Source organism: Pan troglodytes, chromosome 7 (assembly GCF_028858775.2).
Source record: "Pan troglodytes isolate AG18354 chromosome 7, NHGRI_mPanTro3-v2.0_pri, whole genome shotgun sequence".
Taxonomy (NCBI): Eukaryota; Metazoa; Chordata; class Mammalia; order Primates; family Hominidae; genus Pan; species Pan troglodytes.
Genome location: NC_072405.2, coordinates 34,015,426 through 34,087,514, shown reverse-complemented (window position 1 = coordinate 34,087,514; position 72,089 = coordinate 34,015,426). Strand labels below are relative to the sequence as shown.

Genomic DNA, 72,089 nt, shown 5'->3' with positions numbered 1-72,089 from the left:
AGCAGGCAAAGTCAAAAAATGTTAAAGGAAGTTCTTCAGGGAGAACTTTTATAAGAACAAAAATAAAATACAAGAAAGAAAACTTCTTTCTGAACAAAAAAAGGAAGATCTCCAGAAATAGTATTTTTTTAAGTAATGCAAGAAAGGACATTTCCTATTTGTAATTGCTCTAAAAGAAATTTCTTATCTTCAGCAAAAAAAAAAATCAAGATGATACATTTTAATTCAAACATATAATTACATTGAATGTAAATGACCTAAACACACTAATTAAAAGACAAATTGTTGAAATGGATTTTTCAAAAAGCAAGATGCTTTCTAAAGAAAACACACTATAGTTATATAGACATTAAAAGGAAGGGAAAAGATATATCAGGAAAATTCTAATTTTACAGGAGAAGGAAATAAAGGGTATTCAATTAGGAAAAGAGGAAGTCAATCATGTCATGTTTGCAGATGACATGATTGTATATCTAGAAAACCCCATTTTCTCAGCCCAAAATCTCCTTAAGCTGATAGGCAACTTCAGCAAAGTCTCAGGATACAAAATCAATGTGCAAAAATAACAAGCATTCTTATACACCAATAACAGACAAACAGAGAGCCAAATCATGAGTGAACCATTCACAATTGCTTCAAAGAGAATAAAATACCTAGGAATCCAACTTACAAGGGACGTGAAGGACCTCTTCAAGGAGAACTACAAACCACTGTTCAATGACATAAAAGAGGATACAAACAAATGGAAGAACATTCCATGCTCATGGGTAGGAAGAATCAATATCGTGAAAATGGCCATACTGCCCAAGGTAATTTATACATTCAATGCCATCCCCATCAAGCTACCAATGATTTTCTTTACAGAATTGGAAAAAACTACTTTAAAGTTCATATGGAACCAAAAAAGAGCCCACATTGCCAAGACAATCCTAAGCCAAAAGAACAAATCTGGAGGCATCATGCTACCTGACTTCAAACTATACTACAAGGCTACAGTAACCAAAACAGCATGGTACTGGTACCAAAACAGAGATATAGACCAATGGAACAGAACAGAGCCCTCAGAAATAATGCCACATATCTACAACTATCTGATCTTTGACAAACCTGACAAAAACAAGAAATGGGGAAAGGATTCCCTATTTAATAAATGGTGCTGGGAAAACTGGCTAGCCATATGTAGAAAGCTGAAACTCGATCCTTTCCTTACACCTTATACAAAAATTAATTCGAGATGGATTTAAGACTTAAATGTTAGACCTAAAACCATAAAAACCCTAGAAGAAAACCTAGGCATTACCATTCAGGACATAGGCATGGGCAAGGACTTCATGTCTAAGACACCAAAAGCAATGGCAACAAAAGCAAAAATTGACAAATGGGATCTAATTAAACTAAAGAGCTTCTGCACAGCAAAAGAAACTACCATCAGAGCGAACAAGCAACCTACAGAATGGGAGAAAAATTTTGCAACCTACTCATCTGACAAAGGGCTAATATGCAGAATCTACAATGAACTCCAACAAATTTACAAGAAAAAAACAAACAACCCCATCAAAAGGTGGGCAAAGGACATAACAGACACTTCTCAAAAGAAGACATTTATGCAGCCAAAAAACACATGAAAAAATGCTCATCATCACTGGCCATCAGAGAAATGCAAATCAAAACCACAATGAGATACCATCTCACACCAGTTAGAATGGCAATCATTAAAAGTCAGGAAACAACAGGTGCTGGAGAGGATGTGGAGAAATAGGAACACTTTTACACTGTTGGTGGGACTGTAAACTAGTTCAACCATTGTGGAAGTCAGTGTGGCGATTCCTCAGGGATCTAGAACTAGAAATACCATTTGACCCAGCCATCCCAATAATGGGGATATACCTAAAGGATTATAAGTCATGCTGCTATAAAGACACATGCACACGTAGGTTTATTGCAGCACTATTCACAATAGCAAAGACTTGGAACCAACCCAAATGTCCAACAATGATAGACTGGATTAAGAAAATGTGGCACATATACACCATGGAATACAATGCAGCCATAAAAAATGATGAGTTCATGTCCTTTGTAGGGACATGGATGAAGCTGGAAACCATCATTCTCAGCAAACTATCGCAAGGACAAAAAACCAAACACTGCATGTTCTCACTCATAGGTGGGAACTGAACAATGAGAACACATGGACACAGGAAGGGGAACATCACACACCAGGGCCTGTTGTGGGGTGAGAGGAGGGGGAAGAGATAGCATTAAGAGACATACCTAATGTTAAATGACGAGTTACTGGGTGCAGCACACCAACATGGCACATGTATACATATGTAACAAACCTGCATGTTGTGCACATGTACCCTAAAACTTAAAGTATAATAAAAAAATTCTAATTTTAAAATACTAGGTTGGCTATTTTAATGTCAAAATAAATTTTATAGCAAGAAATATTACATAGAATTTTTTAAAATTACATAAAAAGAAGGGGTAAATTCTCCAGTAGTACATGACAATTATAATTGTGTATGTGCTTAAAATAGAGCTTCCTAATATATGAAACAAAAACTGATAGAACTATAGAAAAGAGAAAGTAGACAAATCCATAATTACAGTTGGAGACTTCAACATTGCTCTATCTATAACAGAACAGATTAGATAGAAGCATCACTAAGAATATAGAATATCTGAACAACACTTATAATAATGGGTTTACTTCTGAACCAGTTAAAGAAATCAAGACCTAACTTAATAGAGAGATATAACATCAGTCATTGATTGGAAGACTCAATTTGTTAAAATGTCAGTTTTCTCAACATTTATATGTAGACTCAATGCAATCTCAAAAAAATCCCAGCAGGATATTTTGGGTAGAAATTAGCAAGCTAATTCTAACATTTATGTGGAAGTTCAAAAGAACTGAGATAATCTAAAATAATTTCGAGGAAAAAAAGAATAAATTTGAAGGACTCAAACTACTTGACTTTGAGACTTATTATAAGTCTACAAAAATTAGCACAATGTATTAGAGAAAAAACAAACGTATAGATAAAAAGAATGTAATAGAGTCCTGAAATAATCCCACACACACATATATGTGGTCAATTTTCAACCAAAGCGCAAAAACAAGCCAATGGAGAAAGGATAGTCTTTTCAACAAATGATGCTGGAACAATTAGAAATTCAAGTGCCAAAAAAAAAAAAAAAAAAGAACCTCATCCCCTACCTCACACCAATACAAATATTAACTTTAAAAACAATCATAAACTTAAGTGTAAAACATAAAACTATTAAACTTCTAGAACAAAATAAAAAAAATCTTTGTAATTTTGAGTTAGACGAAGATTTCTTAGATATGACACCAACAGCCTAATCCCAAAATTAAACATGGATAAATTGGACTTTATAAAAATTAAAAGCTTTTGCTTTTTGAAAAGCACTGAGAAATGAAAAGACAAGCAATAGACTGAGATAAAATATTTGCAAATACCTATCTATGTCTTGTATACAGCAAATATGAAAGAAAAAATACCTTTCAAAACTGAATGAGAAAAACAACACAATTTTTGAAATAGGTAAAAGTTTTGAGCAGGCACTCACCAAAGAAGATATATGTATTACAAATAAGCACTTGAAAGATGCTCAACATCATTATGTCATCAGGGAAATGCAAATTAAACCACAATGAGACATCACTAAATAATTATTAGAATGGCTTTGTAAAGAAAGTTGTTGAGGATGCAGAATAACTGCAACTATCTCTGCTCTAAAGAGCAACTGGAAAAGCAAATGCAAAATATTTCCTCTTTGGAAAACAGCTTGATAGCTTTAGCTTTAACATAAATATGGCATATAACATAGCAATCCCACTCCAAGAAAAAGAAAAGTATTTTCATTTACATTCACATAAAAATTTGTATACAATGTTTATGGTTGCTTTATTTACAATTGTCAAAAATGGGGGAAAACATGAATGTCCTTCAACTGGTAAATGGATAAAAATAACTGTAGTGTATTTGTACATTGAGATTCTACTTTATACTAAAAAGGTAAGAACTGATATTGAGATACCCAACAACATGGGTGAATCTCAAAGAAGCCACAATCAAAGATCTACTTTCTAAACTATTATACATACATTTATAAAAAGGCAAAAATTTAGAGATGAAACAAATCAGTGGTTGCCAGGGATTAGGAATTTGCTACACTGAGTCACCTAGTAATTTGGGGGCTTCATTGAACTATTTTTGTATCTTGATTGTGATGGTAGTTGCATAAATGTATTTTTAAAATGCATAAAACCACATACTAAAAAGAGCATATTTTATAGCATACACATTATACTTCAATGAACCTGACTTTTTCAGTAATGCTAATTGGAAGCTTTGTGTACCTGTGTAAATTATAAACTTCTCTGCAGAATAATAAAGCTTTAAACCAGCTTTTTCATTGAGAGGTCCCCACATGTCAGCATCTTAAGGTCTTCTTCCCATGGGCATTTCCCTAGAGAGAAATCCTCCCCCTTTCTTCTTAGGTTATTTGAGATTGGTTTTCACTCATCTGGGAGCTGAAGTGGGAAAGGGACTAGGTGTCTCACAAATCAATACACAGATTTTCATTTAGAACTTCTCTTTTCACTACTGTGCCTCAGTTCTGCCCTCAGTTGTACTTGATGATGCCAAACCTAGAGACAACTGGTTAAACCACCCTGCAAAAAGTGCATTTCCATCTTCTCTCAAGCTACTGAAGGGCAGTCGCCTAGCTGTACTGAGTAAGGAGAGGAATTTGTTGCTTCTGATCCAAATATTCAACCAATTCTCTGTCCACCATTTTTTCATTAGAGGCATCTGCTGCCTCTAATTCTTAGGTCTTTTCAGGGCCTGTAGTAGGAATCCTTGAACCTTCTTGCTTCATGCTGGCTTCCCTCTTGTAGGCTGGCATTCATCTCACATCTGCTAAGTGGGTTCCCACTCATCCACCAGCTTTCTAGTTTCAAAAATGCTGGCTAATATCCCGCTACTCCTGTAATCTCTTCCCCCAATTTCTTTGTACTGTGGGTTTCATTTTTTATGTTTTTATTGTCATTGCAATTGGGTTTTCAGGAGGAAGCAGAGACAAATGTGTGTGTGTTCAATTTGCCATGTTTAATCAAGAGTTCGGGGGTAGGGGGTGTATTTAAAATCAGTGATGAAAGCCTGGACTATTCAATAAGTGATATTGGGGCAATTTGATAACAAACTTGGATTCCTACATACCGTTTCCTAAATACATATTTAAATTTTAAAAATGAAAAGAAAATCACATACATATTAATACAATCTTGTGATAGGGAAGGCTTTTTAAGCATGGCACATCATACAAAGACCATGAAGGAAAAATTAATAGATCTGAACAGCTAAAAGTGTAAGTAAAAGCATCATCTCTAAAGTAAAATAAAGTTACATATAAAATACTAGAAATATGTTTCTAATATACATGATAAATATAGGATTCGAGTCCTTAAAGCATAAAAATGTCTCAATAAAAGAGAAAAAGATAAAAACCTAATTTAAAAATAGGCAAAAGACATGAAGAGTCGTTCACAAAAAGGAAATATAAATAAATAAAATGATTACAAATTGTCAACCCTCTCTGTAACAATAAATACTAACTAAACTACAGGCACTGGTAAACTTTTTTTTGTTTAAGCACAATATCCAATAACTGACAATGGCACAGAGAACTGATTATTCTCATGCAAATGTAAACTTGGCCTTCTGTAGAGCAATTTAGCAACTTGTCTATTAATGATAATTTAGCAAGACAGTATATTAAGCCTTAAATGAATAATATACCCTACAGACAGCAATTCAATTTCTAGGATTTTTTCCTCAGGAAATTATTTTAAATGTATGCAAAGACTTCTGTTATGAAAATATCAATATTGTTTATAATAGCAAACATTAAAAACCATGAATAATTGCAAGTTGATAAAATAAAACACGGTCTTCAGTCTTCTAAGAATAATGTTGTAGTTAGAAAAATTTTTTGCCGTGGAAAAATACTGGTTATGTATTTCAAGCTAAACCAACAGAATTACACAATTTCCTGCAGAGCATGAAACCATTCTGTGAAGAATACAAGAGTGTGTCCATGTGCACATAGGGAATGAGCTGGGAAAAAGCCCATGTGGGAATTCCACAGGGGTTATCTCTGAGTGTTAAGATTAAGTGTTTTCATTTATTTTATTTTTATTTAACTTATCACTGTTTTAGATTTTCAGTGATGAATATGTATTCTTAATTAGCAGAAAAACAAAGGATTTTGAAAAGTAGACTCAATCTAGAATAGTAACAAAAATGTAAAATTCTTAGGAATAAATTTAAGAAGAAATGTAAAGACTCTACATGAACAAACTGTAAGTGGAGGATAAATAAAAGAAGACTTTTACTATCCATCTGACAAGATTCATAACCAGAACATATAAGCAGCTCAAAGAACTTAATAACAAAAAAAAAATCTGATTTTTAAATGGGTAAGAGATCTAAATGGACATTTCTCAAAAGACGACATACAAATGGCCAACAGGTATTGAAAAAAAATGCTCAACATCACTAATCATCAGGGAAATGCAAATCAAAACTAAAGTGAGATATCTCGCCCGAGTTAGAAAGGCTATTATCAAAAAGAAGATAACAGATGCTGATGATCAGGACTCAGAGAAAGAGGAATGCTCATATACTGTTGGTGGAAATGGAAATTAATACAGCTACTATGGAAAACAGTATGGAAGTTCCTTAAGAAACCAAAAATAGAACTACCACATGATTCAGCAATCCTACCAGTAGTTATATATCAAAAGTAAAAAGGAAAACAGTGTATCAAAGAGATATCTGCACTCCCATGTTTATTGCAGCACTATTCACAATAGCCAAGAGATAAAAGCAACCTAAGTGTCCATCAATGGATAAAATTTTTAAAAATGTGATATACACACAATGGAGTATTGCTCACCATAAGAAGGATGGAAATCTTGTCATTTGCAGCAATATAGATAGAACTGGAGGTTATTATGTTAATTGAAATAAGCCAAGCACAGAAAGAGAAATATCACATGTTCTCACTCACATGTTCATACGTAGGAGCTTTAAAAAAGTGGATCTTCTAAAGATTGAGAGCAGATTCATAGTTTCTAAAGAACAGGAAGGGAAAAAGGATGAGGGGGATGAAGATAGGTTGATTAATGGGTATAAACATACACATTGACAGAAGAAGTGAGGACTGTGTTTGATAGCACAGTACGGTAACTATAGTTAACAATAATTTCTTGTATATATCAAAACAGTTAAAAGAGAAGATTATGTTGCCAACATAAGAAATGAAATGATAAATGTTTGAGGTAATTGATATCCCAAATATTCTGATTTGATCATTGTATATTGTATGCACATATAAAAATATCACATGTACTTCATAAATATGTACAACTATTATGCATAAATTTTAAAAAGCAAGACTTTTAGGTAGAAATTACATACAGAAATATGTAACTGGTTGAGAAGTCACACGATTTTAAAGATAATTCATCAAAACACAATCTTTTGGCCATTCACAATGAAATAGTTTTAATTTTTTGTTTTTAAATGAAAATCATTGGGATTAATGAGAATACAGAAAAATGGAATTTACACACTTTAGTAGTGAAATTGTTTATACTGCATTTTTGTAGGACAATTTTACAATACTTAATAAAAATCTTAACCTTTAAATCAAAAATTTCCCTATTAGGAATTTGCCTTAAGGAAATAATTGAAGATATACCCAAATAGTTGTTAAATCAATAATTTTATAATAAATGAAGCAAATAACCTATGCTGGATTCATTAAATCCATTGATTACATAAATTACATTATGCCCATACAGTGTAATGTCATCAGAAGTTTCAAGACGTTTTGTGGAAGATATGTAATCAGGCAGTATTCAGTCAAAAAAAAAAAAAAAAAAAAACAGGGCCGGGCGTCGTGGCTCACACCTGTAATCCCATCATTTTGGGAGGCTGAGGCGGGCAGATCACAAAGTCAAGAGATTGAGACCAGCCTGGCCAACATGGTGAAACCCCATCTCTACTAAAAATACAAAAATTAGCTGGGTGTGGTGTTGTGCACCTGTAGTCCCAGCTACTCGGGAGGCTGAGGCAGGAGACTCGCTTGAACCCAGGAGATGGAGGTTGCAGTGAGCCGAGATCATGCCACTGCACTCCAGCCTGGCGACAGGGCGAGACTCCATCTCAAAAAATAAATGAATAAATAAATAAATAAAATAAAAAAAGGAACCAGGCCAGGTATTTCAAATAGAAATTATTTATTTTAGGGATTTGGGTACATAAGTATTGGAAAACTGAAAGGAAAAGAGAAAAACCGAATTACCCAGACATCAGTTTTTCCTTACCAGACCTCAGACCTTCCTTAATAACTGAAGGAAGCAGCCAGCATTCCCAGAACTGAGGGAATTAAAAGAAATCGGTGGTGTCAACCGGCCAAAATGGTGGTGAACTAACAATACTCACAATGAGGAGATTTATCATTCAGCCCAGCAATCACTCCTGGGCAAAAATCCTTGACATAAGGTACAAAAGAGCCAACCTTGAAAATTCGGAATCTAGACTGACATTATTTGGAATTCATGAATAGAAGGAAAGTCAAAGGAGTTCTCTAAAGCAGGGCTCCCCCAACCACTGGGCCACACGTTACTACCAATCCATGGCCTATTAGGAACCAGGCCACGGGACAGTAGGTGAGCAGCAGGTGAGTAAGGGAAACTTCATCTGTATTTACAGCCTCTCCCCATCACTCACATTACTTCCTGAGCTCCGCTTCCTGTCAGATCAGTAACAGCATTAGGTTCTCATAGGAGTGTGAACCCTGTTGCGAATTGTGCAGGTGAAGGATCTAGGTTGTGTGCTCCGTATGAGAATCTAATGCCTGACGATCTGTCACTGTCTCCCATCACCCCCAAATGGGAATGTGAAGTTGCAGGAAAACAAGCTCAGGGCTCTCACTGATTCTACATTATGGTGAGTTGTATAATTACTACATTGTATATTACAATGTGATAATAATAAAGTATACAATAAATGTAATGCACTTGAATCATACTGAAACCATCCCTGGTTTCGGAAAAATTGTCTTCCACAAAACCAGTCCCTCGTGCCAAAAAAGTTGGGGACCACTATTCTGAAGGCCTTGGAACTGAGGGTGGGCATGTTCAGGCTGCAGTTGGCTGGGGCCTGCCATTCTGCTCTACCAGGGACACTTGCTACTCCATTACTGAAGTTAGCTATGTGGCTGATTACTTGTGTGGGATCCTACGCTTTGAAGTTTGTAGTTACCACACATGGATATTTGTGTTGTTGTTCTGTTTGTAAACCTACGCCATCCCCACCTGTACCGAAGCGCCTGTGTCATTTGTTGTGAAGGGGGTAGCATAGAATAGCTCATCCCTGAACTCCATGAGTAAATCTGGGCCTGCCTGGGAACTGGTAGATGGCCAAGTCAGTAATACCAGGTTCACTTGCAAGTTTTTACTGGCACATCTTCAAGACTTCACAGGTAGAACATTTGGATTTTAAGGAATAAGTGGAAGATTCTTCAGTGTTGATATTTTGCATCAAGAACTGTGTATGTATGTTTCCACTGGTAAATACCAGCAAAGTTTGCGGGAGATATTTCTGACTTAGTATAAATACCCACAGCTTTGAAAGAACATGTGTCATTTCAATTCATGCTGTGCTAAGGGCTCTTGATTGACAATTCATGTTGTTAGATACTCCTCACAGTGGAAAAATGGGATGCAGGAGTAGCTGTAAATGTGGATGGGCATATATTGCCTATTCCTTGCTAAATTAACAATTTTGTTCACTCTCCACTGGTGAATGAATCCATATTTAATTCCAGTTGTCTAACCTAATACTTTCTCTACCAAGAATGAGGGTCAAGTGTTGAAATCTCATGAAGGGGAATATAGTGAAACAACAAGCAATATCAAAGAAATTTCTCCATCTGGAACTATGAAATGTGCAGCCATATTTGCTGACATGCTACGATTCATGAGATGACCATGTGTATCAAAGTTGGGGGTTGAGGATGGACCCCAGCAACGACAGCTGCTTAGAAAGATGTGAAAATATTAAGGAGTTAATGCATTACAGCTGGACTTTCCTTCACTGACTTAGGCAATACAGTATGGAAAGAGATAGTTGTAGTAGAAGAAAATCCACAGCATTGAGCTTAAAATGAAAATAAATTGGTGGATGTAATAAAACAGAAAAGTCTTTCTTAGGTGAATGAGCGAAACTGGCAGAAATCTAGGTCTAGCAACTTAAAGAGTTGATACAGGTCAAAATGTAGCCAAATAAAGTCTCCAGGGTCATGAAGAAATCAAAATCACTAACCAAAGAAAAACAAACAAACGGAACTACTCAGCTGCTACTATGCTTTCACTTTCTCCATCAAGGAGAAAATGGAATGGAGAATATCTACCAGAGGAAAGTAAAAACCAGGGGTGGGGGAAGAAAACTAGCCATGTCCACTTACTTTGCATTACACAGCTTTTATGCAGAAATGATTTCCAGTGTCTATCAGAGGAAAAAAACAATCCTAGAATGTGATAAACCTCAACAGGAATGAAGGAAATAAGGAGTGAGGGAGGGAAAGAGGGAGGGAGAAAGGAACAGGGGAGGAAGGGGGGAGAAAGGGAGGGAGTGGAGGAGAAAGGGGGGGAGCAGAGGAGGAAGGAAGGGAGGGGAGGAAAGGAGGAGGAAGGAAGGGAGGGGAGGAAGGAACGGGGGGAGGAAGGAAGAGAGGGAAGGAAAGGGAAGGGAGGAAGAAGGGAGGAGAGGAAGGAAGGGAGGAGAAGAAGGAAGGGATAGGTGAGGAAGGATCAGAAGGAGGGAGAGAAAAAAGTAGTTCATTGATTTACTATGTGCTAGAAACTGATATCAGTTTCATGTTGGTTAACTGACATTTAAATTTTACAAAACCCTGAAATGTAGCTTTTTTCTATTCTATTTTGAAGATGAAAAATGACATGTTATGCAGAAAGTCAAATAGCTATTATGTGGCAGAGCTGGGATTTAACCTGGATCTATGTGACTTCAAACCTGTGTTTATTCCACTTTATTACAATATAGAGTTGTGAAGCTAAATCTATGGCCACAAACTAGCATGGTCAGGGAAGCAAAACTTCATAAAGGAAGTAAAATTTCACCTGAGTCTTGAAGAGAATTCAATGTAATTAGACTATAACAAGCAAGAAATCCATCAAAACTAGTGCTTCAAGAGAACTGTATAGTCTTAAGTAATTTTCATGGAAATGAAGAAAGCTTCAAAATTAATGACATAAGTGTCCATCTTCAGAAGTTATATAAATGAACAACAGAATAAGCTCAAAGGAAGTAGAAAGTGATAATTAAAGTAGGAGTAGAAATGAAATAGACATCCACACACACAAAAAAATCAGAGCTAGTCAACCAAGTCAAAAGTTGATCTTTGAAACTAAAAACAAGACAAATAATCTTTAGTAAAACTTAGCAAGAAAGTAAGAGAGAGAATTCAAATAAACAATATTGCCTATTGCAAGCATGTATAACCACGGATATGGTAAGGATGCTATTAACTACTATGTGCCAACATTTTGAAACTTACATAAAATGGACAAATTCATAGAAGAACCTAACTTACCAGAACTGACTCAATAGAAAATAAAAAAATTTAAAAATTCTACATTTATTGAAAGGATTAGATGATGGTTACAAATTACCCATAATAAAAGTGCTAGGCTTAGATAATTTTATATGTAAATTCCATGAAACTTTCAAGTAACAGCTCATCCCAATAAATACAAACTTGTTCTAACAGTAAAAGGATAATAAAGTGAAGTATTTCTCATATTACGCTATGAAAACAGCATAATTCTTATTCCAAACTCAGACTAATGCATTGAGAAAGGAATATTACTAGCCTGCCTCACCTTTGAATACAAATGCAGAAAATCCTAACCAAGATATTTGCAAATTGAATTCAACAGTATATGTAAAAGTTTATAGAACATAACCAAGTGGGGTTTAATCACACCAAAGCAGGTGGTTTTAATAACAGAAAATCAAATATAATTCATCACATTTGCAGCTTAAAATAGTATGTGATAGATGCTATAAAAGTGTTTGCTGAAATTCAATACTGATATATAATAAAGACTTAATAACTTAGAAATAGGAGGGAATTTCTTTAAGCAGATAAAGATATGTTTTTTAAATGCCCTAGAGCAAACATCACCCTAAATTTTGAAACACTAGAATTATTTTCTTTCAAATCAGGAGTAATTTTATTATACCTCTATGAAATATTGAATAGACTATCTTAGCCAATATAGTAAGACATGAAAAAGAAATTATAGTCATAAGGATTAAAAAAGAGGAAATAAAATTTTCATTATTTACAAATTATGTGATAATTTACAATTTCCAGGTTGGATTTGCATGCTAATCTTAGTCTTAAAAAATTACAAAGCTGTTTCCACATGAGCTGTATAATGTTTTACTTTTTTACTACAATTGCTGTAATACTTCAGTCCTTAAGCATAGAAAATAATGCCCATTATTATATTGGGTGAAAAGAAAGCTTTTTAAGAGTAAAACGTGAAATTATAGTCATAAGGATTAAAAAAGAGGAAATAAAATTTTCATTATTTACAAATTATGTGATAATTTACAAAGAAAACTCAAAATAACTTACAGAAAAGTTATTTAAAATAATGGAAGGGCTGAAAATTGGCTGGTAAATATATATATATATATGTGTTTTCATTTTGTTTGTATATATGCTTTTTTTTTTTTTTTTTAATTGAGACAGAGTTTCACTCTTGTTGCCCAGGCTGGAGTGCAATGGCGTGATCTCGGCTCACTGCAACCTCCGCCTCCCAAGTTCAAGCAATTCTCCTGTCTCAGCCTCCTGAGTAGCTGGGATTACAGATGCCTACCACTACGCCTGGCTAATTTTTTGGTATTTTTAGTAGAGACAGGGTTTCACCACGTTGGCCAGGCTGGTCTCAAACGGCGTCAGCCAACATGCCCGGCCACTTATGTATTTTTATATATTCAAAGGTTAGTTCTATTTCTAAACATTAGCAAACAACTAGAAAATATAATTAAAGAGAAGATAGCATTTACAATAGCCTCAGAGAATATCAAGAATTGAGACTTGGCACAGTGGCTCAATGCCTGTAATCCCAGCACTTTGGGAGGCCAAGGTGGGAGGACCACCTGAGGTCAGGAGTTTGAGATGAGCCTGGCCAATGTGGCGAAACCCCGTCTCTAATAAAAATACAAAAATTAGCTGGGTGTGGTGGTGTGCGCCTGTAGTCCCAGCTACTCAAGAGGCTGAGGCAGGAGAATTGCTTGAACCTGGGAGGGGGAGACTGCAGTGAGCTGAGATCATGCCACTACACTCTAGCCTGGGAAACAGAGTAAAAAAAAAAAAAAAAAAAAAAAACATATCAAGGACTGATATACTGATACAGTTTGAATATTTGTCCCCTCCAAATCTCATGTTGAAATCTTATCTCCAGTCCTGGTGTGGTGGCTCATGGCTGCAATCCTAGCACTTTGGAAGGCTGAAGTGGGTGGATTGCTTAAGCCCAGGAGTTTGAGACCAGCCTGGTCAACATAGCAAGACCTTGTCTCTATTAAAAAAATAAAAGTAAAGAAATAAAGAAATATGACCTCCAATATTGGACGTGGGGCCTAGTGGCAGGTATTTGGGTCATGGGGGCAGATCCCTCATGAATGACTTGGTGCCTGTCCTGCATAAGTGAGTTCTTGCTCTATTAGTTCACACAAGATCTGGCTGTTTAAAAGAACATGGTACTGCTGCCTCTCTTGCTCCCTGTCTTGCCATATGACATGCCTGTTCCCACTTCACCTATCTGCTATTGTTGAAAGCTTCCTGAGACCCTTACTAGAAGCAGATGCCGGTACCACTCTTCTTATACAGCTTGCAAACAATGAACCAAATAAACCTCTTTTCTTTATAAATTACCCAATCTCAGGTATTCCTTCATAACAATGCAAAACATACTAATACAAGGACTAATGCCAACAAAATATGTGCGAGAGATATTGCAGAAAACAGAGAGAGAGAGAACATGTTCTTACACAGGGAGATTTACCATAGAAATGACTACTCCCAGATTGAACTATGGATTCAATGCATTTCCAATTTAAATGACCACTGTGTTGGGTGGGGAGTGGGTTTTTTAAAAGTAGAATTTGGTAATATTATAAAATGTATATTAAAAAGTAGAAAGCCACAAATAGCCAGGACACATCTGAGTAAGAAGTATAAGAAGTATAAGGAATGAGCAAATGCTTTATTTAACTATTAGGACCTACTATGAAAGTCTGGCAATTAAAAGACTATGGTATTAGGGCAGAGACAGACAAATTGATTAATGAAACAGACTTAAAGAACCAGAAATCAACCAATTAACAGAACTTTGGGTTAGGACAAACGTGTAATATCTGATCAATGAAGAAAACTAAGTCTTGTTCAATAAGTGGAACCGGGGGGAAAAGGGGTTACCTATGTGGAAAAAAATTCAAATGTAACCCTATCTCACTTCATGGCCAAATACCAACTCCAGATGAATGAAGGATTTAAATGAAAAAAAAATTTTAAATTTCTTAGCAAAAAAACAAGAGGAAGAGCTTTTGAGATGAAAAAATTATTTTTGGAAAAGACATAAAAAAAGGATGACTATAGGCTGGGTGCGGTGGCTCACACCTGTAATCCCAGCACTTTGGGAGGCTGAGGCAGGCAGATCACGACATCAGGAGATTGAGACACCAACCTGGCTAACACAGTGAAACCCCATCTCTACTAAAAATACAAAAAATTAGCTGGGTGTGGTAGCGGGCACCTGTAGTCTCAGCTATTCGGGAGGCCGAGGCAGGAGAATGGCGTGAACCCAGGGGATGGAGCTTGCAGTGAGCTGAGATCACGCCACTGCACTCCAGCCTGGGAAACAGAGCAAGACTGCATCTCAAAAAAAAAGAAAGAAAAAAAAGGATGACTATAAAGAAAAGAGTGATAAATTTGACTATACTAAAACTAAAAACGCTTGTTCTTCCAAAACCTCATAAAAAATAACAAGTTGAAAATCGAGAAGATATTTGCAATGCACACAATGGATTAGTACCAAGATGATATAAAGAACTCATATCAATTTAAAAAGCACAAACAATTCAATATAAAAATGGGCAAAAGTCATGAACAGGCATTTCAGAATTGGATGTAACTGATAAACATTTGAAGATATGTTCAACCCTATTAGTGACCTAGGAAGTTCAAATCAAGACCACCAGGAGATACCATTTTACACCTATTTAACTGGCTAAAAATGACAAACCAGTGCTGGAAAGGATGGGGATCCATAAGATCTTTTTTACATTGCTTGAGGAGTAAACCAGCAAATTCCCTGTAGAAAACAGTTTGTCATTATCTCCTGAAGTTAAGCCTTCATATATCTTATAACCAGTAATTCTATTCTTTGATAAATACCCAAGAGAAACTCTTGCACATCTACAACAGGAAATATGTATTAGAACACTCATGGGAGCACTGTTCACAATAACAAAAACCTGATGTAATCCAAAAACCTATCAACGAGAGGGTAGAGAAACAAACCGTGGTATGTTCACACAATGTGTACCATATTACGTATCTGAAAAAACAAACGACTGCAACATATAATGATAGTATGCTAAATTTCAAAGTCCTCCCAAATTACATTTAGCATATTATTTTTATAAAGTTAAAAACAAAAATTATATGTGTAGGAATACATTCACACATATATGCATATATGCACATGAACTGTTATGAATATACATGAAAAGAAAAGCAAGGGCATGAATCAACATTGGAATCATGATGATGGTTAAGTAATCTCAGGAGGGGGAATAGCAGAATGGGATGTGGATACATGACTATATGTACATTATTTTTAAGGTCCTGACTACTTCTGAGTTGTGGCTTTATGGATGTTTTTATAGGATGAAAACTAATGAATAAATAAATATTGGGACATGTATCAATCAATGATAGGAATGTGTCATGAACTAAAGATCATGACTAGTCCATTTAATCATAATTGTGGAAGAACAAGAAATACTTTATAGGTCTCTGGAGCAGCTCCACGCACAGGACTCTGAGATGATGGAAATGTCTGTATATGTACCAGCCTATGTGGTAGACACCACCTTACATGGAGCCCTCAAAATGTGGTTAGTACAAAAGAGGAACTAAATTTTCAGTTGTATTTAATTTGAAATTATCTCTATTTAAATTTAAGTAGTCACATAGTATGAATAAGTTTTGGTGGTGGAAGAAAATAAGCAATGTTCAGGGATCAGTGCCCAAGCCATTTACCTGGCTTAAATAAATAGTCCTTCATGGAAAGTAGCCTAAAGTAAGGTTGACCAAAGTTACTTACTTTGTGGAAAATCCAGTTCACTATTTCCAAAGGGTAGAATACTTACTTTTCTTTCCTCTTTTTATCATTCTACAAAGAGGGGTGTGAGACACCTTTTCATATCACCAAACCAAACTGCCTGCTTAAAATACTCACTCATTCATTCAACATTTCTTTTTTCTTTCTCCCTCTCCCGAGTACACCCGTTTCTGTAAACAAGCAGGAGTGCTGAAGACACAAGCTAGTTATTATTAAAGTCTAAGACGGCACGTTTAGATGTATTTACCTCCTTCTTGCTAATGGCATCATTCAATCACAGTTTAGTAGCTTCCAAGTGAGAAGATTAGAAGTATCAGGGGAATTGCTCACTGAAACCAGGAAATGTGGGGTTTTTAGTTCAAACAGTATTTAAAGGAAGCTGGTGAGCAACAGCTGAGAAGATGAAAGATCAGATCAACGCCTCCCTTTGAAGTAAAGACTACTCAGACTGTGAGTATAACAATGTTCATTACTGCCAGAACTCCAAGTGGCTGTTCCTGACGCATGCTTTAGAATGTATCATAAAATCTATAAAAATATCAACAAGACGCTTTCAAGTGACACAAAACAGCCAGAGTGCCCTATTTGCAGGGACACTGCTGTTTAAAGGCAATCTGCTGGATTGCTTTCCATCTGGGACCAAGGCAAGTGCCTTCCAGTCTCTTTCTTCCCTCCTTTCCTTTCTTCCTCCCTTCCCCCCATCTCCAGCCCGGACTAGAAACTAAGATTTTTAATGTTTCATTTCTGCTTCCTTTGAGGGCCAGGAGGAGAAAATGAAGCTTTTCTTGGCTTGCTTCTCAACTCTCCTAAGAGATTCAGAGACAAAAAGATTGCTTTGGGAAAATAATAATGCCAAATGAGCATTAAAATAATAAATGGATTTTCTGGAAATTAGGTTCTCAGAGGTCATGCAATTAAAAGTTAGGAGGAAAACACACCTCAGGCTTGATTGGAGGAGACATCGAGAGCCAGGGCAAATACTTCCACCATCCTTAAAGTTCCATTCAAGGTTTTCAGCGTAGAAGCTGCTTGATTAATCTATTTGCATACTTCCAGGACTTGATAACAAGCCAGAGAGTAGTATAATTTCATAGGCACTGATTATTAATAATAACATGGAACGTGATTAGGGCCATGAATATCTAGGTGGTCACAGTGGGGCACAAGACAAACATGAGTCAGCAGCACAACATTATTTGAAAAATAACAAACAAAGGCCTTGAACTGCCTGCAGAGATGCTGGGATGCCTTTCGTAATACTGGGTGTTGATCTATTAGACTTTGGCCCTGCACAGTTAAAATCAAGCAACCTATTTCCTATATACTGTCCTAAGAATTTAGGGAAACCCAGGAACCCTTGGCAGTGTGTGTTTAAGGAAACGTGTTCTCTTTGTGATAAGTTTTACTCCTGGGTCTCTCAGGAAGCAGGATACATTGTCACTCTTCACTTCTGTCCGGTGACCTTGCTCACACAGTCTTTGATCCCGAGAATTGGGAGGAACCTTCTAGCACTTCTCTAGAAACCTATTTGCCTCACTAATGCAGGTAGGAGATAGTCAAGGCTAAGCCTCAGATCAGAACCTTGGCCTCCCAACTACTTATTCAGAGCTCTTTAAATAAATAATCCACTAAAAAAAAAAAAAAACTGCACTTCATTTTTGCCCTGAGCTAGAAAGCCAGATCCATGCAAGAGGACAGAGTTACATATCTTCCCAGTGCAAAATCTTGGGGATCTGACAAACCAGTTTAGAAAGTGCTGTCTTACATTAGACAAACAAGTCATGTTTGAAATATTATGTTTTGCACAAAAGAGTGTTTGGTGAGGAATAGCAGATAGATAATTTAGAAGCTGATATATTTGGATGAATTAAACTGTAGTTGATGTCTTCCTTTGAGGAAACTGTTTTCACTTGTTCTCCCTCCCTCCAAGAGAGGATACCAGAGAAAGACTGTTACACTACGGAATGTGACTGTCTAGGTAGACACAAATGTCCCACTGAAATACTCTCCATCCCCTAGCTGTGGGTTCTCTCACAGACCTTTCTGGCAAGAGTAGATTCTGCTCCTGTTATTGAAACACCAGGGATTTGGTCTACGTCCTGCTGTTCACCGCACAGAAAGCCAATCACTGAGATGAGTATTGCCAGGGAAGAAGGCTTTAATCCGGTGCCACAGCCAAGGATATGGGAGATAGGTCTCAAATCCATCTCCCTGACCAACTAAAATTAGGAGTTTATATAGCAGAGAAGAAATGTAACCATATATGGAAAAACAGGAATTTGGTGGGGGGTGGGGGTGGTGGGGGTGGGCAGGAAAGGAAGAGAAGCTGTTCAATGGGAAGCAGGTGGTCGGTTAGGCAATCATGAAGGGTGAGAGGTCTGGTGTCTTATTGTCCAGATGCAGTGATTTCAGTAAGTTTCAGCTCCTTGATACTATCTGAAAGGCCTGATGGTTGGTTTCCTGAGAAAGGAACTCAGATAAGGCAAATGTAGCTTTCTCAAGTTTTAAGACTGGGAGGGCCAATTTCTACGTTTATTCAAAGAAACCGTAAACATTAGTTCTATGGGACAACTGGGCCAGTTTCACGTCCAATGATTACACAAAGGCCTGCATCAGAGGGTCTCTGAGGTCCTTTCAGATCTAAGGTCTCTGGTTCCATTATTTAACCAGATCTCCTCGCTCTTCTGTTAAACTTTAAAAGGCAGTAGTCATCTGCTTCTACATTTGATCAAATTTGATCCTTATTAATGGAATGGCATGGCAGAGTTCCTTTTAAATGTATAAGAGCTTTGCTATTTAATCCCTCAATCACTTTTTTAAAAGAATATGTCTTTGACTCTACCTCTGCTTCCTGATGGTAGGCTTTCTCTAAGTTTATTTTTTTATTCCATTACATGGTAGACGAAAGATGGCCACAAATCCTCCCTACTGAGAGGTGAGGTCCATGTCCTCCTCCTGTGGATCTGGGTGGGCTTGTGACTGATTGGCCAATAAAATATGGCAGCAGTAATGCTGCACCAGTTTCTGGTTGTTGGCCTTAAAATTTGACAGCTTCTACTTCCTATCTTTAGAATCCTCATCCCCATCATGCCATAGGGAAGCAAAAACAGGCTCATGGAGGGACCCACATATGAAGGAACTTAGGACCCCAGCCAAGCACCCACCCAAATCCGGCACTAACTTGCCAGTCGTGGAAGTGAATCCTCCAGTCCCTTTTCAGCCATGTGGGCTGACATCATGGAACAGGAATGAGTCATTCCTACCAACCCCTGACCAAATTGCAGATTCATGAATAAGTAAATAGTCGCAATGAGGCAGTTTGTTATGCAGCAATATATACTACTAACAGTAATGATGATAATAAAGATAATAAAGCTAACATTCTGTAAGCATTTATCAAATTATAGATATGGTACAAAGTACTTCACATGAGTTATATCATTTAATTTTTGCAACAAAGCAAGGAGGTAGCCACTTTTTTTCCCCTTTATGAAGGAAGAAATTGAAGCTTCACATCACAAATAACAAGCCCAAATTCACATAGCCAGCAAGTGGCAGAAATAAAGCCACCAACCTAAATCTGCCTTCACTTTTGCTCTGTTCCACTCCCACTGCATCTTGTCACTCTTGGAGATTCATCTCTTGCATGGCAGTATCTATTGCTACTCTGCAAATGAGGTCCACGTGGGTTTTGACAGCCCTGGCTTCTCACAAACTCCCATCTGATCTCTATAAGAACATGGATAAATGTCTCCTTGGATCTCTCACCCCTGTGCTGCCTCTACACCTTGCTGTTCTAATCACTGTATTGCAATTCATTTGTTTGCCACTACTTCCCTTCTAGGCTTTGGGAGTCTCACAGGAAATGGACTAGGTCTTATTCTTCTCAAAATCTTTAGTACCTCCCACATGGTAGACTCCACATGGTATGTTTATCTACATTATTTTTCTGCTTCCATTGAACTTGTTATGTCCCAGAGCAAATCATAATCTTCATTCTCAACTGACTCCTCCTTTCTTCTTCCCTATCCTACCAGACCTCACCATTCTCACAGTCCTGCCAACTCTCTTGCCTTTGAAGCCTCCTCTGCTCCTCCAGGCACTGAGTCCTATCATTCTTCAGAATGTCCCTCACTTCTCCCCTGTCCATTGCATTCCCTACTGGGCTCCCACTGCACTCTATGTGGATTGGTGTCATTTTTATAGGACTGGCCTTCCTGCTTTCTTCTTATCTCTTCCCATCCGTTGTGAACCTTTCTTCACAAAAGCCAGATGTACCTTTTGCTATGGCCTGAATGTTTGCATCTCCCCAAAATTCATATGTTGAAATCCTTACCACCAAGGTGATAGTATTATGAGGTGGGGCCTTTGGGAGTTTATAAGGTCATGGGGACAGAGCCCTTGTGAATGGGATTAATGCCCTTATAAAAGAGATTCCTCACTCTTCCTACCATGTGAGGACACAGCTAGACAGCACCATCTATGAAGCAGAAAACGGGCCCTCATCAGACACCAAATCAGCTGCTTTGATCTTGGACTTCTCAGCCTCCAGAACTATGAGAAATACATTTCTGTTGTTTGACATACCCGGTTTATAATGTGATAGCAGCCCTAACAGACCAAAACAGCTTTTTAATTCATTGCTTGTATCTTATTACTACCTTATCAAAACCCTTCAGTGACCTGTAACCCCAAAATTACATCTAGCTGTTTCATTTTGTGAATTAATCGGGATGGTTTCAAAAACAAGTAATAGAAAATCCAACTCACATTGGTTTAAAAAAAGAAATACAGGATTCATATAAGAGCCATCCAGAAGTAGGATCGATGGCTCAGGGCTGTGAAAGATCTAACTTCTTTCCATGTCTCCAGCATTGGCTTCATGCTAAGGCTGGTCTTTCCCATGATTTAAGTTGCCTAACAGTGAAATCAAGGGCTTCATGCTTCCCCAGTAACTTCCAGTGAAAGATGTAGTCCCTGTGTGTAGGTGGGTGGGTGGACGGGTGTGTGTGTTTTCAAAGATAAAAAAAAAAAAAAAAAACTTTCCCCAAATCATCTATTAGACCTTTCCTTTCAATTCTTTATAGGGCTAAAGTTGCTGTCACTTACAATAAGGATTTGGTTCTTGCTTGTTGCGCATGTCTGATGTGAATTGGCTGCAGTTCTGTTTCCTATCTTCTAATTCTAGGGCCCATATTGAAGGAAAACTCTTATCTAGGACATTGCCAGACCCATCCCTGGGCTCATTTTCATTAGCCAAAGTAAGTCCACAGCAAGATTGGCATCAATGGGGTCCACGGGAAGGACTTTAAATATTATGAAGACTCACAGATCTACCTACATTGGGGTCATGGACCCATTCCTGAACTTGCTATCAGCAGTGGGTGGATATTATCCCTACACCAATCAGGCATACCCCTTAAGCTAAAGTCTGGTCTCCAAGAAGGTTTTCTGTAACCCGTTTGGAAAAAGGAAGCTGAAGACTTAATCACTTAACCACTTAACCAAGAGTCCAATATACTTGGCATTCAAGGTCTTTCATGTTTTTTTTCCCAACCCAAAGATCCAGTCTTCTCTCTTTCTGCTCTCTGACTCATCCATGAATACCTTCTTCTAGAGACAAACATTCCTGACCTTTGCTGACATTGGTTCCCACAGCCTGGACTTCCATCCTGGCTACACCCTCTTTCTAGAAAGCTCTCCCCTATTACTCCCATCCACTGACATTACTTTTCCTGACTTCAAACACCACTTATTCACATAGACTCATAAAATGTGATACATTCAAGGACCTTAAAATTAACTTAGTTCAGGCCGGGCACAGTGGCTCATGCCTGTAATCCCAGCACTTTGGGAGCCGAGGTGGGCAGATCACCTGAGGTCAGGAGTTCGAGACCAGCCTGGCCAATATAGTGAAAGCCCGTCTGTAACAAAAAACACAAAAATTAGCCCGGTGTGATGGTGCATACCTGTAGTCCCAGGTACTAGGGAGGCTGAGGTGGGAGGATCACTTAAGCCCAGGAGGCAGAAGTTGCAGTGAGCCGAGACTGCACCACTGCACTCCAGCCTGGGCAACAGAGTGAGGCCCTGACTCAAAATAAATAAATAGCTTAGTTCAGCATTCCCTAAACAGGAGACACATCAATCCTTTAAGATGGTTTGTGTCTCCCTGCTAAAAAAAAAAAAAAAAAAAGTGGTAGGAAAAAGTAGGTCAGACACTCCCTATAAGTGTTACAGTCTCTTAATATTAACAATGTCCATTAGCATACTAGAATTTCTGGAAAGTTTTTAGGAAATTATTATGATTAAGAAATAATTATAGTTACTAAATACATTTATTTTATAATAAATACACTTAATATATAATATATAATATGTAATATAAAATATATCATAAAATTATGATTAAGAAATTAATAGTTAAGAAATTAAACTTTAAATTGACATTTTGCCAATATATTTGTCACTGATTAATGTCCTGCACAACTAGTAAGTATTCCCTGTTACTTTGGAAAATGCTGATGTAGGCCAAAGCCTTCATTTCATAAATTATATTCCTGAGATACAGATAGGTCTAGTGACTTATGTCAGGTCACACAGCACCTGTGGTGGAAGATCCAGGTTTGGAGGTAAAACTCAGTTTGAGGACTATCTTTTAAGTAGGTATTTTAAGGTAGATTAACTACAAAACATTAGAAATATTGATGTCCTCGGCTGGGCATGGTGGCTCACGCCTGTAATCCCAGCACTTTGGGAGGCCGAGATGGGTGGAGCACAAGGTCAGGAGATCGAGACCATCCTGGCTAACACAGTGAAACCCCGTCTCTATTAAATATACAAAAAAAAAAAAAATTAGCCAGGCATGGTGGCGGGCACCTGTAGTCCCAGCTACTCAGGAGGCTGAGGCAAGATAATTACTTGAACCCAGGAGGCAGAGCTTGCAGTGAGCCAAGATAGCGCCACTGCACTCCAGACTGGGCGACAGAGCAAGACTCCATCTCAAAAAAAAAAATAAAAAGAAATATTGTTGTCATGTTAAATGAGGATCATAATAATATCCACTTCTCAGTGTTGTTATGAGGATTAAATAAGATAATGTGTAAAAGCATTTTATTTGATTTATAATTCAATACAAATACACTGTTATTGCATTTGGAGAGTTAAAACTACAACTCAAATCTCCAGGCTCCCTGTCCAGAACTCCCTGCCCTACACCATCCTGGCTCTCAACCTTTCTCATTCTGTTGGTCATTTAATTATTTTGCTACCTTTTAGTCATTTGGCCATTTCAGGTCTGTGTGCCTGTCGCCATCAAGACTAGGTGGGCACGGTAGCTCTCGCTGTAATGCCAGCACTTTGGGAGGCCAAAGCAGGCGGATCACTTGAGATCAGGAGTTCAAGACCAGCCTGGCCAACACGGCGAAACTCCATCTCTACTGAAAATATAAAAGTTAGCCAGGTGTGGTGGTACATGCCTGTGATCCCAGCTACTTGGGAGGCTGAGGCAGAATAATTGCTTGAACCCGGGAGGCAGAGGTTGCAATGAGCCAAGGTCACGCGACTGCACTCCAGCCTGAGCAACAGAGCAAGACTCCGTCTCAATTTAAAAAAAAAAAAGAAGAATATAAGTTCTTTCAAGACAGTAATACATCTTCTACATCCACTGTTTCTTCACAGCACCAAGCACAATATTGAATATAAAGTAAGTGTTTGAAAAACACTCAATAAATTAAATTTTCCTCTAAAGCCAACTGGAAAATAGTATTCAGTATACAGTAAAAAATTTTTCAGAAATGTACTAATTTCTTAGTCTCTACCTGAATACTAAGAAAGAATTTAAGACAACTCAGTGCCCTAAAAGAAGTATACTATTTACTGAAAAGTTACAAGATCTCTAAATTTGGAAAGGACAGCTTTATTTCTGAATTTCTGAGAAGAGTTGCAATCTGCATGCTGGGAAGCAGAGCCACTGGCTGAGATAGAAAAGGGAAGGGTGGGACAGGAGTTTTATGCTAAATAGGCTGGCTAAACATACATAAAGGGGGTTACCTACATGCGTGATAAGCAAATTTACATGTTACATAAATCCCATGTTCACATGGGGTGAAGACTTAACATTAAAATGCAGCAAAATTAGGCTCTATAGGCTCCGTACATTAGAAGGTGACACTCAGGACACAAAGGCACTACGTGTGCAGCCTCTGTAAACCAGTCAGAACCAGTTCATGGTCAATGGCCATTTGTAAGGGAAGAATGCTTTGTGAAACTGGTTATTTGCCATGTCAAAACCACAAAAAGGGATGGGAGTTGGGCTACAGTATCAGGTGGTGTGCTGAAGTCTGTGGAGGAGTGAGTCTTGTTTCTTTTCCAGGGCTGGTTTCTATTTAACTCTCAGGATGAAAAAAAAAGAAAAGAAAAAGAAAAGTATAGCAAAGAAGGGGGGTGTACTGAGGTGTGACCAACTTGCCATCCTGTCACTGCCTGGAAATATAGTTTTTAAAGTTTTTCTGGAGTCCCCTTGGCCAAGAGGGCTCTGTTCCATCAGTCCAGGGGGCACTTAGGATTTTATTTTAATTTCACAATATTCATGCAGAGGGAGTTTCAAAGAAAATGAGATAGATAATTTAAAAGTTTGACCTGTGAAAGGAAGGTTTAGGAATATGAGAGTTTTTTTAATTCTTATTATGAAAAATTCTAATTGTGTTTCATAATGACAAGTCCTTGCAAAGTTAAGTTTCTATGCACAGCTTCAAAACACTTTAAACAAATATACATGGGCACATATATGTTCCATTTAAACAAATATACATGGGCACATATATGTTCCATTTAAACAAATATACATGGGCACATACATGTTCCATTACTAGTGCTAACAATTACAAATTCTGGGGAGACTAAAAAATTGGCCTTTATGATTTTTTAAATGGGTGGAACATTTAGATTATCTGTAGTCCTAGAACTTCTTGTGTTTAAATCATCAGTTTCCAAAATAAGTGGAAAATGTTTCAAAATCTATAGAGAAGAGCCCTCACAATCCCAAGATTTTTTTCCTTAATAGTCTATTATTAATACTTGTAAGAGCAAATAATTTATTGCCATTACTATTACAGAATTAAAATTCTACCTGCTTGTATCCCTTAACAGACACTAATTGATAAATTGCTTTGTTTCAGTTTTTGTTTGTTTTTGAGACAGGGTCTTACTCTGTCACCCAGGCTGGAGTGCTGTGGCACAATCTCTGCTCACTACAACTTCTACCTCCCAGGCTCAAGCAATCCTCCCATGTAGCTGGGACTACAGGTGTGCACCACCATGCCAAGCTAATTTTTGTATTTTTTTGTAGAGCGAGGTTTCACCATATTGCCCAGGTTGGTCTTGAACTCCTAAGCTCAAGCAATCCACCTGCCTCAGCTTCCCAAAGTGCTGGGATTACAGGCATGAGCCACCATGCCCAGCTCTGAAATTCTTTTTTGAAGCTAACTTTAAAAATTACCTTTATTCTACTTCTTTGTTTGATATCTCCCTTTATGCAATTCATTAATATATCCAGGTAAATGGATTCATGGAACATTAATGAATGGCATGTTTCCCACAGCCTTTAAAAATTCTGAAAATATTTTAAATATAAGACATGAATTTTTGCCAAAGTTATATTTAAAAGTTTAATTAGTTGAAATACAATTTAATCACATGTATCAGTCAGGATAAGCTAAGTTATGCTACAGTAACAAACCTCTCCTAAATCTCATAAAGCAGCCATTCATTTCTTGCTCTCACTATGTGTCCAACATGGGTGGTAGGTGGCTCTGTTCATCTTAATCACTCAGGACTCAATCTGATGGAGGCTCCATTTCAACATGTGCTTCCATACTCACCATATGAGTGAATGGGCAAGCTCTAGTGACTTATACTGGCAATTAAATGCTTCCGCCCTTGGCAAAAATGCACATCAGTTCTACTTCCATTTCATTGACTAAAAACAATCTAATCATGTCCAAGTAAATCCTATCAAATTTTTGTTGTTGTTGTTGTTTGATTCTTTCTGGCTTAAACTCTACTCTTGCATAGTCCAATACATCAGTCACTAGCCACATGTGGCTAACGAACTCTTGAAATGTGCTAGTCCCAATTGCGGTAAGTAAAAAACACACACTGCATTTCTAAGACTTACTACAAATAGGAATGCAAAATATTTCATTAATCATTTTTTCATATTGATTACACATTGAAATAATATTTTAGACATACTGGGACAAATAAAATATATTATTAAAATTAATTTCACATGTTTCATTTTACTTTCATGTCACTATCAGGAAATGTAAAATGTACCTCACATTGTCTTTCTATTGGAGAGTTTTCTGGCTTATTCAGGATTTTGACGGTCAATTCAAGGGTCTGCTCTTCCCCTTCTCTCATGGACCAACTCCAAGTAGACTAAGTCTGCAAGGCATTCAGAGTGAGGGGCTTATCGGGCACAGGCTGTCCTCTGTTCTCCTCCGTTATCTGTGGAGATGTACTTCATCCCACCTAGTCTTTCATGGGCAGCCTCTAGACTCAATGCATCCTCAGCTGAGGTCAGTACTTCTAGCAAGATTTTCAACTTAAGAGTCCATGCCTGAGCACTGACAAGATCATCTCAATGAGACAGAGGGGCTCTATGAGTCTTCTGTCCATTTCAGGTCCATTTGCCTTTCTCAACAATTGATGGCCCATTGTTCTCTTACTGTAGTGGACACAGCACTTCTTTACAACATTGACAATCTCCTGGAGCCACTCCCTCAAACCTATGTGCATTTTATTTATTGCAATAAAATATATATATAATTTACTATTTTAGCCATTTTTAAGTGAACAGTTCTGTGGCATTAGATACATTTACACTGTTGTACAACCACCACCACCACACACCCCCAGAACTCTTTCATCATGACAAACTGAAACTCTGTACTCATTAACTATGTGCATTTGTTGCCTTTTGGAGACAGGGTCTCACTGTGTCGCCCAGGCTGGAGTGCAGCGATACATTCTTGGCTCACTGCAACCTCTGCCTCCAGGGCTCAAGCAATCCTTCCATCTCAGTCTCCTGAGCAGCTGGGACTACAGATGCACACCACTGCACCTGCCTAATTTTTGTATGTTTTGTAGAGATGGGGTTTCGCCATGTTGCCTAGGCTGGCTTGAACTCCTGAGCTCAAGCGATCTGCCTGCCTCAGCCTCCAAAAGTGCTGGGATTACAGGCATGAGCCACCATACCCAACCAACAATGGGCATTTTATTTTTTTATTTTTTTATTTTTTGAGACAGAGTCTCACTCTGTCACCCAGGCTGGAGTGCAGTGGCATGATCTTGGCTCACTGCAACCTCCTCCTCCTGGGTTCAAGTGATTCTCCTGCCTCAGCCTCCCAAGTAACTAGGACTACAGGCGTGTGCCACCATGCCCGGCTGTTTTTTTTTTTTTATTTTTAGTAAAGACAGGGTTTCACCATGTTGGCCAGGCTGGTCTTGAACTCCTGACCCCAGGTGATCTGCCCGCCTCAGCCTCCCAAAGTGCTGGGATTACAGGGTGAGCTGCCATACCCAGCCATAATGTGCATTTTAAAAATCATCTCTTCCTCGCCCCAGTGGAACTCAATTCAGGGCTAGGCCATTGGCTTTTTCTTTCAGAAGGCACACCAGGGATTCAATCTACTCTCAGTTCTTCTCTAAAAACTTCTCTTCCTCAAGATCTGTGAAGGAAAACTGGCTAAGCCAATACTTTTGGCCTGTAGTTTGTAAATAGTGTGTCCATATAATTTTTTATCCAAACTTTTAAGAGTAAAGAGGGATGCTTGTAATAACTATATTAGCAGGGACAGCAAACAAACTTGGGCTATCCTAGGCAAATTGAGATATATGAGAATGCTATTTATTAATAAGCAGTCCTCAAAGTGCAGACTGGGGACTCCCAGGGGTTCCTGAGGCTCCCTTGGGAGGTCCATGCTTTGGTTCAAATGTTTGTCCTACCCAAAACTAATGTTGAAATTTAATTGCCATTGTAACAGTATTTAAGACATGGGACCTTGGAGAGGTGATTAGTCCATGAGGACTCTACCCTCATAAGAAGGATTAATACCTTTATAAAGAAGCAAGTTCAGTTCAGTCCCATTTGCCTCTTTGCTTGTTGGCCTTCCACCATGGGACAGTACATCAAGAAGGCCCTCAGCAGATGCCTGCACCTTGACCTTGGACTTAACAGCCTCAAGAATGGTAAGAAAATAAATTTCTGTTTATTATAAATTACCCAGTCTCAGGTATTCTGCTATAGTAGCACAACATGTACTGTAATAGTCCACAACGTCAAAACTACTTTTATAATACAAAGATAGTATTTGCCTTTTTCACTCTCATTTTCTCAGAAGTATGCAGTAGATGTTTCCAGAGACCACATGACATATGAGGTCATTACTCTGGTACCTAAAAGAATATATGTTTTGTTTTCTTGTGTTTTTTAGAATGTTTCAAGGTCGTAGGTTTACTGTATGAACAAATATGTTTTCAGACATTAACTCTTTTTCTCAGGGCTTCAAATGAACTTTTACAAGCTACCTTTGGCTATATCTGTTATAATCTCTCATTATTGTCCAATAAATCATTATTTTGAAATTCCAAAATCATTATTTTGAAATGCTCATGTGAAAATTTAAGAAAATATATTTTGTTGTCCTTTGCAATTTTATTTTTTAAGTTCATCACTTTTAATTTCTAATAAAGTAAGTACCTATATATAACCTACCCCACCACCTCCTCCACCCAAAAAAATCGTGGGGTCCTCAATAGTTTTTAAAAGCATAAACGAGTCTTGAAACCAAAAAGTTTTAAAACTGCTGTTAGATATATTTTATGCTTAGTTCTCGGTATACAAAAAGACTTTAATTCTCTCAAAAAAACATACCTCTTACAGTGAAACAAACCTTAGCTTTCAAGACCATCTGCTCTTCTAGGGGCTTTAAGAGTTTATCTTGCGTGGCAAAGACCAAGAGTTTGATTCTGTTTTCAGCAGCTCACTTTCCCTAGTGATGCCTTTTTAATAATAAAGGCGCTGAGGGAATAAATTGACTTGGAGAGAATTAAAAATCATTGTTTAATAGTTCAAAATGTTATCCTTACACATCTATAAATCACATTGTGATATAAAGATGGTATTTGACCAGGACCCGCAGTTCAGAACACCCAAAGTCTGCATTGTCACTCTCAGCATTTTGAAATGGTCAAAAGATATGTGAATTCAGAATACAGCCTGAGAAATGAACACTTCTAACTGGAAACTTGCCTTCAAACCTCCATAAAGAACCCTAGCCCTGGTAAAGTGAGTTAAGCCACATGCTGCCTGACTGCTATAAGGATTCCTTAACTACAAGACAGCAACTGCTTAACCCTATTCTCTTTAGAGGCAAATAAATATGAGGATCCTCACTTTGTGATCCACATATCTCAGTGGTAGAGAAGCTGAAAGTTTTCTGAGATGGTTACATTTCTGGTATATACACTTCATTATTTCTAGGTTAAAAAAATAATTCCAAGATAAAGTTAATTTTAAGAAAAAGAAAGGAGGTGGGGAGTAAGGGGGAGCATCATTTGCTCAAGTAAAGTTTACGTTGCCCCAACTAATGTTCCTTTCCACAGTAATCTTGCCCAACATTAATATTGGGGTAACCCAACCTTGCCATTGTAGTGGTGGTGGAGGTGCTTTACCGCTCTAGGTCAAGAGGCTAGCAAAGTTCTCCATTCACTCCTAGACAGTAGCCAACTCAGCCTACTCAGTCCCCGAGACAGTAAGTACCAAGCCTGCCAGGATCTCAGCACCTCCTAATAGCCGATAGGATCTGGAATCAGCTAGCAAGCCTATTAGTAACATGTCCAGGAGGGCTATAAGGACCCTATTGGATCTTGCTTTAACCAATCAACCAATCCAAATGGGCTTCAGTGAGACCAACTGACTCCCAACCTCCTGACAGTGAATCATGCCAGTGCCAGGAGATAGTCTGAAAGATCCTTTTAAATAACAAAGTGAGACCAGTCAGTCCTCACAATTCCACTGCCATTGGAACATTATCATTTGAAAGACTGGGATATTCTTAGAATGAGCTAAAATTAAGTCAGCTTCCTTAGTCCAAGCCACATTTGATCTTGGTTAATTCCCTTCCCCTCCCAGACCACCATTTTGGACCCCAAATTCCTCACTGCATAAGTGCATGTGATCTAGTCTTTTGCTTCCTCATATTCACTCAGCCTCCAGTATTCCCCAGTCCTTGATCCTGCAGAGAGACCTCACTGCAGTCACTGTTGCCTCTTCTCTTGGCATCGCTGGCTGCCTCAGCCCCTCAGCATCAGCATTGGCTATAGTATGACCTCCATCACACCTGCCACACATGACAACAACCATAAAAGCTCCAGTCCCCAGGTTCAACCTGTCTAGACACACAGAGACTCTGTCTCCCCACCCCATCTACTTCCAGATTCAGAAGTAGCACTGCACCACTGGGCATCAGTCTGCCTCCCCAGAAGTCAGTTGAGGGGTCAGTCAACAAAACACTGAGACAGGGATGAACCTTCAACAAGAGTCAGGATGACGAGAGGATCCAGTGAATGAGTTTCCCTCCCTTTTTCCCAATAACAAAAAATGTTCTGAGACACAGTACTTGGGATAGCCTGTACTATCCCAAAGGGGGCCATATAACTAAGTAGCTTGCTTCCTTTCCTCTTTTCCTGCCTTACCTCCCTATTTTCCTCACTCTTACAGCCCTGGGATTGCACACCTCTGTGCCCACTTCCCAAGTAAGGCACTACTGCATAAGCTTTGCTTCGAGTTCTGTTTTCTGGGAAGTCTAGGCTAAGATATTAGAATCATGATATAATTTAGATGTGGATAGATTTCAATCAATTGTTCTTCTCAAGGGATAGATAGAAGATGTTGATGGGAAGGTGTTTGAAGCCACACTTGGTGCACCTAGAGCAAGAAGAGGTCAAAGAACAATGAGAAGTCTTGGAATAGCGTTCATCTGTCTGGCAGCTGTTGGTCTGGCCTCTTGTAAATGCAAATATGCTGGGACTCCTCTTACATCCACTGTTCAGTCCCACATTTTGTCTGGTCTTTGACTGCTCTCCGACTGCTCTCCTGCCTCTCTTGACTCATGCGGTTTGTCTCACCTTTACTGGCTCCTGCCATCTCCAGATTTGCCTTGCACCTGTGCCCTATGTTGCTCAGATTGACTTTCTTGGGTTTCTGGCTTCTCTTCCTCACCTGTGGCCCCATGTTCTGGCATGGGACAGCCTTGACCCACTCTAGATGCTCAGCCAGCCAGTTCCATACATCTCAGCATGTGGCCATAATATCCTGTGCCCTTGAGTAGAAAACAAATCTCTAGCCTGTGTCATAATGTGGAGAAAATTTTAATGAGATGATATTATAGGGAATGCAACTACTCCCCTGTGCACATATTAGTTTCATACTGCAATAGGAGGGCCAGGTTAGAAAAATTAAACCCTTAAATTAATGCCAATTGGATACTAGGTTCTCGGTTAAAATTCTGTCAATACACATGAACTATTTGGAAGGGAGAAGAGACTCAATCTTGTGAATCAATAGAATTTTTGTAACATTTGTGCCTACATAGTTTTTCACCAAAAATTTATCAAACAGGCACATTTTAGATGAAATGCAATAATTGCAATAGGTTTCAGGTTAATCGACTAAAGATAGCAGTATATTTGGGGAAAAAATTGCTAGATGGAAATTGATCTGACTTAGAATATTAAAGCTGGGGGAAAGATTTTTTTTTTTTTTTTTTTAAGACAGAGTCTCACTCTGTCACCCAGGCTGGAGTGCAGTGGCACAATCTCGGCTCACTACAACCTCCACCTCCCGGGTTCAAGAGATTTTCCTGCCTCAGCCTCCTCAGTAGCTGGGATTACAGGCGCATGCCACCACACCCAGCTAATTTTTGTATTTTTAATACAGACAGGTTTTAGCTATGTTGGTCAGGTTGGTCTCAAACTGCTGACCTTGTGATCTGCCTGCCTCGGCCTCCCAAAGTGCTGGGATTACAGGCGTGAGCCACTGCACCCGGCCAAACGATTTTTTTTTTTTAAGGGTACAGGAAGTGAAGGTGAAAAGACTGAAGTATAGTGACTGCTGAGTGACCAAACCTGGCCTTGACCCAGGCCTCATGCCTCCCAGGGTAGAGGGTGGGGTTGGTGAAGCCAAAGCCAGGTTAATTTTTTGGGTCAAAGGACATTTGTGTTGTCCCTGGGCTTCTGGGCCATCTCAGCCTATGATGTTCTGTCAGCCACCAAACATGGGACATGAAAATGGATTTGTTCAAGTGATTCCAAGCCTTGGCACCTTTTTAAATGAGCAAGTGACACAGTGCCAGGCAAGACGCAACCTCTGCAAATGAATTAATTAGACTTTCAAAAAGAGCAAGCAGGCTTGCAGTGGTGTTTTATTACACAGTTTTCTAAGTGGTAATTGAAAAAGAAGCACTTGCTTTTAAATTCCCTCCTTGAGGTGTTAATTGTAGCAGGGAGGGACTGGGGAGACAGAGAACCCTCTGTAAAGTGAATCGCTTCCTCACTCAGGACCTGGTGGGTACAGAGCCTTTCATGCTTGTTTTGGGAAACTGAAGGAGAAGAGCAGGTCACAAGGCTGGCCGTGGGAGCTCCAGTCATTGCTGTAATAGAGAAATTTTAAACATGCTCCTACAGTGCTCTGCTTCCAAAATACTATAGACCAGAAGGTTAATATGAATCAAATTTTTAAAAAGCACTGGACTTGATCCTACCATTGCCTTCTGGGTAGCCTGCCACCTGTCTTCCAGTTCTCTCCCTTCTCCCTTTCCTTCCATCAAGAAAACCTAGTCTCTGGGCTACTATTCAACCCAATGTTTCAAGTTCCTTAAGATTTGCTGAGTAGCTACAACATATGAGCCATTCAAGAGCTACGGCAGTGAATAGGATAGTCTGTCCTCCTAGAAGATGTAATAAGGGGAAGACAGGCATATGCCTTGAGTCTGAACAGATTCACAGCCCCCGTGGTATAAGAAATGAGAAAATGCAGTGGAAGTAATAAACCACAGAAGATGAAAGAGTTATACATGGCACTTTTGGCCCACCTAGGGTTAGGGTCAGAGTTGAAAGTTATGAAGAAATCATCCAATCAAATCCCTTCACTAATGCTGGCCAGACACAGTGGCTCACGCCTGTAATCCCAGCACTTTGGGAGGCTGAGGCAGATGGATCACCTTAGGTCAGGAGTTTGAGACCAGACTGGCCAACATGGCAAAATCCTGTCCTACTAAAAATACAAAAAATAGCCAGGCATGGTGGCTGGCGCCTGTAATCCCAGCTACTTGGAAGGCTGAGGCAGGAGAATCACTTGAACTTGGGAGGCAGAGGTTGCAGTGAGCTGAGATTTCGTGCCATTGCACTCCAGCTTGGGCAAGACTCTGTCTCAAAAAAAAAAAAAAAAAAAAAAAAAAAGGCCGGGCGCACTGGCTCACGCCTGTAATCCCAGCACTTTGGGAGGCCGAGGGGGGTGGATCACCTAAGGTCAGGAGTTTGAGACCAGCCTGGCCAGCATGGTGAAACCCATCTCTACTAAAAGTACAAACATTAGCCGGGCATGGTGGCAGGCACCTGTAATCCCAGCTACTCAGGAGGCTGAGACAGGAGAATGCTTGAACCCGGGAGGCGGAGGTTGCAGTGAGCCGAGATCACGCCATTGCACTCCAGCCTGGGGGACAAGAACGAGACTTTGTCTCAAAAAAAAAAAAAAAAAAATCCCAAATCCCTTCACTATTGCTGTGGTGTTCCTGGACACCTGGGATTGCAATTATGTAAGATCAGTAAGAGCGTACGTCCTGGTGCCAGGTGACATTTTGAGTCATGGCTCTACCACGTGACCCTGAGCAAATTACTTACCCCTTTTCTGTGTCCCAGGGTCCTCATCTGTAAAATGGGGATGATAATAATACCCACCTCTTAGGTTTTTCATGAGAACGGAATACATTTATACATGTAAAGCACTTATAATGCAGCCTGGCACATGGGAAATGCTATCTCTATTCAAACTGGCTGAAGGACTGGTAGAGCCTCACAGAGGAGAGGGATGATGGAGAGGGACTCATGGGAGCCTCTGAGGGGTGGCAGAGGACTTTAGGAGACCCAGCATAGGACCAAGCCATGCAGCTGTCCAGCACAACAGGCACACACACATTACCCAGACAATAAGCCCACTCACCACCCAACCTCACTTTTGTACAAGGGAAAAAGAAGAGAAGAAAAAGGAGCTGGGATCAAATGAGACTTTATATCAAAGGCATAGAGGAAAAAAAATCTGGCAATGACAATTTATCTGAAAGTAACTAAGTTTTTTTGCTATGGACACAAGAGAGCTTAAGAGCTAAGTCCAGCTCAGTTGCAGAGAAAAAATTCTATTTTGCACAACTGAGTTGGTGGCTGAAATTCATACCCAAGAATCAGATCAATGAAATTGCCCCATGCCTTGCTCACTACATTCCTACTTTCTGTTTCCGCAGCTGCTTCCTCTGGTCATTGATATGTCAGCTCCCGCTGTGCATCAGCCCTGCTGCTCCCCGGAAGCCCCGCCTTGCAAATCACAAAATGTACCCAGCACTCCCTCACCCAGCCTGGGTTGGCAATGGCCCCACAGGACACATGGGAATGATGATCTTTAAGTCTCAGATGCCTCATGAATAAAGTGGATGTGATGGTGCCAAATCTGATTGAAAAGTGGGGAATCAGCTGACCTTTCCCAGGGATTAAAGCATCACCTGCTGTGCAGGGGTTTTGTGATACATGAAGGCGGTAGTGCATGTTCGGTACCAGGAGTAACATTATGTTATTTTAAATAACAAAATAAGTGCTCAGGAAACAAGTTATGTTGTAATTATTATTTTGTTCCTTTGGTTCTAAGATCTCTGATGTTGCAAAATACATATACGCATGGGTTTCTATGAGGGCACTTCCATGGAAATGAATGTAGAGTTGTACATAGGAAAGCTGGGAGAGATGGGGGCAGCTAGAAAGTATTCTAGCTAAACATAAGAACAGCCTGGAAGATCAGACATGGTGGCTCATGCCTGTAATCCCAGTGTTTCAGGGGTCTGAGGAAGGAGGATTGCTTAAGCCCCGGAGTTTGAGGCTGCAGTGAGCCATAATCATGCCACTGCACTCCAGCCTGAGCAACAGAGCAAGAATCTAAAAGTAAAAATAACAAATAAAAAAACTGCCTGCATGAAGTTTCAAAAACTCCCATTGTCCAGGGCACTCCATGACAATTACATCAGAATTTCTAGGGATAGGCTCCAAACATGAGTAATTTTTTAAACCCCCAGGTAATTCCAATGGGCTGACAAGGTTAGGACCCAGCTCTGCAGTTTAGACCTTTGCTTCTCAAAATGTGATTGTGGACAAGCAGCATCAGCAGCCCATGGAGGGTGTTTGTTAGAAATGTGAAGTCTAATTTACATTCTCACCAACTACCTATTGGGTACTATGCTTACTACCTGGGTGACGGATCCATGGCCCAAACCTCAGCATCACACAATATACCCATGAAGCAAGCCTGCACATGTACCCCGTGTATCTAAAAGTTGAAATTATTTTAAAAATAAATAAATAAGAAATGCAAAAATCTCGGGTGTCAACCCAGATCTACTAAATCAGATCTGCATGGGAACAAGTTCCCATCCTCCTAGGTTTTCGTGAGGACTAAATGAGCCTATGCATGTCAAGGACTGTTGCAGACATGACCCTGCTCGGACATGGGAGCTGTACTCTCTGTGGCTGGCTAAGCTTTGGTGATCCCTGGGCCTCGGTTTCCTCTCTGATAAAACAGGATGCTGAGCTAGACGATCACAGCCCTGGCATCTGATCAGTCTGTGGCCTTCTGCCCAAAGTAGCCCCTGATAAGCCATGGTCCCTCCCCCACCCCCGGCCTGGCCGGGATCCCCAGGGTGTCCTGCTGAGGAGTCCAACCCAGGAGCGACTGAATCTGGCAAGAGCTAAAAATTAATTCCCTTCAAATCAATAATTTGCAATTAAGCACAGAAGACACTAAAGCCAAGGGGGGCCGGCTTCTGGAGAGAGGACAGCTGAGCACTTCAAGCCTTTGGAAATGAGAAGGGGGGGATGCCCAACCAGTTCCAAGCAAACAAATGAACATTCGGTTCCATTGTTTGTGAGGAAGCAAGCAGAGGGACTTAAGTGGTACTTGAAGAGTGGGGGAAAAAAAAAATCAAGAGATTATATCAGCAGGACTCAAAGCCAGGAGCTAATTTACTCTCAGCAGCCCTCTTTGCTCACACACTTCCCGTGGCTCGGTGCCCCCACCCCGCCATGCTGGGGCCCTCTGAAGCCTTTACAACAGGGCTTCACAGTTCGCTGGCTTCAGGCAGCACCCAGCTCATGAAAGAATTGGAAGCCTGCCTGGGTCCCCGCCCCATCCTCAGCAGCAAGTGTCAGACCAGCCTGGGTGAGCGCCAGGCGGGCAGTGCCAATGGGGAGCGCAGATATGACAGAAGCAGAAGCTCAATGGAGCCAGGATGGAGAGATGGTTGGTGCTCCACAGTGATCGCTGCAATCTGGAGCCCAGAGCCATCCCATAGATCTCCAGAGATGTAGAACTTCTTGAAACAAAATGGAAATGTGTTTAATTTTAGAAGTAAATGGATGCCATGCAGCCCTGGGAGGTGGAAGAGGCAAAAATACAGTATAAAGAACCACAGTTCTGAAAAGACAGGAAACTCAATTTATAAAGATTGTAAAACCAAACGCTGCTTTTTTTTGAGTTTCCACAAACCACAGTAAAACAAGGAAGGCAATGCCATTTTTTCCTCCCATAACAATTAAAAAATGACTTGCCTATGAGTCCTTAATAAGTCAAAGCTAAACTCCTTGCCAGAAAGGACAGGGAAGGGAATGATACCTATTGAAGACCTACTGTGTGCTGGGGTCTCGGGGCTTTAAAACAGCATCTCATCTGGTCCTCACAGTCCCATCTGGAGGTAGATCTTAGTATTGCCTTCATTTTACCTGGGAAGAAATTGCCCAGCATTGATGGCTCAAATCTGAAATAGGAATTGAGCTCCACTCTATGGAAAACACTCATCTGAAACATGAAGAAAGACACAAAGAACTACAAGACACCACTCCTACTTGTGCTGTAGTTGGGAAAGCAAAATTCCCAAAGCAAAAAAGGTAACATCATCTGGCAAGCGCCACATGGGTAGAGCTGAAAAGAATAGTGGCGTAAGTGTGAATAGGGAGAGATCAGCCAGGACTTGAGTGGACGGAAAGACACAGTGCACATTAGGGTTGAGGGGACCTTGAAAGAAAACATGGTTTGAAGGGTGAAGGGGAGGAGAAATATGCCAAGTGAAGGTAGCAGCCGGAACAAAGCCACGGGAATGAGGGTAAACTGGATCTGTTAGATAGTATGAAGACCATTCATGATGCATTTTTCTTTGAGGATGTTGTGATAACCTGGAATAACAAGAATTGGCCCTATAAAGTTGTTGTCCAAATCTTTTTAATTGTGAAAGGAATTCTAAACCTAGGATTTAATAAGGAAACAGAACTATTCAGTCATCTGACAATTATTTGCTTGTCTTGGGCCGAGACTCTAGGGCACAGCTGCTGGCTTGGCACATTGTTAAGAGCTCAACCTCCTGCAGAAAACGTGGGACCAGGTTCCAGTCTCTTAATAGGTGATATAGAACTACAGACTGAGACTCCCACCCACCTATAACTATGTCAGATCATGGTGTGCTGTGCTGTTCTCCTAAATGTAGAGCTAGGCTCCGGGGAAGGTTTCAAGCATCTCATTCTAGTCCACTGGAGTTATTTCTGTGAGCACCCCTGGAGAAGAGCCAGATGTACCACAAGTCAACTTTACATACTGGCCAAACCCAAGTCATTATCCCAAGAGAAAAGAAGCAAGAGGAACCAGGAAGAAGCTGAAACACTCGATGGGAGAAGTTTTGCATCTCTATTCTCTGTGTGGGGTAGAGAGGAGGCTGGTTGAGACTTCTCCTCTTTCCTCTTCTTCCTCCTCCCTCTGGAGCAAGACATTCCATCTCCAAGGAGGAAAAATTCTGGTCTGGATTGTTTAAATTCCAGAACATTGTATTGGATGGAGCACTGTTCTACTGGGTGCAGCACCTAATAGAATAAAACATTCCAGGGCACATGAGTGCTGTATCTTAATACCAATGTAGCAGTCACATGAGTGAAATCCCAGGTTCAAGGTCCGTTCATCTTTTCTCTTCTCCTCCTTCTTCCCTCCATGTCAGAGTAGTAAAGATCCCTGAACTGCTCTGAATGGTTCTCTTTTCCCTATTTATATTCTATTTTCGCTCCCCTTTGGGTGCACACTCTCTCTTTCTCTTGGGTAAAGGAGTCCTGGGAGGGACAGCATAGGCCAACTCTACTCTCATCACGGAAGCACTTAACTCTGTCTCTTCAGGGCTCCTTTTTGCTGAGTTTGACTTGTTTTTCCATTGCAGGTGTAACGTTAAGACTTATATTTGGCTGTGGAGAGGAAAATACAGGAGTTCACATGATTTATTTATTTATTTTTATTTATTTAGAGACAGAGTCTTGCTCTGTTACCCAGGCTGGAGTGCAGTGGTGTGATCTTGGCTCACTGCAACTTCCGCCTCCAGGGTTCAAGCAATTCTCCTGCCTTAGACTCTCCAGTAGCTAGGATTACAGGCATGTGACACCATGCCCAGCTAATTTTTGTATTTTTCGTAGAGACGGGGTTTCACCATGTTGGCCAGGCTGGTCTTGAACTCCTGACCTCAAGTGATCCACCCACCTCCACCTCCCAATTATTTCTTTTTGAGGCCATGTTGCCCTTCCTGGTATAGGGGAAACTGTGGAGGAGACTCAGCCCAGTTCCTGGAGTCCTACACCGGGGTAGGAAATGCTAAGCGGAGTCTTACTCACTGCCATGCTTTGTCTCCCCATGCACCTCCCTCCTCTGAGGAAGACCTAGTGAGAAGGAGAATTACCTAGACCAAGGCAGGATTCAAGTATTTCGGAGTACCCTAGGCAAATATAATGGTCACTGCTTCCTAACCCAAGCCCTTAATAAGACTCAGTGTCTGATATGCAATACTCACCTGAAATCATCAACTCCCTAGGAAATAAGGAAAATTGGAGGTTCTATGCAAATCCCCTCTTCCCACTTCTCACCCCCTTCTGTGACTGAAGCACACACACAGACGTGCACACACACAACGCGACTCTACACAAATTAGATTGAGACGTTTTCTGGAAAAACAATCCATGGTTCTGTTTCCATGGAAGCAGTCGCAGGTCCCCAGTGGCAGCAAATGGCAGGCAGACGGCGGTGAGGGAGCTCGCGGTGCCGCTCTGGGCCGGCTCCTCGCCGCCCAGCTGAGCAGAATGCGCGGCAGGAAAGTGGGAGGCAGCCTTGAGCTGCACCAGAAAAACCAGGCCTCCAGGGAGACAGTGAACCCCAGCTGTGCCCCCTCTTTTGGGGCAAATGTACATCTGGGCACTCTGGGCACGGCTCCAGCCAATCAGCCAGGCTTATCCTCCCACAGCTTCTCACAAAAGCCTGCTCGCTCAGAGCAGATGGCAGTGCCAAGACGGAGGCTCCACCGAGATGGAGGCCACCCATGGGGCTGGCGCTGCGAGAACGTTGCTGCTCCTTGCAAACGCCCTTTGTCCCACCCCCATCTGTAAGGTACCCTGCTCGCCTCAGCTCCTAAAGCGAGTACCCCAAATGTGGTTCGTGTCCTATGAGTGGTCCCCAAGGTGATGTGAGGTGGGGCATTCATGAATATTCTCTAAAAATTTTAAGTGACATATTTATTGTAATGTGTGCTCGAGGAAAAAAAAAAAAAAAAGGGAGACTGGGCATGATGGCTCATGCCTAGTCCCAGCACTTGGGGAGGCCGAGGTGAGAGGACCTCTTGAGGCCAGGAGTTCAAGACCAGTCTGGGCAACACAGGGAGACCTCATCTCTACAAAAAAAAATAATAATAATTTTTTTAAATGAAGATAAACACAGACTCTAATTTCGTTAATAGTATTGCTTAACATAAAACTAAAGTATATGTTTAAATAAAATGAGTCCATTTTGAGGCATTATGAAATAAATGATAGGATGGACATTTCACAGATACAACAACTAAAGAATGTGACAATTGGGTGTGAATAAATAAAGATTGGGAAACCTGTGTTAAGGAAAAGATTACAACGTCCAATGTCCTGTTTTAGAACTGCACAACCTTCCAAGCAAGAGGAAAAAATGCTTGAGGTGACAGGTACAAGATCAGGGCTCTGGAAAGGGGACACCACAAAATTCTCCCTTGGGGCCAATATATTGGGGGTTCCCTTTGCCTCCCCTAGTTGACACCCAATGCCAATGCCCAGCACACTTTGCTGGGGCTCCCAAGAGTGGTGTCAGATAGGACACTCAGCTTGTGGAATTCTGTTTCATACTGACTCCAAGCCTACCCTAAATCAATTTTCTGGTAAGCAAGACCAGACAATGCAGAAGGCCCACTTAGAACCATGACCTTGGAGCCAGCTCTAAGCAGCCAGCAGTGTGCTCCTTTCTCCCCAGCCACACCCTGGCTACTCTCAGCATTTAAGACTCAAATGCAACTTCTACAAAGAGGGTACCCCCACCCCACCCTGCCCAAACTGCACTTCTCGAGGTCTCACCACCCCAAAATGTAGTCACAAAAGAAGCAATAAAAGTAGACAAGAAGTAGAAGCTTCTAACTCCCTGTTCAAACCCAGGTCTATATTAGCTCCGGCTGCCATAACAAAATTCAACAGACTGAGTGCTTAAACAACAAGCATTCATATTCTCACAGTTCTGGAGGCTGGAAGGCTGAGATCAGGACACCAGCATGGCTGGGTTCTGCTGAGGGCTCTTTTTCTGGCTTTCAGACAGCAGCCTTCTCTCTGTCTTCCCATGGCACTAATTCTTCAAGGCCACAAATCCCTTCATGAGTGCCCCACCCTCATCACCTCAGGAAACCTAATTATCTCTTAAGGCCCCACCTCCAAATACCACCACACTGGGGAATACTGTGATATTCCTCAAAACAGGAATTTTGAGGCCACACAATTCAGTTTATAGCAACTGCTTTGACACTTCAGGAGAAAAAAGTAAGAACTGGACCATCAAGTCCCCATTGTAAGCTACAGTTGGCCCTCCATATCCATGGGTTCCACATTCAAGAATACAACCAACCTCAGAAAATAGTGGCCAGGCATGCTGGCTAACGCCTGTGATCCCAATGCTTTGGGGGGCTGAGGTAGGAGGATTGCTTGAGCCCAGGAATTCAAGACTAGCTTAGGCAACATAGCAAGAATCCATCTCTACAAAAAAATAAAAATAAAGAAATTAGCCAGGCATGGTAGCACGTTCCAGTAATTCCAGCTACTAGAAAGGCTGAGGCAAAAGGATGATTTGAGCTCAGGAGTTTGAGTCTGCAGTGAGCTATGATTGCACCACTGCACTCCAGCCTAGGTGACAGAGTGAGAGAGACCCTGTCTCTAAAAAAATTTTAAAAATAAAAAATAAATTAAAAAAAATATTCGGCCGGGTGTGGTGGCTCATGCCTGTAATCCGAGTACTTTGGGAGGCCAAGGCAGATGGATTACCTGAGGTCAGGAGTTTGAGACCAGCCTGGCCAACATGGTGAAAACCCATCTCTAGTAAAAATACAAAAATTAGCCAGGAATGGTGGCGCACGCCTATAATTCCAGCTGCTCAGGAGGCTGAGGCGGGAGAATTGCTTGAACCTGGGAGGTGGTGGTTGCAGTGACCAGAGATTACACCACTCACTCTAGCCTGGGTGGCAGAGCGAAACCCCATCTCAAAAAAACAAACAAACAAAGAAACAGTAGGACAATAAAAAAATAACAAATAAAAAACAATAACAATTTATATAGCATTTACATTGTATTAGGTATTATAAGTAATCTAGAGATGACAAGGTATACAGGAAGATATGCATAGATCATGTGTAAATACTACATCATTTTATACAAGGGACTTGAGCATTCTCAGATTTGGGCATCCTGGTGGGGAGGCCTGGAACCAATCCCTCATGGATACAAAAGTAATCATACTTGTGACTGAATCTATCTAAATTCACTACAATTCTATAAGGCAAGTATCATTTTTCCCATTGTATAGAAAACCATTTTAAGACTCAGATAGGTTAAGTGATTTGGCCAGGACTCTACCCAAGTCTATGTGACTCCAAATCTTGTTCTAGTTCATCACTCAGCCACCCCCTTTTCCTGGTCTTCCTCAAACTCCATGGTGTCCTTCTGTGCCTCTTCAGGCCCCTCCCTACTTCCTCTGCGCATGTAGTCAGAAGGGGTCCCTAGAGAGCCCATCAATCTGAACCCCTGTAAAAGGCCATTTCCTCATAACACACCCTGAACATCTGTAAAAACAATTTCTCCTCAAGCTCACAACTCAACCTCATAATAAAAACTCAACATCCAATAGAACCTTAAAAAAAAAAAGTCCTGATGGCATTTTAACTCCTAGAGGGACTTAGTGATGTTTATTTCCCAGTTATTCTGGGAAGATGCTTGTCTCTTTGGGATAGGGTTATCTATGAGGCACTGGGATTTTTCTTTTTTTACACTGGGAAGAGTTTGCTGGTGTTCAACTGTATAAACTGCTGCTGTAACAATCTCCAAATATCAGGCATTTTAATTTATTTCTCACTCACTCAAAGTTAGCTCCAGGTTTAGGCAACTTTGCAGGCAGCTAGCCTCCTGGTGTTAGTTGACATTCCAGCAGCTTCCATCCCTTTCTCTTCCAAAATAGCCCAGACAGTAGAAGACAAGACTGTGAAGAACTGCACATCAGCTCATGCTGCATTGTCCAAAGCAAGTCAGATGGTCATGCCTAACCCAAGGGCATGGCAATATACAACCCTCCAGGTTCCAGGAGGGAGCAGAGAACCAGAAATATGGGGCAGATGCACTGTTTATCTGCCACACCGCTGGAAGGCTGTCCTGTCATCCACAAGTGCAGGGAGAAGCCTCATTGTCGACCGGACTGTTCATCTAAGAGTCAAGATGAGAGTCTGAGGCCCTTCTTGGCCATTTCTTAGCTATGTGGCATCATGGAAGTTGCTTGGCCTTGCTGAGGCTGCGTTTGCTCATCAATGGAATGAGAAAAAAGCTGATTCTGCCAACCTCACAGGGTCATTGTGGTGGAAAATTCAAAGTAGGCAATGAATGGGAGTGTTTCTCCACAAAAATGTGTTACTCTTAAGTGGTAGTTTTTCAAGTCATGTTTTCCCTCGTGTGGAAGGCAATGAATAAAAACAAACAACAAAATCCTAACCAGTTTCAGGCATCCTGAGTTCATATCCTTGCTCTCCCCTCTCTAATAAAGTCATTTGATCTCTGTGAGCCTCAGTTTACCCATCTATCAAATGGGTGGTGATGTTGGTCCCACCTATCCCTATATGAGACATTGAATGCAAAAGCACTGTATAAACTGTAACAATCTCTACAAATGCAGAGAATCTTTATCCTCCCTTCCTTCTTGTACCTGGGATCTCTCCCCTTCTATTCACCTTGCAGTCTTTCAACTTCTCAACAAGGTCTCCCACCCTTCAAAGGGCCTTTATTCAGGCTTAATCCCTCTCCCTCACACATGTGCTTAACTTTCCACATCATCTCTTCTTTGTTGACCATCAGACGTCCTGAAAATAAGGCTACACCCATGCCTGGTCTCCATTCCTACCTTCCACTGACTCTCCAGACACCTCCTATTTAGCTTCTGCCCTATTTGTGAAGAGTGCTTTTTAAAGGTTGCAGAATCTCTCCATTAAGTTTCTGTGAGTTTTACATGTCCTTGACCTATCTGCAACATTTGACAGCAGGGACCACCATCAAGCCCCACCTAATCTGACTCATTCTACATCCTATCAGCTCTATTCAGGTCCTGCTGGTCTCTACAACACGTCTCTGTCTTATTAATTCATTCACTGAGACTTTGCTTATGCCCATCTTGGACTTTCCTCACTAGCCCACTTGCATGTTTTAATGTTTCCATTTGTTATTGGCTTTATTCCTGAAACAGCTGTCATCCATCTCTTCCTCTCCATCCTCATTGCTCCTGCCCTGCCCAAGCCCCCAGTCATTTCTGGTGTGAACTTGCTCCCGTAGCTACCTGACTGGTTGTTCTTCATTCTGCTATGAAATGAGAGCGTAATATTTTATCTATCTACCATCAAGGCTTATTGTAAGAAGAAAATTGATCTGTGAATTTAAAGAAAATAAACTATATTTATTAAATATAGTTCCTTTCCTTCTCCCTGATTAAAACACTGTCTAGTTTCCTTTCCAGGATTTGATTGGTTACCATTCACCTGTTAAAACAAACAAACAAACAAACAAACAAAACCTTTCAAGCTTCTCTGTTTTCTTCAAACTCTGGTCCAAATATCTCTTTCCAGCCTCATATTCAGGGACTCTCACACCACTTCCTCATGTCTGTATCTATAAGAGACTATGCAGTGCTCCCCAAAAATGCCACCCACCTGTATCTAGATTGCACTCTTTCCTCCATCTGGAATTTATTTCTTCTGTTCTCTGAGGAAAAAAAAAATCCTTTTGTCCCCTCCACATCTCGATGTAAACATTAAATCCCGTACAAAGCTTTCTCCAACCCAAAGCTCCTACTCCCAGGAACAAATCATTCCTCCTTAGCTGTATTTTCCTGCACTTGATCCCAATTTCTGTGGAAATGTAGCATTGGTACCTTCTTACTAGAATTACTGTGTGACTTGGAGAGTGAGAATAGAGCCAGGCTACCAATAAGGAGACAATTCACTAAAATGCATCACAGGAGGCAAGGGGGCCTGGAAACAGAAGAGCAAGGTAAATGAGATAAGAAGGCCACATTGAAGAGGAGCAGGAGAAAACAGGTCGACAGCTCAGGGGTAAATGGAGTATTTTCTGCTAGAAGGCTGGGGTCACGGGGGGAACAAAATGGAAAGTGGAAAGGGATTAGTGAGAAAGGAATCTGCCAATTGTGAATGAAGTGGTATTCATCCCTGATTTCTTGTCTGCCTATTAAATAATGTCATATGTGATTTTTGCTGGTAATTAAAGATCCTCTCATAACTAGAGTTTGCCAGCCCATGCCTGCAGGGAGGGGGTTAGACTGTCCACTGTAACATAGATCATGCTAGATGGGCTTCATGAGCTAATGCTAAGTGAAGTAAGATCCCTCCAGCCAAGGCTCCTGTGAGAGGGCAGATATGTGAGTTGAGACTGCTTTAGCCTGCAAGCTCCCATAAACAAACAGCAGCTGAAATGATAAGGGGTTTATTTCTCTCACAAAGCAATATCAGCATAGCAGTCCAGGGCTGGAGTGTGCCACCGAGGAACCAAGCTCTCCCCTCTCTTTCTCTTCCAGCCTTGGAGAGGGCTGCCAAGCTCAAGCCCCACACTCACAACAGGGAGGAGGAAGAAAGAAGAAAAGAGGCCTCACTTCTGTGATGTTTCACCGACAACAACTGCAGCCAGAACACAGTCACTCCAGACTGCTGGGGAATTTGGAAGGCGTGTTCGGATCTTTCCAGACTTTATATCAGAGAAAAGCAAATGAAGAATACACTGGAAGTGTAAGCTACCCTACATCACTGCCACAGCTGGCTTGAGACAAATTCTAGGATTGCCTGCCTTTCCTCTACGTTCTGCATCCCCTGAATACAGGGGTACTGGTTTAGTAATCACAAAACAAAATAAGCAACACCAGAGACCCAGTGGTATGTATTAATGTTCAATTAAGTATTTGTGGAGTTAACATCTCCTTGAAGGAAGTTATGGGAATTAGTGCTCTATAGGTAAAAGTTCATGGCCAAGATGAGTCCCGCTGAACAGAGAATGTTCCTAAAAGCCACTGAGCAAAGCTACAGTGGAATCACTATTTCAGTGGGCATTTATTTCTACCTAAGCCTACTTCTAAAGAGATTGAGATCATATTGCATGATTAAAACAATCTATGAGCCATGCCAAGTAGAAGGACAAGTATCAAAGAGGGGGTATGTGTAGCTGCAGATTCTGGACATTAAAATAAATGTGATCATGGGAGAAGATGAAAAAAGTCAAATGCATACCAAGAAGTCATGTAATGGAGCTTGATGTGGGCATTAAGATTCTTTGACGGACTGTGGCCCAACTGAGGCCAAGCTGCTGGAGTCTCCCCATTAAAAACCTCCAGAGCCATAGGAAGATATGAATTAGGTGTTCACACCTAATTCTTTTTTGTGCATCTTCCCATTGGACCCTCCTCAGGGATTTAAGCAAGCATAAACAGCTACTATGCAGAAGGCATGGGAATAGGCAATTCCATGTGTCTCATCTCATCTGATTTCTGAACCAAGAGAGGGATTGGTAAAATTAATTTTAGTTCTGCAACTGGCCTGCCTGGATATTATACCAGGAACAGGCCTGGAGTAAGAATGCAAGAAAGGCTGCCTTGAAAGAACACAACAAAATATTATCTTGTGATTATGATAATTTTATAAAGTACTTAACTTTATACAGTACTTTCCCTCACACTGTCATATTTGTCATTCAAAATAAGTATTGAGCAGTTTTCTGGTGATTGATGAAAAAGAAAGGAAAAAGTTCATTCCTACCAATAATGAGCTCAGAGATGAAAGAAAGAAAGGAAAGAGGGAGAGAGAGAGAAGGAAAGGAGAGAAAGAAAAGAGGGGAGAGGGGAGGGGAGAGGGGAGACGAGGGGGGAGACGATAGAAGAGAGACGAGAAGAGAGACGAGAAGAGAAGAGAGACAAGAAGAGAGACGAGAAGAGAAGAGAGACCAGAAGAGAGACGAGAAGAGAAGAGAGACAAGAGGAGAAGAGAGACGAGAGGAGAAGTGAGACGAGAAGCGAGAAGAGAGAAGACAGAAGAGAAGAGAAAAGAGAAGAGAAGAGAGAAGAGAAGAGAGAAGAGAAGAGAGATGAGAGAGAAAGAGAGAAAACTGCAGCACAGTGGAATGTGCTATGGAAGCTCAGGGTAGGAGAGGCTGGCTCTCCCTGCTGTTATCAAGGAGGGAGCTTTGGAGTTCACACAGACATCTGAGCTGCAGAAAGAAGTAAGGAGAGGCCACCCAGATCCAGAGACAGAGTAGCAGGCCGTAGTTATACAGTTAGGGGTCAATGTGATGTCCCTGTATCCTTTTATGGAGCCTTCTTTGTAAACTTTAAGCTTGAAGGAATTTCTGTCCTTGCAACCAAATGACTCCTGATTACAACAGCTCTGTAGGCATCTCCTGTTTCTTGGCAATCAGACAGAAAGCCCCGTTCTCTATCAGGATCTGTGAACCCTGAATTCGCCTGCTTGGCTCCTTTATCTGGCCCTTTAACCTTTCTAATTGGTGCTCTCCTCTCTCGTCTCATTGATGTCACCCCCCTGCTTGCTATACAACAACAGTCTGGCCCTTATGCAGCCATATTATCATTGCTCTAACACTCCTCTTTTAAAGGCCAAGAAGATAAACAAGATATTTAACTAATCAGATAGGCTAAATCTTACAAATCCACTAATCCACACAAGTCCAAACAGCCCTCTTGTCCTGATAACTCATGCATAATCAATTATACAAGCAAAAAGCAGAAAATAAAATGCACTTATAATCCCATTCCCCAAATATAACCATTGTTATCATTTTTAGGGTATACACTTCCAGGCTTTGTTTTATAGACATTTACACACAATTTTCTTTCACAAAAATAGGGTCATATTAAAGTAACTACTTTGTAACTTGCTATTTTCACAACTGTATTAGTAATGGTCGTTTAATTACAAGTACCTAGTAGAAATCAACTTCAAGATGGCTAAAGCAAAAAATGAAATTAAAGCATCAGATGGAATTCAAGGAAGAATTGACCAGACAGGCAGCAGGAGGGACAAGCCTGGCTTCCTCCTCCTCCTCCTCCTCCCATTCCCTCACTTTTCCTTCATATCTCTCTGAACATCTGCCTCATCTTTCCCCAATAATTTAAAAGTTTCTTCATTTGTGTCTATAGGTTTTAGCTCAGGCCTGATGTTAAATGTTTTCTTAATTCAATTCTTTTTCAAAGTTTACATTTCTCCCCCTTTCAAAGAACCATGTATGGTTTTAAATCAATTCTACCATATTTCTGTGTTACCGTTTGTTAATTGTTTGAAACACATTTATTCCTTTCTTCTAGTTTCCTTGGGTTCATTTATTGTTTTTCTAGTCTCTGTTATTTTAAATCTCCCTTTTAAAAACTCATAAAAGCAACTGTGACTTCCCCAAGCCTCCTTCTCTACATGATGCTCATCCTTTCTTACTCAAAGGTGTGGAATTGATGAGGCACATTAGAGAGATGGCTACTGAGAAGACTTATTGCCCCTGGAGCAGCACTTCTGGAAACACAGGCACAGAGTCCTTTGGACTCTGCCAATGCTTTATGATTTTAGAAGGTCCTGAATTTAAAACCAAGAAATGGCCAGGTGTGGTGGCACACCTATAATCCCAACACTTTGGGAGGCCGAAGCAGGTGGATCACTTGAGGCCAGGAGATCGGGACCAGCCATGGCCAACATGATGAAACCCTGTCTCTACTAAAAATACAAAAAATTAGCCGGGTGTGGTGGCACGTTCCTGTAATCCCAGCTACTCGGGAGGCTGAGGCAGGAGAATTGTTTAAACCCGGGAGGCAGAGGTTGCAGTGAGCCGAGATCGCACCGCTGCACTCCAGCCTGGGTGACAAAGTAGGACCCTGTCTCAAAAAATAAAATATAAAATAAAGAAATGGTTGCAGGTCTACTATTTGCCAAACATTGAGCTAGCCACGCTGACATATATCCAGAAAGGAAGAAAGTATTATCTTCATCTTACCAATAACGTAACATATGGGCAGAGAGCTCACATGATCTACCCACTTACACAGCTAGTCTGTGACAGAGCTCAAAGGTGGGCCTAGATTTAACTAATCCCAAATTGCATGCTCTTTCCATGACTAAATATGTTTCCCAAACAATTCTGAAAAGAACCAAAATCATAAAGAAAAGCCTCCCTGAAGTAGCACTATCTAAACCCAACAAAACTTTTTAGGATGCTTATATTCAAGATCTCTGGCATCACAGAAGTGGACATTTTATCTTTATCCATATCCATTTATAGATATATAGATAGTATCTCTATCTATAATAGCCAGGTATTTTTCCATCATCTGTCAAGGTATTTTTCTTGATTTTCTGAGAGATGAGCTATGAGGATGCAGCAGAAGCAGCTGTTTTGGAAATACTGCCTTTTCTTTGTTCTGAATGCTATTTAAACATTGGCAGGGGGCCTCATTAAAGATGAATCGTTGAATTAGCAAGTAGTGTTGTAGCTAGAAGAGACAGCATGTGCTCCTGTGGCGAAAACAGATTTGCACAAAGGAGGGAAGGTTCGGGGGTAGGTGGGGGCGGGAGGTGGACAGAGGATGAAAAGACCCAAGACATGGCAAAGTCGTGTGTTGTACTGTGTTCTCTAACCTACCCACTACCAGAAGAAAGCACAAAGAGGCCAAAAAGGGGCCCATGAGCAGCTCCATCTTTCGGATATATGAATATGAAAAGGAAGCCCTTCACTCTAGGGCAATTGTGGTTATTAATAATCCTGACTCCCTTCCCTTTATGGTAAATGAGTGACCTGCAGTCTCAGACGACCTAAACACTTGGACACATAGCCTGGTGCAGTAGCTCACACCTGTAATCCCAGCACTTTGGGAGGCCAAGGTGGGAGGATCACCTGAGCTCAGGAGTTCAAGACAAGCCTGGACAACATAGCGAGACCCCAATCTCTACTAAAAATAAATAAATTGGCCAGGTGTGGTGTTGTGCACCTATAGTCTCAGCTATTCGGGAGGCTGAGCCAGGAGTATTGCTTGAGTCTGACAGGTTGAGGCTGCAGTGAACTATGATCATGCCACTACACTCCGGCCTGGGCAACAGAGTGAGACTGTGTCTCAAAAAAAAAAAAAAAAAAAGACTTGAGTGCCAACACTGCTTTTCAGTTTGAAGTGCCAGGAGTGCTATTTAACAACAATAGCAACAAGAGGTGAATGATTCTAAGATATCCCCTCTCCCCACTCTCTTCCCCATGAGCCCTCTCTGATCTTGGAGGTGGCGAAGAGGTATTGGTAGTTTTATTTCTTCGAATATTTGTTGCAATTTCTACATCATCTCTCATACTTACGATGGCTTCAATTTGCCTCTGGGTTTAGAAATGCAATAGACAAGCCAAGGAGATCTCCTGTGGGGTGAGTGATCCCACCCCAGAAGTTGAGACTCACCCCTCAAGCAATGTTTCACTGGTGTGTCATTTCCCTTGGCCCTCTTCTTCTTTCCCCTGAATTTCTGATGCCTTGTAATTTGGGGAGGAAAAAGTGGAGAGTGGGAAACTGATGGAGAAAGAAGAGGTGAAAGAAACTGGTATTGAGTCTCTACTAAGTTCCATCTATTATTTGTTATTAATAGGAACCCCAAAGGAGAGAGTTTTATTCTCATTTCTCAGGAAAAACAAAAAATAAACAAACAAAAAAAAACTGAGTGTCAGAGAGAATAACTTGCCCAAAGTTGAGCAGCTGAGAAATAGCCCAATTGGAACTCAAAGTCACATCTGTTTGACTCCAATGCCTACACTCTCAATTTGCTAATTCTCATAAATAATCATGGCTATGTTAAGAGAAAGGATTTGTGTATGAGTCAGTAGCCTAAACTGGGGATCCTAGAAGGCCTTGTCTCCAATGACCTCTCCCCCACAGGGACCTGAAGAAATTCCTGGCATGAGTCACCAACAGGAACTCATCTTGCTCCCTTTCCTTAACTCCTGCCATCCCAGCTCCCGGGGCCACTGACCATTTGGACAGAAAGTACAAAAGAGTCAAGATCCAAACAGCCAGGGCCTGGAGAGCAGCTGCATCCCAAACTGTTCTGGTTGCAAAGGTCAAGCTTCCTGCCTTGCCGAACTTCTGTGCTCCAGACCTTCAGCCCGGACTAGGCCCTTACATAGGCCCCTCCCTCCCCAGGCAGGCTTCCTCCTTTATTTGTCCTCCAGAAGCCTGTGCTCTTGAAGTACAGATGGGGATTGATTTACAAAGGACCAAGTGGGTAAGCTACACTAATATGTGAGTTGAGAGGATGCTGGACGAAGTCCCCTGTCCCCAGACTTCCATCGCATTGTCTATCATGCAACCTTCTCTCTCCAAAGGTTTGAGACGTCTTTGAAGCCTTTTTTTTTTTTTTTTTTTTTTTGGAGATGGAGTCTCACTCTGTCACCCAGGCTGGAGTGCAGTGGCGTGATCTTGGCTCACTGCAACCTCCATCCCCAGGGTTCAAGTGATTCTCCTTCTCCTGCCTCAGCCTCCCAAGTAGCTGGGACTACACGCATGCTCCACCATGCCCAGCTAATATTTTTTTTTAGTAGAAACGGGGTTTCACCATGTTGAGCAGACTGGTTGTGAACTCCTCACCTCAGGTGATCCACACACCTTGGCCTCCCAAAGTGCTGGGATTACAGGCGTGAGCCACCACGCCCGGCCCTTTGAAGCCTTTTATACCAATGAGAATACAGCCGCGAGATGGATCACACCATAGGTTATCATCCAGGCTCTTGGGTCACTAGGATTCAGCTGAGGTCGCTGAAGTGGAGGCAAACAGAGATACAGACCAAAAGACAAATTCCAATTTCCTACCAACGTGCACAGAGATGCTCTTGCTGATTACTCTCATTTAAGGTTCAAGCACGAGCCCTAATAAGCAGTAAGTATCCTGCACCTTTCTCAAAAGCAGCAGAAATTACACAGTATCGGAGCCAGCCGCCGTGGGAGGCTCAGAGTAAATAGTCTGTGGCCGCCGCTGATAAGGCCTTTATATACCTGTGGTCCTTACCCTGAGTCTGCTAACACAGCCTCTTTAAATTAGCAGCGTCAGGGATGTCATGGCCCCCACTCCACCCAGAACAAACCAAAAAGCCAGTTAACATAGCTGAAATATCCGGAATAACCCTGCGTACCGGAAATCTGAACACCTCCAACAGATGTAACTCCATTCATCCCCTCAGACTTCTGGCCTTGAGTTCTCTACTTCTCAGGCCAATGTCTTCACTTTTGCTCACGCATTGAAAACATCTGCCTGTCCTCTAATTCCCTCTTTTCAGGTGGACTAATAGCTAACTGCTGCCTTCACTGGGCCCCAGGTGCAGACCAGCCTGGAGTCTGCCGCCCCTAGAATCGGTTTCCCTGGGGTGTCACCAAAGACTCCTCTGGCACTGTGTTTCTTTGTCCATATGTTGTGATGTGATGTCCTCACCAAAAGATATTTTGTAAAGGCATCTCCAAGGACCTCCCTGCTCTGAGCTTCCCACTCCCTTTAAACTCACTGGCTTGGCCATACCATTCGAATGGTAAAATGAAACAATACACCCTTCTGTCCAAAGTCGACAGAGCTGAGTGGAGTCTTTGCTCTTCCATCTTTATCAGCTGTGTGACCTTGGCCGAGTTCACCTGTTTGAGTCTCAGTTTTTTCATATTTAAAATAGGATACTACAAAGTGCACAGAAGCAGTATGAGTCTTAAATGACTAATGTACAGAAATGCATCTATCCATTTATGCCTGGCACACGGTAAATAATCAGTCAGAGTGTCCTTCCCCTAAGCCCCAAGCAAAAATTGGCTGCCATTTCTACTGAACAATGGACCCAATTAAATTGGTTTATTAGCCCAGCTGAATTAATGCACATTGTCAAATCAGAACATCAGCACAACCTGAAAACAATCAAGAAGCATTTTTAAGAGCAAACTGCATAAGAACTTGGCTATGGTTACGGAGTAGAAATAGGTAACCATTTGTCACCTTCTGTAGTTAGCATAGAGATGCAAACACCAAAATGGTCTCCTTTTGAAAACAAGTTATAGTATTAAACTTATACTTTGCCTTTTTTTTTTTTTAAACACAAAAACCATTTACTTCGCTGTGTGGCATCACTGACTGTTGCTTTAAATTTCTCAGTGTTTCAACTGATGCTTGGTCTTATTTTTTAAAACGCAACCAACTCATTTTCTGTCCATAGGGAGAAAGGAGCAGAAAAGGGCCAAGTGCCTGAAAAGAAATGCCTGGATATTAATCTCCTCTCTTTAGAGATTTAATACTGCACAACTTTATAGCCAATAATTAGTCAGGGTGCTGCCTTAATCAGGAAATAGGGGGAGAAGGACCAGTTCATGCTTTAAACAAAAAGGCTTTACCTATGACCAAAAGCACTCCAGGACCAAGACCTCGCTCCAGCTGCCCGGTTGTGTGGCTCAGATAAAGAACGCGTCTCTCCTAAACTGACGTTGCATGACATGTCTAAATAGGCCTTCGGTTAAGGAGGTTTTGTTTCCTACTGTTCTGTACCTCTGCCTTCCCTGTACTTTCTCAGGTTAGGTCATTAAAAAAAAATTGTACCAAAAAATGTACTAGAAACTATTGATTTCTGTTGTGCTAAAGCCCCTGACATTCTGGCGCGATGAAGATATTGCTGTGGACCTTGTGAGCTTTCTCATACTTCTCTTCTGCTTATGAGGGTCTCTGAGGATGGTATTAAAGATATTGTAGTTCCCACTTTCTGACTGTGGGATATCAGCAGGGTCTCTCCTGTGTAAAGAATAATTATCAGCACTGCTGTTACCTCTAGTAAGTGTGTAATTACATGCTCGGTTTTGTGGGCTCTAGGCTGTGCAATTTTAAATTATACAATGTCAAATTCTCTCTCCCTCCCTCTCCCTCTCCCTCTCTCCCTCTCTTTTTTTATTTGAAAGGGGAGGTGGGTGATTTTTTTTTTTAAGAGACAGGAGGAGGAGTGAGTGTGGGAGCCTTTCCATCCACACCAGCCGAATCGACAGTGTGGTAACCAAGGAAGGTCAAACGCTGCCTCTTCATGCTAGGATGTCAACCTAGAGGATGCCTCTTTAAAATCAGAACGTACTTGGCAGTGGATGGGGTGACATTAAGAGGGGGAAGTGTTGCCCCCCTCCCCCGCAAAATGGTGGAGATGGGGAGATCAGGGGGCTGAGGGGAGTAATGTAGGAAAAGGAGGTGTTTGTTGGGCGTGTGGTGATCGACAGCAACATCTACAGGAAAGGGGCATGGGGGCAGCACAGCCTCCTCTCTAATTCCCAGCCAGAAATTAAAGTGGCTGGAGCCTGACTGCGTGTGAGGCTTAGGGGCTGATCAGCATTAGCTCTCAGAGTGGGAAATTAGCCTGAGCGTGATGAACAACCTGAGGTGAGGCAGGCAGCCACGCAGACGGCCACCCGTTGGGATCCCGAGGTGCCAGACCACACCTGCCTGCACGGATGGCCAATCAGCGAGCGCCGAAGAAGCCCCGCCTCCACCCCGCCCACCTGGGGCCAGCCCCCGTGCGGCAGGTGCAGCCCCCAGCCCAGTGGATTTGGGTTGTCCTGGGCTTCCTTGCTCACTGCAGAGCTGCTGTCCTCCTCCTCCCACTACCCCTCCAGGGGTTAGGGGAGGCTAACTCTTGTACCTACCTCCACCCTTGAAACCATCCAGACTCCTCCCGCTGCAGACCCTGGCTTACATGTCTATTTTATAATCAACTCGGCCATCCAGGTGTTAACTTATTCAACAGTGTTGGGACTCAGAAAACACAACATCCCCAAACAAAGCCTTCAGAGGCAGCCTCAGAAGCAAAAGTTTTTCTCTCACCTCCTGCACTCCTCTCTCTCCCCTCAAGGTTAGCCATGGAAACTAGAATCCCTTTTCCCCGAGGCCAGTCATAGAAACCAGAACCCCTTCTTCCAAGTCAGCCATAAAACCTAAAAATATTACTCTAAACTTCCTCTGCCTTTCTGTGTAAAAATAGGCCATAAAGAAATTATCTGACCTACCTTATTTGACTGTAGGTCATAGGACCCCCATTCCAGAGAGGGCCTGCCCCACACCCAGAAGGAAGGAATGCACACTCAGAGAGGCCAGGAAGGAGCTAGACAGATAGGCCTCGCTGGGTTTCCTAACTCAGTCTGTTAGCATTAGAACACATCCATTTTGTCCAATCGTATTTCTACATGGCTATCCATACTTTGTTGCACCTAAGCATAAAAATAAACAATTTTCCCTGTATATTTGGGTGTTCATTCTGAAGGCTCCCGTGCATACATGTTAAATCAATCTGTATGCCTTTTCTCCAATTAATCTGTCTTTTATAAGTTGATTTTTCAGTGAAACTTCAGAGTTCACTGAAGTTCCCCTTAGCCCCTACACCTGCATTCTCCATTTCCTCCTACACCCTGGAAGAGGGTGCCTACAAACTCTCAGTCCTGCCCCCTCACTGGGGTTTCGCATGCAGACTCCCCTATCCCTGCCAATCCCCACCAACCCCCTTTTCCACATTGGCCATCACTTCTGCAGCTGCCACTTCTTCGAGTCATTCACATGTCTTGAACATCCAGGGTGTTCAATAGGTATTTGTTGACAACGTGCAACCCTCTTTTTTTTTTTTTTTTTTTTTTTTGAGGCAGAGTTTCACTCTTGTTGCCCAGGCTGGAGTGCAATGGTGCGATCTTGGCTCACTGCAACCTCTGCCTCCTGCGTTCAAGAGATTCTCCTGCCTCAGCCTCCCAAGTAGCTAGGATTACAGGGGTGCCTGCCACCAGGCCCAGCTAACTTTTTGTACTTTTTATTTTTTAGTAGAGATGGGGTTTCACCATATTGACCAGGCTGGTCTCGAACTCCTGACCTCAGGTGATCCACCTGCCTTGGCCTACCAAAGTGCTAGCATAACAAGCATGAGCCACTGTGCCTGGCCTGCAACCTTTTTTACTGTCCAGGAAAACAAGGCTGGAAAAGTTAAGTAACTTGCCCAAGGTCACAGAGCTGTTACTGACACATCCAACAGAACCCTATTCTTTATGGAATCTACTCCCAGTTCACCATGCTGCTTCTGAGAACTCTGAGATTAGAAAGTGCCAATGACTTCAAACAACTAAAAGGCTTGAACTAATAATACAGAAGATGTTGTGCCCATAGTAATAAAAAGAAACTAACATTTATTGAATGCCCATATATCATCACAATAATCATTGGAGATAGGGACTTTATCTTCCCATGCAGATAGGAAACTAAGGCAGAGAGAGGAAGAGTAACTTACCCTGGGCTCCTGGGTAGAGGCACAATTTGAACTCAAACCTGCCTGACTACAAATCCTACATGTTTAACTCCTCTGCTTAGGGCTTCTGGTAAGATACATCAACAAGACTGTTGCACTGATGCTTAAGAATGAGCTCATGGTCTTTGGTGAGCATTTCTCTCCCCGTCTATCTTATTCTTTCCTGTCCTGCAAAATACAGTTCACCATTTCTCCCCTGCACAGTCCCAGATCGATTTTTGGTTTGGGGCAATTGAAGTGCAGGGTCACTAAATCCTCTGAAACTGACAAGGAGTTCATCCGCAGGCCTAACCAAAGCTAGGCCCCCCTTTCTGAAGGCACACACTCCCACCAGCTCACCTGGACTTCCTCCTTATGGTCCATCTATAAAGCTTCCTCAGTCCTAAGCAAGAAAACGGCACAGAGAGATCGCTAACCCAAAGAGATCGGGTCAGATTGAGTTTCTGAATTTAATCATCACTTTATGTGGTTTTTGTAGTTTCCACGGTTTCTGTGGGATGTGCTAAAAGTAAACAACCAGAGCTGGGCAAATATCATTTAAAGACTGTAAATAACAACCTCTTGAATTTAAATAGATGTTTTCATTTCATGGTGTTTTCACATTTATTATCCCAGTTGATGCTTCATCAACTCTGCAGAGAGAAGGCAGTTATTTCTATTCACCTCTACCCCATCGCACCATCGTCTTTTGCAAAAAGAAAAAAAAAAAGAGACAGATCTAATTACTTGGTCCAAATTGCAAAAAGAAATGGAAGCCTGCATCCAGAACCCTGGCAAGTGTTGAATATTATTGGATTCCTTGAAATGATCATCTTCTACCCATGTATTGTGCCATAGCTCACGGGGCACTACCCCATCTATTGCATTGTGTGGAAGGAAAAGGACCAAAGCCTGGGGAGGTTGCGTAGCCTCCACGGAATGCAGACAGTGTGGACTCAGGCCTAAAACCCCGAGACCAACCCTTCTCCCGTGAGCTTCCTCATCCCGATGCTGTCCCTAGACAGTGTCCTGTTGTGAGAACCTCCTGTGGCCTTAAGCCAGGGTGAATGTTTCCTTTTCATTTCTCTTCCCACATCTATCTACAACTCTGATGTTCAATAATAACTTCCCTTCTACACGGGAAGTTTGAGATGCAGCAAGGACCCCCTCTTAGGGACCTACCAGGCCCTCCCAAACATGGAAATAAAGGAAAATCTTGAGTTCCCTGAAGGGAAATTACAGGCACCTAGCTAGCCCTGAGAAGTAAATGAGCAACTTGATAAGCAAGAAAGTAATAGTAGCTTAAAACAATAGCCAAGGAAATTAGTCACAAGATATTTGGCTCCCTATAGAAACTAAAGAGAACATCTTAACATATGCCTCTGAAGTGTTTTTCAGAAACCTAGGCCCCCACTAAATGAATCCCCTGGCACATAGACCTCAAGGGGAAACTGAGGACTGAACTCTGCCATTCTTTGTTCTGTATTTCTTCCTGAGGGGCCTGGAGGAAGGCACATCCATAGGCCAGAACTCAACATTTCTTTCTGCTGACCGGAAGTTTTTAGACAGAGCTTCCATTCCTTAACCAATCACAAATCAGAATCTCTGAATCCACCTGTGGCCTGTAAGCCTCCATTTCCAGATATCCCACCTAAACCCACCTTTTTAGGTGGGATAAACTAATGTTTAACAAATATTAAACTAATGTTTAACATCCATGTATTAATTTACAGTTTTGCCTGTAACTTCTGCTTTCCTGAAATTTACCCCTGCCCTTAAAAACCTTCGCTTGTAAGTCATCGGGGAGGTTGGGTCTTGAGCATGAGTGGCCCAATTCTCCTTGGTTGGTGCCCTGCAAATAAACGCTTTCCTTTCTTTCCCTGCAAAATCTTGGTGTGGGTGTTTAGCCTTGCTGGGCCTGCAAGCGGATCCCAGTTCAGTTCAGTAAAATGTTCAGGAAAAAGTCTCCTTCACAGTTCATATGGTGTAAATTCAGACTAATGATCAAATAATGTCTCCTACAACTGAAACATCAAATTGACATATATTTATTCAGAACAGTGCTGGACTGTGAAGGAACAACAGAAAGATGGAACTGCCTTCAAGGAGGATGCAAATCAGCTCAAGAGAAAAGATCTTTAGGCAAGTAATCAGGGTTTACATAAATGTTCAAGAGAGTAAACAAGGTTCAAGAGAGTATATGGGTGTTACATTACTGGACCTTGGAGAATACAGTGGTGAGTGGAAGAGACCAGATTCTGTCCTCATGGGAGAGTGTTGGGAATCAATTCTTCATTCAAATAAACATTTAATTAACAACATACTAAGTTGAATTAAAGAAAAGTAACAGGGGTTCATGAGCATCTAAACAGAGGGATCTGGCCTGTTTGTGTAGCCAGGGAGGGCTTCCTGGAGGAAGAGTGATTTTTGGTTGAGATCTGAAGAAGTGGGAATTAATTGGGCTATGTGTAGAGTGGGGAGGTTACAGATAGTATGTGCCATGCCATTTCAGAGGAGGGGAGACCACTTAGTCTTGTGACCTGAGCCGATAAGGCTTGACGTGGCTCTCAGAGGATGGGTAGATGAAGAATGGGAAAGGGGGGTGTGGAAGACATCTCTGGTGCCAGTGGAGTGCAGAGGCAGTAAAGCGTAAGTCCTGTTAAAGCCTGCCAAAGTGTACTAGTATCCTGGGAGAGCTAGACAACATTAATAAGACAACAGAGTCTGCTTCATCTCCATTTCCTCCTCCCTGTGTAGCTATTCCTTACCACCCTAATTTATATAGGCCACCCAAGGCAACCTCAACTTTTGTCAAAACAGTGGCTCAAACTAAGTAACTCAGGAAGCTGGTTAGATGGGATGGGTAAAAAGAGCAAGGACCCAGGAGCAACCAGTGGAGGAAAGTCTAATCAGGCAAGCAGAGGATATGCGATGTGATGACTAGGCCTTTAACCAGGAAAGAACATGGCCACAGAAATCTGCATGCAACAGGATCTGGAGTTCCAGGCAAACCATGCTGGAGGGTGTAGACCCCCTGATGCAGACTTTGGGTAGGACTCTACTCCCCAAGAGAGGAAGGGGTTAGCAAAAGCAAGGAGGGTCTGGAGCCAGGCCAAAAGTCCAAGCCATGCCTAGGAGCAGTCCCCCTCCCACAAAAGGGACATATGCTAACATGGATAATGCATATGCAAATAGACCCTTGGCAGGTGCTTGTGATCATAGTAAAGATAAAAATACACATTCTAGACATGTTTATGAGTTCTGTTAAAGAGCTCATTAGCTAGCTGGGCATGGTGGTTCATGCCTGTAGTCTGAGCATTTTGGGAGGCTGAGGCGGGAGGATCGCTTGAGCCCAGGAGTTTGATACTAGCCTGGACAACACAGTGTCACTCCATGACTACAGAAAATGAAGAAAAAAAAAATAGCCAGACATGGTGGTGCCTGTGGTCCCAGTTACTTAGGAGGCTGAGGTGGGAGGATCACTTGAAGGCACCCTGAGCTATGATCACACCGCTGCACTCCCATCTGGGTGACAGACTGAGACCCTTTCTCAAAGAAAAAAAAAAAAAGCTTATTACAATATTTTGGCACTGAAAAGGACATTAGAGATTATCTGATGTACCCATTCTTTTTTCAAATGAAGAAACAAAGATTCAAAGACTGAGTCACTTCGAAGTGTCACACAGCTCATTAGCCACAGAGCAAGGATGAAAACCCAGGTCTCTTAGCTCTTAATCTACTTCTCTTTCCACACATACTTCTAATTTTTAATTTTAAAGAGTTAGGTTTAAATTAGGAAAGAAGCAGTCTACGATCAATCCCATAATGAGCAGTGAATTTTCTCCTGACAAGGGCTTTTATTCTGAGACTAGTTCATTTTTTGTCTATGATCATTACATGTCATCTTACAAAGTCGTATAGATAATTTGTTTCAATTGTTAACAGAATTGCTTTCAAATGTCATTATGAGCTGTTCCTTTATCTACAACCATATTTATTAAAGCTTTCATTTTTCCATGACTTTGGGAGGGTGGAGTGTGGACATCTATATATGTGCATATTCACCTTGTGCATATCAGGTTAGAGACACAGCTGTGAATAGACAGTTACCCGAAGAGTTCAATTGATCCACAGCCACGAGATCTGTCTTTGAAACCCAGGTTTGCCTTTTTACCAACTGAGTAAGCTTAGGTAGCTAATTTAAGTCCTCACTACTAAATGGTGATAGGAGACCCTGCCCTGCCTAGCTCGCAGGATCGTAACTTGACATAACCCTTCTCCTTTTTTTACATAACATTCTGTGGACACCGATGGAGAAGAGCTGTCCTAGACCCCATCTTTGTTGTCACACTTGACTTTCCAAGGAAAAGGGCATTTTGCCAACAGAAGTTGCCCCTGGACTGCTGCAAGTACATGATGGGAGAAGCAAGAAGGGAGAGATAGGGACATAGGTGATAGAAAAGGGAGAAAGCCTATCCATGTCTACTTCTAATCCCATTAGTCCTATGTGATGCAGCCAATGCCACAGTCCCCTTCCTCCTGTGCACCCTTCAGTGGGCTCCTAACCCCGGATCCCATTTCTTACCACTAGCAAAGGCCTCGCCCTCTGCCTGGGGGCCCTGCTCTTTCTGTCCTACCCAGCCCTTCACCATGGACCTGTGTCTAGCTGTCAGCCTCCTCCCTGGGGCTTGATGTTCCACTCTTCTCTGGGGCTCCCTATCCAGGATGCATATCCCATTTCCTCTGATACTAAACGTGGTAGCTAAAGGACCCCTGGGACCCACTGGTGTGGGAGAGAAAGCCCAGCCTGGCTCTAATCTCCCAGGGCACCCTGTGGTATGGCCCCATTATCCAGCTTTGGCCAATTTGCATGTAGCTACAAACTCAAACTCTCGCTTTCACCCTACTTGTCTCCTATTTGGTCCCTGAGGGAGGATCTCAAACACAGGCCTGGGATATTCATGTTCACCTTCCAGCATTCCATGATGGCTACGGATGGACATGACAACTGGCAACAGACTCCTGTCCTTTGTCCATAATCCTCTCCCTTGGCCTAACAGCACTTCCACTCACAGGCAATACAGCCATAGCCACAGAGCTGCCATTTGAACCTAGAGCCAACATATCGTGGTCCAGCAGCCCCCACTTCTTCCCTGTAGACCTTCCTGTCCTCCTACAGACTCACTTTTATGTGGAGGTTCACAATACACAGGTGGCTTTCCAGGGTTCACATTTCTTGGAGGTAGGCAGATCTTCTCCCCTAGCCCCATTTCTGATGTCCCACAGCACGGTCAAGATGCTTTTGCAAATATATACTATTCACTCCTGAAAACAGTCTTGCAAAGTGGATATTATTAACCCTGTCTTATAGGTAAGAAAAGTGAAGGCATGGCAATGTTCAAAAGACACACAGGTGGTTAGGGGTAGAAGTGTGGGTCAAGCCCAGACCACGACTCCAAATGCCATGCTCACTCCACCACGCCAAGCTACAGGAAGCCTGTGATCAGTCCTCGTCAGCCAGGGCCCCCACATGCCAATCACATCACAGATTCAGAATGCCATCCCCATGTTCCCTATTCCTAAGCTAATTCTAAACAGAGGGAGCTACTGTCTGCTGATCATGAGAGACCTTCCAGCTGTCAGAATGACTTCCCAAGAGAAATCCAGGGAAGTCCCACTGACTTGTGCATTTAAAGTGGGGTGAGATAAACCTTCCAGAAACATTCCAAAGGAACAAATCTGTAATTGAGAAGGAAAGGAACAACCAAAATGGTCTTTCCAAATTCACATGTCTGTCATTAAGTGTCTCCTGGGGAAAGGGGGCAGAGAAACCAGGACAGTTCTAAGGAAAGGTTAGTCTAATTCTTTTATTTCCTCATTATAGGAGTTATCAAGTTCTGAGTCAGTGGAGAGATAGCAGTGTTAACTGCCAGAAGAGGAGCTGGTTCACCACTGTGCTGTCCCTTCCACATGTCAATTTCTGAGAGGAAATTCAAGGTGAGGATGACTTTGCAACCCCAGAGAATGGAAAGGGGGTTAGTCTCCTGGCGTGGATCTGTAGTCTCAAATATGGCCTTAGGATACTGGTCTACTGTGGTCCACCATGGTATATGAGGAGAGTAATTTGTTACTGTTAATGTATACCAAGTTTTGCAAATGGTTTTTTCCTATAAATAACAGAAATTTCAAAAAGTATTGGCCAGGCACAGTAGCTCATGCCTGTAATCCCAGCACTTTGGGAGGCCGAGGCGGGTGGATCATGAGGTCAGGAGATCGAGACCATCCCGGCTAACATGGTGAAACCCCGTCTCTACTAAAAAAAAAAAAAAAAAAAAAAGAAAAAAAAAATTAGCCAGGTGTGGTGGCAGGCGCCTGTAGTCCCAGCTACTCAGGAGGCTGAGGCAGGAGAATGGCATGAACCCGGGAGGCGGAGCTTGCAGTGAGCCAAGATCACGCCACTGCACTCCAGCCTGGGCGACTGAGCAAGACCCCGTCTCAGGGAAAAAAAAAAAGAAAAAATGAAAAAAAACCACACACACACACACACACACACACGAAAGTGTCCCATCATTCTCACTATAACATGCTTTCAAGAGTAGGATAGAGAGGAGTCGAGAAAAGGTCAATGATACGGAGACACCCAAAGCTTTGTCCTGGATGCTTAGATGTGACTATATCTTTTTTGTTCAGATGGGAAAACATTTGCCACTGCATATTCTTAAAACTACCTCTTTCCCCAATACCATTATAGTAGCCCCTCTTTAGATTTCTGAGATTGAATAGAATTTATTTTTTAGTTAGCTTCATTTCTGAATAAATAAAAACCAAGAATAAGGGTTTCCATCAAGGCAATAGTTTAGAGCCGCTGCCTATACTGATTCATTGGGTGACTTTGGGCAACTCATTTAACACCTCTGACTGTAGTTATTTCATGTAAAAGATGTGGATAATTTATTATCCTGCTCTGTGTCTCTTATAAGGATTTTTCTGATGTTCAGATGCAAAATAATAAGAACTGGTGTTATTAAGCACCTACTGTATGCAAAACATACAACATCTCAGTTAATTCACACAATGGTGCCATGAAACAGGGTTTATTATCCAATTTTACAGAGGGAAACTAAAGAAAGAGTTGACCTGTGCAGAAGTGCTTTTAAAGGTATAGGGAATAATTTGCTGTGCATGGTGGCATGCACCTGTAGTCACAGCCACTCAGGAGGTAAGACGAGCACCTAAGCATGGGGAGATTGAGCCTGCAGTGAGCCATGATCACACCACTGCACTCCAACCTGGGTGACAGATTGAGACCTCGTCTCAAAAGAAAAATAAAAGATACACGGAGCTGTAATCAATCATAAAAATTTAAAATGTTTTACTGTTAGAACTGTCAACTATAGATACTTTAAAAACAAGAATTAAATATAGATAGTTTTAAAACACAAACCAGTCTGAGAAACCAGTAAGACACACAATCTTTGGAAAAATATTTGCAGGGGTGAGAGGGTTCCTGTATTCTTTCCTTTATTCTTGGCACAGGGACACAATAGTGAACAAAAGGCCGCAAACTCTCTGCTCTTATGAAGCTTATATTCTTGTGGTAGACACAGATGATGAACAAATACATTAGTAAAAAACAGAGTACAGTCATCCCTAACTATCAGTGGAGGATCGGTTCCAGGAACCCCATGGATACCAAAGTCTGAAGATGCTCAAGTCCCTGATATAAAATGGCATAATTACACCTGAAATCCCCACACTTTGGGAGGCTGAGGCAGGCAGATCAGTTGAGCTCAGGAGTTCAAGACCAGTCTAAGCAACATGGCGAAACCCCGTCTGTACAAAAAATAATTTAAAAAATGGCATAGTGAGGCAGCCAAGATGGCCGAATAGGAAGAGCTCCGGTCTACAGCTCCCAGTGTGAGCGACGCAGAAGACAGGTGATTTCTGCATTTCCATCTGAGGTACCGGGTTCATCTCACTAGGGAGTGCCAGACAGTGGGTGCAGTGTACCATGCGTGAGTCGAAGCAGGGCGAGGCACAGTCTCACTCAGGAAGCACAAGGGGTCAGCGAGTTCCCTTTCCTAGTCAAAGAAAGCAGTGACAGACGGCACCTGGAAAATCGGGTCACTCCCACCCTAATACTGCACTTTTCCGATGGGCTTAATAAACGGTGCACGAGGAGATTATATCCCACACCTGGCTCGGAGGGTCCTACGCCCACGGAGTCTCACTGATTGCTAGCACAGCAGTCTGAGATCAAACTGCAAGGTGGCAGCGAGGCTGGGGGAGGGGCACACGCCATTGCCCAGGCTTGCTTAGGTAAACAAAGCAGCCGGGAAGCTCGAACTGGGTGGAGCCCACCACAGCTCAAGGAGGCCTGCCTGCCTCTGTAGGCTCCACCTCTTGGGGCAGGGCACAGACAAACAAAAAGAAAGCAGTAACCTCTGCAGACTTAAATGTCCCTGTCTGACAGATTTGAAGAGAGCAGTGGTTCTCCCAGCATGCAGCTGGAGATCTGAGAACAGGCAGACTGCCTCCGCAAATGGGTTCCTGACCCCTGACCCCCGAGGAGCCTAACTGGGAGGCACCCCCCAGTAGGGGCAGACTGACACCTCACATGGCCGGGTACTCCTCTGAGACAAAACTTCCAGAGGAACAATCAGACAGCAGCATTTGAGGTTCATGAAAATCCGCTGTTCTGCAGCCACCGCTGCTGATACCCAGGCAAACAGGGTCTGGAGTGGACCTCTAGCAAACTCCAACAGACCTGCAGATGAGGGTCCTGTCCATTAGAAGGAAAACTAACAAACAGAAAGGACATCCACACCAAAAACCCATCTGTACATCACCATCATCAAAAACCAAAAGTAGATAAAACCACAAAGATGGGGAAAAAACAGAGCAGAAAAACTGGAAACTCTAAAAAGCAGAGCGCCTCTCCTCCTCCAAAGGAATGCAGCTCCTCACCAGCAATGGAACAAAGCTGGATGGAGAATGACTTTGATGAGTTGAGAGAAGAAGGCTTCAGACGATCAAACTACTCCAAGCTACAGGAGGAAATTCAAACGAAAAGCAAAGAAGTTAAAAACTTTGAAAAAAATTTAGACGAATATATAACTAGAATAACCAATATAGAGAAGTGCTTAAAGGAGCTGATGGAGCTGAAAGCCAAGGCTCGAGAAGTACGTGAAGAATGCAGAAGCCTCAGGAGCCGATGTGATCAATTGGAAGAATGGGTATCAGTGATGGAAGATGAAATGAATGAAATGAAACAAGAAGGGAAGTTTAGAGAAAAAAGAATAAAAAGAAATCAACAAAGCCTCCAGGAAATATGGGACTATGTGAAAAGACCAAATCTACGTCTGATTCGTGTACCTGAAAGTGATGGGGAGAATGGAACCAAGTTGGAAAACACTCTGCAGGATATTATCCAGGAGAACTTCCCCAATCTAGCAAGTCAGGCCAACATTCAGATTCAGGAAATACAGAGAATGCCACAAAGATACTCCTCAAGAAGAGCAACTCCAAGATACATAATTGTCAGATTCACCAAAGTTGAAATGAAGGAAAAAATGTTAAGGGCAGCCAGAGAGAAAGGTCGGGTTACCCACAAAGGGAAGCCCATCAGATTAACAGCGGATCTCTCGGCAGAAACTCTACAAGCCAGAAGAGAGTGGGGGCCAATATTCAACATTCTTAAAGAAAAGGATTTTCAACCCAGAATTTCATATCCAGCCAAACTAACCTTCATAAGTGAAGGAGAAATAAAATACTTTACAGACAAGCAAATGCTGAGAGATTTTGTCACCACCAGGCCTGCCCTAAAAGAGCTTCTGAAGGAAGCACTAAACATGGAAAGGAACAACAGGTACCAGCCACTGCAAAATCATGCCAAATTGTAAAGACCATCGAGGCTAGGAAGAAACTGCATCAACTAACAAGCAAAATAACCAGCTAACATCATAATGACAGGATCACATTCACACATAACAATATTAACTTTAAATGTAAATGGACTAAATGCTCCAATTAAAAGACACAGACTGACAAATTGGATAAAGAGTCAAGACCCATCAGTGTGCTGTATTCAGGAAACCCATCTCACATGCAGAGACACACATAGGCTCAAAATAAAAGGATGGAGGAAGATCTACCAAGCAAATGGAAAACAAAAAAAGGCAGGGGTTGCAATCTTAGTCTCTGATAAAATAGACTTTAAACCAACAAAGATCAAAAGAGACAAAGAAGGCCACTGCATAACAGTAAAGGGATCAATTCAACAAGAAGAGCTAACTATCCTAAATGTATAGGCACCCAATACAGGAGCACCCAGATTCATAAAGCAAGTCCTGAGTGACTTACAAAGAGACTTAGACTCCCACGCAATAATAATGGGAGAATTTAACACCCCACTGTCAACATTAGACAGATCAACGAGACAGAAAGTTAACAAGGATACCCAGGAATTGAACTCAGCTCTGCACCAAGTGGACCTAATAGACATCTACAGAACTCTCCACCCCAAATCAACAGAATATACATTTTTTTCAGCACCACACCACATCTATTCCAAAATTGACCACATAGTTGGAAGTAAAGCTCTCCCCAGCAAATGTAAAAGAACAGAAATTATAACAAACTGTCTCTCAGACCACAGTGCAATCAAACTGGAACTCAGGATTAAGCAACTCACTCAAAACCACTCAACTACATGGAAACTGAACAACCTGCTCCTGAATGACTACTGGGTACATAACAAAATGAAGGCAGAAATAAAGATGTTCTTTGAAACCAACGAGAACAAAGACACAACATACCAGAATCTCTGGGACACATTCAAAGCAGTGTGTGGAGGGAAATTTATAGCACTAAATGCCCACAAGAGAAAGCAGGAAAGATCTAAAATTGACACCCTAACATCACAATTAAAAGAACTAGAAAAGCAAGAGCAAACACATTCAAAAGCTAGCAGAAGACAAGAAATAACTAAAATCGAGCAGAAATGAAGGAAATAGAGACACAAAAAACCCTTCAAAAAATTAATGAATCCAGGAGCTGGTTTTTTGAAAGGATCAGCAAAAGTGATAGACCACTAGCAAGATTAATAAAGAAGAAAAGAGAGAAGAATCAAATAGACACAATAAAAAATGATAAAGGGGATATCACCACCGATCCCACAGAAATACAAACTACCATCAGAGAATACTACAAACACCTCTATGCAAATAAACTAGAAAATCTAGAAGAAATGGATAAATTCCTCGACACATACACCCCCCACCAAGACTAAACCAGGAAGAAGTTGAATCTCTGAATAGACCAATAACAGGAGCTGAAATTGTGGCAATAATCAATAGCTTACCAACCAAAAAGAGTCCAGGACCAGATGGATTCACAGCCGAATTCTACCAGAAGTACAAGGAGGAATTGGTACCATTCCTTCTGAAACTATTCTAATCAATAGAAAAAGAGGGAATCCTCCCTAACTCATTTTATGAGGCCAGAATCATCCTGATACCAAAGCTGGGCAGAGACACAACCAAAAAAGAGAATTTTAGACCAATATCCTTGACGAACATTGATGCAAAAATCCTCAATAAAATACTGGCAAACCAAATCCAGAAGCACATCAAAAAGCTTATCCGCCATGATCAAGTTGGCTTCATCCCTGGGATGCAAGGCTGGTTCAACATGCACAAATCAATAAATGTAATCCAGCATATAAACAGAACCAAAGACAAAAACTACATGATTATCTCAATAGATGCAGAAAAGGCCTTTGACAAAATTCAACAACCCTTCATGCTAAAAACTCTCAATAAATCAGGTATTGATGCGACGTATCTCAAAATAATAAGAGCTATCTATGACAAACCCACAGCCAATATCATACTGAATGGGCAAAAACTGGAAGCATTCCCTTTGAAAACTGGCACAACACAGGGATGCCCTCTCTCACCACTCCTATTCAACATAGTGTTGGAAGTTCTGGCCAGGGCAATTAGGCAGGAGAAGGAAATAAAGGGTATTCAATTAGGAAAAGAGGAAGTCAAATTGTCCCTGTTTGCAGACTACATGATTGTATATCTAGAAAACCCCATTGTCTCAGCCCAAAATCTCCTTAAGCTGATAAGCAACTTCAGCAAAGTCTCAGGATACAAAATCAATGTGCAAAAATCACAAGCATTCTTATACACCAATAACAGACAAACAGAGAGCCAAATCATGAGTGAACTCCCATTCACAATTGCTTCAAAGAGAATAAAATACCTAGGAATCCAACTTACAAGGGACATGAAGGACCTCTTCAAGGAGAACTACAAACCACTGCTCAATGAAATAAAAGAGGACACAAACAAATGGAAGAACATTCCATGCTCATGGGTAGGAAGAATCAATATCGTGAAAATGGCCATACTGCCCAAGGTAATTTATACATTCAATGCCATCCCCATCAAGCTACCAATGACTTTCTTCACAGAATTGGAAAAAACTACTTTAAAGTTGATATGGAACCAAAAAAGAGCCCACATCGCCAAGTCAATCCTAAGCCAAAAGAACAAAGCTGGAGGCATCACGCTACCTGACTTCAAACTATGCTACAAGTCTACAGTAACCAAAACAGCATGGTACTGGTACCAAAACAGAGATATAGATCAATGGAACAGAACAGAGCCCTCAGAAATAACGCTGCATATCTACAACTATGTGATCTTTGACAAACCTGAGAAAAACAAGAAATGGGGAAAGGATTCCCTATTTAATAAATGGTGCTGGGAAAACTGGCTAGCCATATGTAGAAAGCTGAAACTGGATCCCTTCCTTACACCTTATACAAAAATCAATTCAAGATGGATTAAAGACTTAAACGTTAGACCTAAAACCATAAAAACCCTAGAAGAAAATCTAGGCATTACCATTCAGGACATAGGCATGGGCAAGGACTTCATGTCTAAAACACCAAAAGCAATGGAAACAGAAGCAAAAATTGACAAATGGGATCTAATTAAACTAAAGAGCTTCTGCACAGCAAAAGAAACTACCATCAGAGTGAACAGGCAACCTACAAAATGGGAGAAAATTTTCACAACCTACTCATCTGACAAAGGGCTAATATGCAGAATCTACAATGAACTCCAACAAATTTACAAGAAAAAAACAAACAACCCCATCAAAAAGTGGGTGAAGGATATGAACAGACACTTCACAAAAGAAGACATTTATGCAGCCAAAAGACACATGAAAAAATGCTCACCATCACTGGCCATCAGAGAAATGCAAATCAAAACCACAATGAGATACCATCTCACACCAGTTAAAATGGCAATCATTAAAAAGTCAGGAAACAACAGGTGCTGGAGAGCATGTGGAGAATAGGAACACTTTTACACTGTTGGTGGGACTGTAAACTAGTTCAACCATTGTGGAAGTCAGTGTGGCGATTCCTCAGGGATCTAGAACTAGAAATACCATTTGACCCAGCCATCCCATTATTGGGTATATACCCAAAGGACTATAAATCATGCTGCTATAAAGACACATGCACACGTATGTTTATTGCGGCACTATTCACAATAGCAAAGACTTGGAACCAACCCAAATGTCCAACAATGATAGACTGGATTAAGAAAATGTGGCACATATACACCATGGAATACTATGCAGCCATAAAAAAGGATGAGTTCATGTCCTTTGTAGGGACATGGATGAAATTGGAAATCATCATTCTCAGTAAACTACCGCAAGGACAAAAAACCAAACACTGCATATTCTCACTCATAGGTGGGAACTGAACAACGAGAACACATGGACACAGGAAAGGGAACATCACACTCTGGGGACTGTTGTGGGGTTGGGGGAGAGGGGAGGGATAGCATTAGGAGATATACCTAATGCTAAATGACGAGTTAATGGGTGCAGCACACCAGCATGGCACATGTATACATATGTAACTAACCTGCACATTGTGCACATGTACCCTAAAACTTAAAGTATAATAATAATAAAATTTTTTTTAAAATGGCATAGTATTTGCATATAATTGATGAACATCCTCCTGTATAGTTTAAGTCATCTCCAGATTACTGACAACGCTATATAAATTGTGGTTACACTATATATTTTAAATTTGTATTTTAAAATTATTAAATTGTTATTTTTTATTTTTCAAATATTTTCAATCAGCCATCAGTGGAATCCCTAGATGTGGAAACTACAGATACAGAAAGCTGTCTCTATGTCAGATGGCGATGAAAGCTAAAGAGAAAAATAAAACCAGAAAGGGGAAAGGGGAGCTGCAAGTTGAATACGTGGTCAAGGAAGGCCTTGCTAAGAAGGTGCCACTTGAGCAAAGACCAGAAGGAGTTGAGGGGTGATCTATGCTGGTATTGGAGGAAGAACCTTCCAGAGAATGCAGTAGACCAGGGGATGAAATCCCAAATCCTTTGATGTTCTTGTGGACATTCCCAAAGGTGAGACCATACTGCTGAGGTGTTCTAAGAGTCCTGAGATTGAGAACAGAAAGAAAGCCCCTCAATATGACTGACTAGAGGCGTCTGGTATTCGCCTCCTCCATAAAGAACCACTGAAGTATTGAGAAGATAATCACACTTCAAATATACCATCTAAGAGAGAATGCTGGAATTCAACAGAGAAGTGACAGGAAACACCTAAAGCAAAGAAAGAGAGGGAAGTGAGGCAGCCTGCTCAGCTGCCTCACCAGACTTGGCTGCCTTGGGCCTGAGGATCAGCCCACCCCTTCCTACCACAGCCAACACATGCATGCACCACCAGGGAGCCTGAGGATAGAGCCACCTGGCCTGGCTCTGCACTGCCAGTGCCTGAGCACATTGTCTGGGGACCTGGGGACCACCCAGCTCAATCCACCACCATTGACACTTGAGCACTCCTCCCAGGGGCCTGAAGTTGGGCCCACCAAACCTGCTGCTACCACCACAGCAGGCACCCACCCACGGGCCTGGGGGTTGAACTACCCAGTCTGTCACAGCCACCACTAACACCAGCATGGAACACTTGGAACCCAGAGGTTAGTCCCACAACTACTCTGCCATTGTCCATGCCACACCTGCTGCCCAGGAGCCTGAGAACCTGTTCATCTGCTTAGCCTACCACTGGCACTACCTATACCTGAGCAAGCCACCTGGAGGTCCACGAATTGACCCACTTGAACTCAGTAGCACTGGTGCCAGCATATGCTACCCTGTGGCGCAAGGATAGGCATACTTGGCCCACCACTGCCACCACTAGGGTCCAAAGA

The 72,089-nt window shown here is 41.6% G+C and overlaps 1 long non-coding RNA gene across 1 annotated transcript; it reads right to left on the bottom strand.

Annotated features, from left to right (window-relative positions):
- Positions 1 to 38,121: 38,121 nt before the first annotated feature.
- On the bottom strand, positions 38,122 to 39,833 carry LOC100615640 (uncharacterized). The gene is made up of 2 exons (XR_127954.5): positions 39,736 to 39,833; positions 38,122 to 39,139 (listed from the first exon to the last, which is right to left on the bottom strand). It is a non-coding gene; the product is annotated as an uncharacterized LOC100615640 (long non-coding RNA).
- Between the last annotated feature and the right edge of the window lie 32,256 nt (positions 39,834 to 72,089).